Source organism: Peromyscus californicus, unplaced genomic scaffold (genome assembly GCF_007827085.1).
Source record: "Peromyscus californicus insignis strain IS unplaced genomic scaffold, ASM782708v3 Scaffold_6__1_contigs__length_162567912, whole genome shotgun sequence".
NCBI classification, from domain to species: Eukaryota; Metazoa; Chordata; class Mammalia; order Rodentia; family Cricetidae; genus Peromyscus; species Peromyscus californicus.
The window spans coordinates 97,015,033-97,087,121 of record NW_026294584.1 but is presented as its reverse complement, the minus strand read 5'-3'; the positions used below and the strand labels follow the sequence as shown (position 1 = coordinate 97,087,121).

At 46.3% G+C, this 72,089-nt stretch overlaps 1 protein-coding gene across 1 annotated transcript; it reads right to left on the bottom strand.

The window, feature by feature from the left end:
* Positions 1 to 44,062: 44,062 nt before the first annotated feature.
* Positions 44,063 to 67,017, bottom strand: Eva1a (eva-1 homolog A, regulator of programmed cell death). The gene is given in 3 exon segments (XM_052720846.1): positions 44,063 to 45,375; positions 66,911 to 66,998; positions 67,000 to 67,017. Coding segments are annotated over 3 exon segments (480 nt in total). The 3' UTR covers positions 44,063 to 45,001.
* Between the last annotated feature and the right edge of the window lie 5,072 nt (positions 67,018 to 72,089).

Here is a 72,089-nt window from a genome sequence, read left to right as displayed (position 1 = left end):
GGTGGCCCGAGAGCACTTCACCAGGTGCAGTGGAGCCGTGGACCACTGTTGTCCCACTGGAATGGAGCCCCTCAGGCGTTTCTCCCCCTTCCTCTCTGACTCTCCAAAACCTGGAGAATGCAATCACCAGCTATTCACAGCAGTCCCGGCATCTCAACAAAGACCAGTTCTCTGAGTAGCACCTTCCTTTCATGTGTAGAGATGCTCCTGTCGCTGCTGTGAGACCTCCACGCTGCCTGGCATTGGATGCCCCCCAGCGCACACTCCTCCCCATGGTTCTGGAGTCTATCAGCCCAGGAGAAGCATTCCGGTGTGATTTCAATGGGTCTGGAGGGGGACAATGGCTCTTGATTGGGATGCCACCCACCTGTCGGGAATCGGAGGTGGCGGCGTGTGAGAACTGTTGAATGGCAGACAGCCCTGTTCTGCAGCCACCTCACTCGGAAGAATCCATTGACTGTTGAGAAGAGAGTCAGAAAGTCAGAGAAACTGAGAGTTCTGTTTCTCCAAAGAGACAGGGAAGAGCTTGAAGTGACCGTGGAAAGATGAAAATTGCTGGCCATCCATCCGAGCTGTTGAGCCGCTTCATTGCACACCCAGTGTGGGATGCTGGTCACAGCCGGCAACACAGCTACCACACTGCTGCTGTGGTTTGCTCAGGGCTGACTGAATGCTAGACACGTCTTATAAGTACACTGGAACACTGTCGCATTTAACCATTAACAACCACCGTCTAAGGTATTTGTTAGAGTTCATTTTCTGTTGCTATAACTGAATACCACAGACATTTATAAAGGAAAGAAGTTTATTTTAGCTCGTGATCCGTCACTTTCGGCTGCATCTTGCTCCACCTCCTTCTGCTCTGTCTAGCCTCTCTCTTTGTTCGCAAGCTGCATGTTGACTTCTGTTTCAGCCTAGATCCCCACATTTCCGTTGACATTCTTCTGAGCAGTCCATGTTCAAATTAACCAGTTGGTATTGGAGGTGAGGTAAGCTGCTTTTGCAAAAATCAACTCTTGAATAATAGCTTAGAAAAAATAAACAGTTGTGAGGGAGAAGAGAGCAGAAAAAGAAGAGTACACATCTTATTCTAAGTTAAAAGTGCACATGCGTGTGAGTGCATTGATACCTAACACCAACTGGACCTGTGAATGGCACAGTCATCAGTATAAAAATTTCAAGACAATAAAATCCTCTTCCATTGGTTCTTAAAATATGTTAATAATCCATTTTCCCTGTGTTCTAAGGAATATTTGACAGGAATTTATAGTCCTACCTACTTATATTCTCAAAATGCTGTAATGCTTTTTATAACCTAATCAATAGCAATAGCCGTGGTGCCCTGTGGTAGTCAACTTGACACTTCATGAGACTATTGTGATAAGTGGCACAGATAGTGAGAGGTTACTCGGGTCCACATACATGACTGAGATGGTTCCCTTCGCCATCCATTCAGTTTACAATTAAATCCAGCCTGAGCTTAAGGAAATTTAGGTGCATTCCTCCTTCCCGCAGGGGCCTTACGTAAGGATCTTAGAGCAGTCATTAGGAAGTCTGTTCGGCCTTTCAAGATCGGAACAGCTGCTGGCAATCCCATCCTCCCAGCGTTTTATGCTTTATAAGCTCCATTTTCTAGTGTTAAACACAGTAATTTGCGAGAGGCAGGTAGAAGAAATACAATCAATCCAGTTTGGTCAATAGGCAGGACTGAGTGCCTCCCGCAGCCCACCACCATGCTAGGTTCAGGACACAATGCTGAGGGAAACGCACCCTTTGATTTAAGGCCCGGGAAGTCTAAGCAAAGGACTTCAAATGATTGCAACTGTAGTCTTGATTGAATAAAAATAAAGAGAGACTCTGATTCAGCATATATTTACTCTGTCTTACAGATATGCTAATCACCCGAGTCATTTAGCATGCTTTGCGATGAATATTTGACGGATATTTATGATCCTAATAGCTCACGGCCTCAAAGCACTGTAACGCTTTTTATAACCTAATCGGCAGCAACAGCCGTCGCTCCCTCTGGTTATCAATCTAACGTTTGATGAGTCTTTTTCCTGGTAACCAACACAAATGGAAGAGAGGACACTCACAAACACATTTGTGAGTGGTATTGTAATGCCATCTGAGTTAAGACTCGCCAGGCTACGGAAAACACATCCGTAAAATAAATGACTGTAACGTGGTACTGTAATTTCTGTAATAGAGATTGCTACGAACCACGACGGGACGAGCAATTAATATCAATTGAGGAGATGACGTCGGAAATCCAATGGTAGACACAGTATTTAGACTGAGCAGCGATGGATGAGCGGAGAGCGTTTGATACATGATAGAGGGGACAGGAAGGGCATTCCAGGAGAGAGGAGAGTTCAGAACACTTGGCATGTTCAGGGGCATCCATCACCTGCTGCAAAGTGAACATAGACAAGTGGAAGATGAGGATGTGCAAACAAAGACGAAACTGGGAGAAATCCCGAAGCCACAGGACATACAGCGAACCAAGGGAGAAAATGCACTAAGCTATTAATTCAAGTGTAGATAAACTTCCCTGTTTATTCACTAAACAAATATTTGTTGAATGCTGTCCCGGCTGGTTTTACTTGTCAACTTGACACAGCCCAGAATCATCTGAGGGGAAAGCCTCCATGGAGGAACTGCCTAGATGAGAATGGCCTGTGAGCATGTTTGTGGGGGATTGTCTTGGTTGGTAATGGATGCAGGAGGGCCCAGACCACTGTGGGGGACAGTATTCCCCTGATTAGATAAGGAAGGTAACTAAGCACGAGCCTGCAAGTGAGCCTCCATAGTTTCTTCTTCAAGTTCCTAAAGCTGGACTTTCTTCCCTAACTTCCCTCAGTGACGACTGTGACCCGGAAGTGTATGCCGTGTCAGCCCTTTCTTCCTTTAAGTTGCTTTTGGCCAGAGCATTTGATCACAGGAACAGAACGAACCCAGGACAAGCTCACTGTGTTCGCTCAGTGACAGATTCCTCCGACAGTTAAAAAAAAAACGATACTACAGGGCTGGGGAGACGCATCAGTAGTTGGTAAAGCACTTGTCATGCCAACATGAGAATCTGAGCTCTAGTGGGCCCTAAAACCTATTTAAAACGCCATTCGATCCCAGTGCTGGGGAGGAGACCGGAGGATCCCTGGAGCTTCAGACCCAGCCAGCTCAGCCTACTGGGTGACTTCCAGGTCAGTGAGAGACTTTGTCTCAAAAAAGTGATAGACGGTGTCTGAGGAACCACACCAGAGGTTGTCCTCTGGCTCGCGTGCACACATGTATGCTCCCGCCACACACACACACACACACACACACACACACACACACACACACACACGAATCACACTACAAAATCAAAGATCCTGCCTTGACAGATAGACAGCTAAGTAAAGTTGCTCAAAGATGACCCACTCGTTTCTCTAGAAATTGTTGGAAATGTTGGGGTGGGAACCTGGGATGAGAAATTGTAGGGGTGGGGCTAATTTGCAATTGAGTACAAAGACTGGAATCTGCTGAGATAATGCAGAGTATCTTCTGCAACGTCTTGTGTATTGCTACACAGTTATTCTGAGTGCTACACCGGGCCATACATTGATAGTGATGGGTTTTACCAGTGTGATTTTTATCCCCACCAGGGAGCCTAGAGGTATGAGCTTCCAGAAGCAGGGACTGACAGCACACACCAGAAATGATGCAGCTTATGGGGGGAGGGGCGGCTTTGGTCCTTTGGACTCCGTCCTCACATTTCCCCTGGAAGAGGCTGATGCGCAGGTGCTCAGCTGCTCTGGAAACATCGATCATCCCCAAGTGACAGACTGAAGCCACAGAATCTGTGCTGATGGACAGTTCTCTTCCTTCCTTCCTTTCTTTTCATGTTGTTTTCTGATTTGAGCTCCTTGGAGTTCTCTGGGGGGAGGTGTTCTCTTTTGCTGTTTTGTGTTGGCTGAAATTGTTTTCCTTTGCTTCACTTAACTTCGTGTGTGTGTGTGTGTGTGTGTGTGTGTGTGTGTGTGTGTGTGGTGTGTGTGTGTGGTGTGTATGTGTGTGTGTGCAGTGTGTGTATGTGTATGGTGTGTGTGTGTGGTGTGTATGTGTATGTATGGTGTGTGTGTGTGTGTGTGCAGTGTGTGTATGTGTATGGTGTGTGTGTGTGTGTGTGTGGTGTGTGTATGTGTATGGTGTGTGTCTGTGGTATGTATGTGTGTGTGTGGTGTGTGTATGTGTATGGTGTGGGGTGTGTGTGTTTGTGTGGTGTGGTGTGTGTGTGTGTGGTGTGTGTATGGTGTGTGTGGTGTGTGTGTATGTGTGTGTGTGTGGTGTATATGTTATGTGTGTGTGTGGTGTGTGTGTATGGTGTGTATGTGGTGTGTATGTGTGTGTGTGTATGGTGTGTGTATGTGTGTGTGGTGTGTGTATGTGTATGGTATGTGTGTATATATGGTATGTAGTGTGTGTGGTGTGTGGTGTGTGTATGTGTATGGTATGTGTGTATATATGGTATGTAGTGTGTGTGGTGTGTGGTGTGTGTAAGGTGTGTGTGTGTCCCTGTGTGCTCATGTGTGTGGAAGCCATTGGATCATTGTCAGGTACCGTCCTCATTGAATCTCTGTTTTGGAGAGAGGGTCTCTCATTGAACCTGAAGTTCACCGATTCAGCCAAGCTGGCCAGCCAGCCTCGGCGATCCTCTTAACTCCACAGTGCTGGGATTATACCCCTGTGCCCTCAAGCTGGCATTTTTATACCAGTGCTGGGGATCTGAACTGAGCTTCTCCTGTTTCCACAGCAAGTACTTTTCCCACTGAGTCATTAGGTCCCCAAGTCCCCAAATCTGCTTGACATTCGCCCCTGTATCTTGGTGGAAGAGCTGGCAGGGCGCACTGAGGCATCGAAGCCCATTGGGTGGGAAGGAACTGTCTCTTGAAGGATGCAAATGGCAGTGTGAGTATGTGGACCTCCACCCTGCTTTCTCATAGTCTCGGGGAAATAACTAAGGAGGAAATCCTCTCTGTTAACACTGACCCCCAGATACCTGGAGGAATGCCTTGGGCACACTGTATGGAGGAAACACAAGGGGCTTGGGTGACTGGAGAAAGTAAAGACATGGATGCAGAAGTTCTCAGGCCCACAGCCTCCAGTCCACCAGGCTTACAGATTAGGTCTTCCATGTCTTCTGAGGCCGTTACAAGGTTTTAACCAGTGAAGTGACATCATAGATTTCTTTTTACAACTATTGTTATTGTCTGTGTGTGCCACCCCATCAGTGTGTGTGCGTGGTATGCTCATGGGTATACTTGGCCCTGTGTGCACACGCAGAGGCTGAAGATCAACTGCAAGTATTGTTCCCTATTGCTCTCCACGGTATTTCTTGAGTCAGAGTCTCTCTCTCAATCTGGAGCTCACTCATTGGCTAGACTTGCTGCCCAGCCAGCTGTAGGATTCTTTTGTCTTACTGCCCCTGCGCTGGGGTCATGCACAATACCACAGCTATCCTTTAAGTGGGTTGAATCAGGCACTCACGCTTCTGAAGAAAATACTTTGCTGACTGAGTCCTCACCCTGGTTCAAAATGGTTGATTTTATATTTTCCAAACTGACAAAAAAAAAAAACGCTTTATTCAGAAGCAAAGTGATCACCACTGGTCAGATACCCTGCCAATTGGGAGCAGACTCTTGAGTTAGAGTACTCGAGGCCCCAGCCCAGATGTCCTGTTTATTTCAGAGTTAATCTGGTTACCATAGTTACCCAAAGAAAAAGTCTGGAAGGTGAAGACTGAAAATGGGATGCTGGAGAGTCTGGGGCAAGGATGGTATAGGCGTGAGCACAGTGACAAATTCTGTGACAGACTGAAGGACACAGGTGTGTGACAGATTCTGTGATGAACTGAAGGACACAGGTGTGTGACGGATTCTGTGATGGACTGAAGGACACAGGTATGTGACGGATTCTGTGATGGACTGAAGGACACAGGTGTGTGACAAATTCTGTGACGGACTGAAGGACACAGGTGTGTGACGGATTCTGTGATGGACTGAAGAACACAGGTGTGTGACGGATTCTGTGATGGACTGAAGGACACAGGTGTGTGACAGATTCTGTGATGGACTGAAGGACACAGGTGTGTGACAGATTCTGTGAGTGTGAAGGACACAGGTGTGTGACAGATTCTGTGATGGACTGAAGGACACAGGTGTGTGACAGATTCTGTGATAGACTGAAGGACACAGGTGTGTGACGGATTCTGTGACAGACTGAAGGACACAGGTGTGTGACAGATTCTGTGATGGACTGAAGGACACAGGTGTGTGACGGATTCTGTGACGGACTGAAGGACACAGGTGTGTGACAGATTCTGTGACGGACAGAAGGACACAGGTGTGTGACTGATTCTGTGACAGACAGAAGGACACAGGTGTGTGACGGATTCTGTGACAGACAGAAGGACACAGGTGTGTGACGGATTCTGTGACAGACAGAAGGACACAGGTGTGTGACAGATTCTGTGACAGACTGAAGGACACAGGTGTGTGACGGATTCTGTGACGGACTGAAGGACACAGGTGTGTGATGGATTCTGTGATAGACAGAAGGACACAGGTGTGTGACGGATTCTGTGACGGACTGAAGGACACAGGTGTGTGACAGATTCTGTGACGGACTGAAGGACACAGGTGTTTGACAGATTCTGTGATGGACTGAAGGACACAGGTGTGTGACGGATTCTGTGATGGACTGAAGGACACAGGTGTGTGACGGATTCTGTGATAGACAGAAGGACACAGGTGTGTGACGGATTCTGTGACAGACAGAAGGACACATAGGTATGTGGCAAAGGGGTGATTTTTTTCACCTCTTACTTTTTTTCTTTCTATAAAATTTAGATCCCAAACATAATTGACTCAGTATTTTAAACTAAAAACCAAGTGACAGGCTGGGGAGATGCCAAGTCAGTAAAGTGCATGCCTTGCAAGCATGAGGACCTGAGTGTGATCTCCCAGAACCCACATTTAAAATAAAGCCAGGTATGGCGGCGGGCACTGCCATCCCAATACTGCTCCAGCAGAGACAGGGTCCCCGGGTCTCAGAGCCACCAGCCTGGTCTGTTAGTCAGACCAATGAGACCCCGTCTCAAAGGTGTTGACAGAGTGTAGGGCAAGGTAAGAGAGGGTGAGGGAGAGAGTAATCAGAATGCATCACATATGTGCATGATGTTGTCAAAGAACAAACTTAATTAATAATAATTTTAAAAAAGGTTGATGGTACCTGGGGAAGAACAACCAAGGTGGTCCTGGGGCCTCTACATACACACTCACATCTATACATACATGTGCATGTGTGCCCCCCAATACACACACACACACACACACACACACACACATACACACACACACACACACACACACACACACACACACACACACACACACACAAATGAACACACACATACAGGAACCAAAAATGTTTTAAATTAGGCTGGGCATGGTAGTATGTATCTTTAATCTCAGTGACCAGGAGGCAGAGGCAGACTGTTGTGAGTTTGAGGCTAGCCTGGTCTACACAGTGAATTTCAGGTCAGTCGGAGCTACATAATGAGATCCTGTCTCAAAAAAAAAAAAAAAAAAAAGAAAAAAGAAAAAGAAAGAAACAGTTCAAATTAACAACTAATAACAAATCTTCTTGAATGTATAAAAAAGAATAATTAGGAATATATAAATATATGCATGTCTAGGACACTGACACACACTATGAATATATATATATATATATATATATACATATATATTTATATACATATGTATATATGGAGGAGTGTTTACAGTAGATCCTGGAGTGATATAAAACCTTTCAAAATAAGAAGCATTCTTGAAATAAAAATGAAACAGCCCGACAGCAGTAAGATCCAGCCGCCACACACGAAGCAGCCATCTCTGGCTTGGGCCATGGAACCTTGTTCTATTTTATTTTCAACACTGAGATTCTTTCTTCCAACACAGTCCCCACAGAGGTCTGTGCATAGCAGAGATTACAGGTCTCTGCTATGGTGGAAGGCTGTGGCCACACCCTACCTGATGTACCCATGCCTAAGGTGGCCCCCTCAAGTCCCGCCTTTCAGGAAACAAAGCCCATGCACATTTGAGGTCGCTCCACAATGCTTTTTATTCTCCCTGATCTGCTTGGCTTTAGGGGTTTCTGCCGCAGCAAGCTGTGCTTGATGCACATGATTGATGTGTGCCTGATGGAAGGGGCTGAGGGGAAGCCTGGCTTCAATCCACTGCTGTGCACTGGCTGGAAGACTGTTTTATGAAGGCAGTCCTACGCTGATCAGAAAGATGCCTTCGACAGGAAAATGAAATATTCAGAGAGAGAGAAAGAAAAAGGAAGCTTTGGTGTCTACAGAAAGAAAAGACAAAAGGGAGAAGTAAGCGTGACCTGCCAGCAAAATGCTCAAACAGGCTCAGGACTGAGCTAAGAGCATTCGCTCTTCCATGAATCTAGGTCCTGGCAGAGGAAACGAAGCCAGTCGCCGTGCTGAGGGAGCTCATGTCCATGCCCATGGCAATCACGACCCTTCCTTAGCCAGCACCCAGACATAGGAGGAGCACAGCACGTCTGCTCCTACCCAACCCAGTCTGCAGTCCGGCTCTAGAGGCTGGTGAGTGTGAAAGCCGGAAGCTCATTCCAGAAGAAGTTTGATGAAGACCAGGTTTTTTATTTTTGTTTTAAGCGTGTGTGTGTGTGTGTGTGTGTGTGTGTGTGTGTGTGTGTGTGTGCGTGTGTGTGTGTGTGTGTGTGTGTGTGTGTGTGTAGGACAGAAGAGGGAGCTGGATCCTTTGGAATTAGAATTCTAGGTGTTGTGAGCTATCAGATGGGGAAACAGACTTGGGAGCTCTGCAAGAGCAGTAAGCACTCCTAATTGCTAAACTGTCTCTCCACCACCACCAGCACCATGGCCACCACTTAAAAAAAAAATCTGTCTTGACTGAGGCTAGAGCCAGTGGGAGAGTGCACAAGGCCCTAGGTTCAGTCCGCAGCACTGCAAAAATGAACTGTTTTGCTTGTTTGGTTTTTGTTTTTTGAAACAGGGTCTCTCTGTGCAACAACCCTAGCTGTCCAGGAACTCTCTCTGGAGACCAGGCTGGCCTCAAACTCACAGAGATCCGCCTGCCTCTGCCTCCAAAAAAAAAAAAAGTGCTCCTTTCACAGTTCTGGAGTACAGAGGTAATTTTCCTTTGAGAGAATAGTGAAAGGCTGGCTTTGATTACTATGGAGAGTGCATAGTGAACCCAGATGTGCAGACACCCCTTGGACAGATTGATTCCAGATCATTCGGATTTGCACCGAGCAGATGGCTTTCCTAAGGTTGCTTGCTGCTTGGTCTTAAGGGGAAGCCTTCTTCTGCACAGAACGTGTCACCTTGGCATCCACACCAAACACTAAATGCACATTCCAAGCTCCTGAGTGCAAAGTCCTAACTATCCCCCAAGTCTGCCTGCATTTGCCACACAAGGCTGTGAGTGCCCGTTACACGCAGACATTCTGAAGTGACATTTCCTGTATACACAGTGCTGCAGACCATACAGGGTTGTTTCCACAGAGCGTGCCAGGAAAAGTTCCTTGTTACTAGTTTGCTAGTGAACGTTCCTTCGAGGGTAGGGGTGGGGTGAGGGAGGTTTCTAGACTATTTGTTTTTTCTGTTTTTTTTTTAATTGTTTCCAGGTACAGTGGCACATGATTTTTACCCCAGCATTCAAGAGGTAGAAGCAGGAGATTTCTGTGAGTTTGAGACCAGCCTGGTCTACAGGCTATAACAAATTCTAGGCCAGCCAGAACTACATAGTGATATACCCCCCACGTATGTATGTATGTATGCCCCATGTATGTATGTATGTATGTATGTATGTGTATATATATATGTGTGTGTGTATGTATGTATATATACATATATATATAGAGAGAGAGACAGACAGATAGATACATATATATATATAAATATATATATATGTAGAGAGAGAGAGAGACAGAGAGAGAGATACATAACTGATAGAGATATAGAGATAAATATAGATAGATAGATATGTATATGTGAAATTTTCCCTGACAGTTCATATTTAGATATATTCTTAAGGTGATATGTGCTATTTTAGTGTTATAAGTCAAAGGATGATCAAATCATGGTAACATACCCATCTTTTCATTTACCTGTCTTTTTATGCTGAAACATAAAAGATAGAAATTTATTCTTTTTTTTTTAATTTTGTGGGGCTGAAAAGATGGTTCAGCAGTCAAAGAGTACATCTTACTCTTTCAGAGAACCCAAGAGTTCAGCTCCCAGCACCCATGCTCAGCAGCCCACAAATGCTTTTAACTCCGTCTTTGGGGGATCTTGTGCCCTCTTCTGGCCTCCAGGGTCACTGCACTCATGAGTGTACAAACCCACACACATATATACACATCAATAAAAAACATCTTTTTAAAACATTTATTCTATTTTTATTTATTTTGTGTGAATGTATGGCATGTATGCGGCCACACTTGTTCTGTGATATGCAAATGCTTTGGACATACTGATTATAGTATGTGTATGGTATATGTCTATATGCCCGTAAGTGGGACTATTCTGTGTTTTCTGGGAGACGTCATGCCGTTTCCCATAGTGGCTCTCCTGATGTGCACACCCCCCAACACTGAATTGATACAGCATTCCCTTCTCTTCATAGCCTTCCTACCACTTGCTGTGTTTCCCTACTTTGATAAACATCATTTGACAGATGTAGGATGCTATTTATTACAGCTTTAATTCACATTGTCCAATAATTAGTGATGTTAAGCACTTCCCCCCAGCAATGACAAATATCTGGGGTATCCAAAAAGCTTATTCTATTCTTCATTGGGATTTTGTCTACATAGAGCCAATTCCAGGACTATGACCCATATTCAGGAGGGCACTTTTCTCACTAGTACAGGGGATAAGAGATGAAAACACATAAGATGTGCCTATATGTTTATTACTTTATACAATAATTATAAATTTCCATTTCTTTCTGTGAAGCCACAGCAGTGAGGTGAAGGAGCTGGGGATAATCTTTGTTGTCAACCTGGCAGGACTAAGAAATGCCTGAAGCGGTAGGGGTCACTCCTTTGGGAGTGTCTTTGGGGGTGTTTCTGGAGAGGTTTAATTGAGGGGGAAGGCCCATCCTGAATGTGAAAGCAGCAGTCCCTGGGCTGGGGTCCATGAAAAGAGGGGGAAAGAGAAAGCCAGCTGAGCCCCAGTGCTCCCCTTCTCTGTTTTCTGGTCCATGGAGATGTGAGCAAGCAGCCTGGCTCTCCACTGCCACACCTCCCTTCCACGATGGGATAAGAAAAGTAGCTCATGCACAGCAAACAAGGGAAGCAGGTTCTCCAGTAAACACCTATCCAAGGAGGGCAGATTGATGGCAGAAATGATACCAAGGAAAGCGTATGCGACAGATAGCATCAGGCAGTTATTTGGAAGGAAAATGACACGTGAGGCTTAAAGGGAAAGCAAGGGTTTGCCATGCATGCCTCCAACTAGACTGAAGGGACACACATAACACAAAGGGGTACTGAGCTGTGCTGTGGATTTGGGGGACTGGAAAGAGTCTAGAACTGTATCAAAGGAGGCAAGCAGGAACAAGGCAAAAAGCAACTAGGAAGTGAGCAACTGGGGGAGGCTAAACAGACGGCCCGCACACAAATCCACACTTCGGAACTTCCCTGACATGGTGGGGATGTCCGCACAGAAGTGAATAGAACCCACAGGGAACGAGACACACTGGGAGCCCCAAGCGGAAGGAGCAATGAGAAGGCAAGTTAAAAGAGAAAATGTGTTATGAATGGTGACTAATTAGGTGTGGAATTGAAAGAGAGCAGGATGTCACTCATAGTTGTCATTTGGTATCACGGGTGCCTTGTAGGATGATGCTGTCAAGGAAGGGGGGGGGCAAAAGGAAGATAAAGGAGATGTAAGTGACTGTAGGGGAAAATGGTCTAGTACTGAGTAAACCAAAGATATTAGGTGACAGGTTCCATTGGAACAAGCATCTGACTAAGTGTAGCAATGACCTGCATATTCTCGTGTGTGTGTGTGTGTGTGTGTGTGTGTGTGTGTGTGTGTATGTGTGTGAGTGTGTATCTGTGTCTATGTCTGTGTCTGTTTCCCTGTTGGTGTGTGTGTTTGTCCATGTCTGTGTCTCTGTGTGTCCATGTGTCTGTGTCTGTATCCATGTGTGTGTGTGTGTAAAGGTTGAGATGGAACCTCTCGCTGGACCTGGGACTCATCAGTTTGGCTAGACTGGCCCACAGTGAACTCTGGGATTCTCCATCCCTTCTTCCCAAGTGTTGGGACCTGCCTGGCTTTACATGGATGCTGGGAACTGAACACTGGGCTTCACGTTTGCTGGGCCCTCTTTTCCCTTCTAGTTTGTGAAAAGGAAACAAGTGGAGCAGAATGAGGAAACGGGAGAGTTTTTAGGAGACTATGAACCAGCTTTCTGCTTGAAACACGGTCAGCGGGTGTGACAGGCAGAGCCACCTGGAAGGCGGAGCTGCCCATGTATGAATGAAGGCTGATGAGGTGCTGAGCCTGCACAAAGGCTTGACTTAGAAACTAACAGTCTCATCGCTATGCATAACCTATGCACAAGGTTCGGGAAAGGTTTGAAAACTTCTGAGGGCCAATGAGCTGGCTCAGTGAGGAAAGGTGATTGCGGCCTAGCCTGGGGAGTTCCATCCCCAGGACCCACAGAGTAGAAGGAGAAAACCAGCTCCCAAAAGTTGTCCTGAGCTCCAGGCACAAGCTGTGGCCCCTGCACACATATCCGTTAGATAAATAACAAACAAAGTAAAAAAAAAAAAAAAAAAAAAAAGTCTTTAGAAACAGCAAGAAAGGCCGAGGTTCTTCTGACTAGGGAATTTGTTCTGAGTCACCAAGATTCACTGTAACACTAAGGACCCCATTTTAATATGGGCTTCCATTTTTTAAGTAGGCTGTCTTGTGCCTTACTAACAAATAAAAAAGGCACAACAGTAATTCTGATAGTCTTGGAAGTTGGCTTGTTTTGTTTTATCTTAATGATTGATGTTGCAAAGCAGAATTCAGAATTTAGAAGGAAAGCTAAATTTGGAGTCATAAAAATTTACATTATGGAAATGATTTTGGGAGAGCAAGATGGCTCCGGTGGTAGAGAGCGTCCCTGGCTCCCACAGGGTGGCAGGAGGAGCCGACTCCTGAGAGTCGTCCTGTGGCTTTCCTGTGCGTCCCACAGTATGGCCGGCACATGCCTGTACACACAGACTTAAATAAATAAATAAAAGTTTGTTTGAGAAGAACTTCGGTTCATAGAATCTTGATTAATCAGCTGGCAAACCCATAGTCTCCATCGTTTCTATGGGAACCTAGACCCACACTCTGGCTTTGCAGTTAGTTCTATAGAATGCCCCTGGCCCCAGGCACCTCCTGGGTGAACTGTACACAAGAAAATAACTGTTCCTCATCCAACTTTACTAGTTCTCTTATGTTCCCTGTAGTTAAATATTCAGTTCTTTTTCCAAAAGGAAGCTGAATGACTTATAAAGACTCCTTAGTCAAATTGCTTTTGAAAAACTGAGTGAGACAACCACAAGAGGAAAAGAAAACATCTAAAGAGAATATATACCGGGGGTATAGATCCCCCAAGGCTTTGGGTTCTGCTGTTGTTAATGCCTCTGGGTCTGTCTCTGCTTCATAGAAACAAACACTTAAAAACCGTGGGGCTGAGAGGTGGTTCAGTGTATCAAGTGTATAAAGCCACACAGGATAATAGTTCAGACCTCAGTACCCACAGAGGACGTCAAGCATGGTGGCACTCACCTGTGACCTCAGTGCTGGGGGATTGGAGGGGCAGAGACAGACAGATCCCCGAATCTCACTGGACAGACAGCATAGCCAGTGGATGAGCTCCAAGTTCAGAGAGACCCCGCCTGAATACGGCAGAGAGTGACTGAGGAAGACATGTGATATCAACCTCTTGCCTCTATACACAGGTACATGAACAAACATGTGTATGCATTCACACACACACACACACACACACACACACACACACACACACACACACAGAGACAGCATTTTCTAAGCATAATCTAAACAATAGAGATAAAACTCCAATGTTTGAATATAAATGACTTCCTTATATATTCCAAATCTCTGTCTCTAGGAGAATTAGGAAAACGCTCTCCTAATTCAAGATCAGACTGGTTATTGGGTAATTCCACCTAAAACTACAAAAATAAATCTAGACTCACATGCAACACTGTCTTCATCTCTCCATTCCCCACCCCAAACCTGCTACCCTTTCTGCACTTAGGGCCCCTCTAAGAACAGTTCTTCCCACGCTCAGGCTCACCCCTGACTTCTCCACCCACAGCCCCTGCACATAATCAAGCCCTGAGGAGAATGGACTCTCTTTTCCTGAGAGCTCTTCAGTTCTGTTCAGTTCTAAGCACACTGTCCCCTTTCTCAACTTGACCAGCCAGCATGCCTGCATTCCCACCAGCTCCTAATGGAGCCCTCTGCTTCAAGAGTATTGGGATTCAATCCTCGTTCTGACCATGAAGTGACTTTTCTAAAACACACATGTGATGCTGTTAGTCCCTTGAGAGTCCAGGGTCTCCCTGTGCCTTACACTAACATGCAAACTCCTCCATTGGGCTCTCGAGGCTCTGCAGGAGCTATCTGATTGTGGGTCCCACCTAAGAAGAACTAACTTCTTCTTACGCTACAGACTCCAGCTGGAATAAACATTCCCTCGTCTGGGGACACTGGACCCTCTCCTGACTCCTGGCCTTGGAGTGCACTCATCTGTTGTTGTATAGGAGTTTCTTCTGAAGAGAGACAGTCCCTCCAGCCAGAGGGAACACTCAAGAGACTCAAAAGTAAACTAACTTTACCTATCCGGGAAAAACTGAAACTTGCAAAGTTCCTGAGGCCCCCTAACCTTTTTTTTGTGCAGTTGGATTTGAGTTGTACATGCTCCTGTAAGTAACCCCCAATAAAACCTTGCTTTCTATGGAGGTGGTAACACACCAGGATCAAAGCAACTTGCGGAGGAGAGGGTTCATTCACTGACAGGTCCCAATCACAGTCAATCACAAAAGGAAGTCAGGGCAGGAACTCGAGGCAAGGACTCAGGATAGGAACCCGGAGCAGAAGCCATGGAGGAACACTGCTAACCTTGCTCCCCATGGCTTGCTCAGCCTGCTCTCTTATCCCATCGAGAATGACCTGCCCAGGGATGGGAACATCCTCAGCGGGCTGGGCTCACCTACATCAATAATTAATCAAGAAGAGGCCCCACAGTCTTGTTTACAGGCCACTCAGATGAGGCAATTCCTCAGCTGAGCTTCCTCTCCTTAGATGACTCTAGCTTGTGTCGAGTTGACAAAACACTAACCTGTACGTACACCTCTCTCCAGGATTATCAAGCAGAAAGCAGCTGCTGGGAGGGAAGACGCTGACCAGCTGAGTCCTGAGAGGAGACTCTTAGACATGTTGAGCTGCCTACAAGTCATGAAGAGAACTCCAGGGTTACAGCTTTTATGAATTGTTGCCTATGTTGGGGTGCACTTTCGTGCAGCTGGATTTGAGTCATGCATGCCCCTGTAAGTAACCCCCAGTAAAACTTATTGGTTCATCAAGTTTGACTTCCGTGAGGCCATTTTTTGATCTTTCCTGGTTCCCTACCTGACATCTCCCTAGGAAAAAAAAAAAAACAAAAAAAAAAAAACAAACCTCACACATCGTCCTTCTTGGTGCCTGCCAGGTCGTTCCCATTCTTCCACCAAAATTAAAGGACCTACTTCTGGATTCCTCCCACCCATCCTGCGATGCTCTACTGGGTCACTGCTTTCACAGAGCATAGGCGGGGGCCCCGTGCCACCAGGATAGCATCGGTGCCCTTCTAAGGGTCTCTAAAATACCCTGCAACTTGAACTCTGCAGCATCCATCTCGCTGTACTGCTATTTGCTTTTAAAGACAAGGGTAATGTCCTGTCCGCTGCGCCCCAGTGCTTGGCCCAAAGCGGCTTCTTCCTCGACGCACGCGCACGCTGAACGCATGGTTGAAGGAGTCCTTCTGTGCAGCCGTGCCTAAACAGCACCTCTTCTTTTTTTTCTGACAGTCTCTTTACCTTCCCTGGAAGCTCTGCTCTTTGTGCTGTTAGTTGAAGGACTCTCGTGCTTTGCTGCCAAGACTCTCCCTGCTCCCCAGGACTCACAGAAGGGTCCTAGCCTAGAATTTCTCCCCAGGATCTGCTTCCTCCCACATAAAGAATGTCTTGGCATCTTCTTGGCATAGAATCAGGCCACTCCTAAGCTACCTTTTTTTTTTTTTTGTATATATATTGCCCAATAATAAAACTCTCTGTTATCAGCAGGACTTCATCTAATTCAAAAGACTGTTTTCTACAAGAGGAAGTCAGACATTCTTGCATTCGTTAATTAATTAATTTGGCATGTACTAAGTGTCAGGTCTCAAACCCATACAAATGGCTAACCAAGGTGCCCATTAACATATCAAAGTGGATGCTGGCTGCCAGGTCTCTCTGTATCCCTCAGTCCCTACTTGTTACAGGGTCTGGCTGGCATACCCCGCCCCCTACCCTAAACTCCAGCCCAGGGGCTAGGCTGCCCTTCCCTATATAATTCAGCCATTTTGGTTACCTGGCTCTCTTTGGTCTACTCTTTACTCTCTTACTCTCTTGACCCAGACCACCTCTTGTGGTCAGTGGCCCCTCTTCCCTCTCCTCTCTCCCCTCCTCCCTCTCCTCTCGTGGCCCAGCTCAGTCTAGTCATGTTCAGTCTGGACTCTCCCAGATGTCCCTGTCTCTGCCCTCCCTCATTTCTACAATAAACCTTCTCCTCCACCATATCTAGGAGCACTCCTGTCTTTCCTTTATTCATTTACAAAGTGGGTACTGCGTGCATCCTTGAGTCCCCAGACAAAAAGAGGCCCAACATAAACTCTTGATTGACTTATAAGGCTTAAGCAAGGCACACTGAGGAGAAGCTGAACAGTCTTCTGTCAGACTAGAAACTCATTCTGAAAATTCACCATAAAGAGAGCTGATCAGGGCGATGGCTCCATTGCCTTGCAATGAGGACCCGAGCAGTCCATAGAATCCATAAAACCCACAGGATGAAAGGGTGATGTTTGTAATCCCAGCACTGAGGAAACAGACAGGTGGCTCCCCGGAGCTCACTGACCAGCTACCTAATCTACTAGGCAAGTTCTAGGCCAATGAGAAACACAGTCTCAAACAAAACAAAACAAAAATCAAGATGGATCACCTAAGGAATGACATCTGAGACACACACACACACACACACACACACACACACACACACACGATGATGATGACTGTATACACACACACACACACACACACACGGTGATGATGATGGCTGTACATACACACGATGATGATGACTTGCACACACACACACACACACACACACACACACACACGGTGATGATGACCGCAGGGATAAAGCAGTAGCGATCTGTGAATTGTCTTTGGTTGGATCCTAATCTTGATCACCATCACTCATCTATTTCAAGAACTTTCTAAGTTGTGTCACAAAGTAGTCTAAACAGATTCTTAAAATATGTTGCCCGAATCCAAAAGTACAGATTTTTTTAGAGAGGGGGGGGAAAGGGGGCACTCACACATAGTAACTGCTGGCTGAGTAAAACCGGTTTCCCCCTTTGAAGGGTTGAAGTCTCTTCTTTCCCAGTGTTTCAGTCCCACGCTGCCTGCTTTGGCATTTACGGTCTGGTCCTCTACCTTAGGACAGTTCACACTTACCCTGGAGGACCTGTATATCTAGCCTGTGCTAAGTTCCCGTCTCCACACCACCTCTTCTGTAGCCCAGGATTCTAGTTACCCGGAATGAATGCTTGCTCCTGTGTCTCCACCCCATGAACACACTGTTTCACCGTCACACCAACACCTGCTTGTAAGGCTCTTAAAAAAAAAAAATAGTTTGGGGAGAGTGAGCTATCGAAAATCTACAGGGTTTCTCAACCAACAGGGGGTTAGAAAGACAGCCCCGGGGCTGGGGAGATGGCCCGCTGGGTAAGAGTGCTCCCTCTGAAAACATGAAGACCGGAGTTGGAATCCTCAGAGCCCTTGCAAAAGCCGTGCATGGCTGTCAGTAGTGCGAGCCCAGCATCGTCAGGGGATGGATACAGGTGGGTCCCGGCAGCTTGGGGGCCAGCTGGTCTAGGCCAAAAGGAGAGCTCTGGTTCAGTGAGAGAACCTGCCTCCAGGCGATATGGCAGAGAGTGGTAGAGGAAGACATTTACCATCCTCCCTCTGGCCTCTGCAGTGTGTTCACAGGCAAGTGCACACCATGCATACATGCAGGCATGCATAGTGCGCACACGCGCGCGCGCACACACACACACACACACACACACACACACACACGTTAAACTTTAAAACAATTATAGAAAGTCTGGGTCTGGAGAGATGGCTCAGGGGTTAAGAATACTTGCTGCTCTTGCAGAGCACTGCAGTCTAGTTCCAGCACCCCTCCCGAGGGACTCACAACCACCTATAACCCCATTTCCGGATATCTGATGCCCTCTTTGGCCTCGATGGGCACTGCACTCACACATGCACATGTTCACACACATACATGTAAATAAACAATAAAAAATAAAATGACTTAAAAAAAAAAAACAGTGCTACAGTAGGAACTCAAAGAAAGCAGCACCCGTCTGCGCTGACGCTGTGCAGAGCCTGAATGTACCACAGAATAAACTTCTCCACTAACAAACCAAAGAAAGAGCTCCATGCCCTGCCTGGCGGCTCTCCATCAGTGTTTAAAATCGCTGCACCGGAGAAAGCTGATGGCAGCCTGCTGTGGGGTTGCCTGCTGCCATGATGGAATGTCAACACTCAGCTGACTCCTCTGCAAAGGACAAAGGAAAGCAGAGAAGTGGAGGAGGCTCGGAAAGAGCTTGTCCTAGGAGAAGAGCTCTTGTAATATAAAGCCTTTTTAAAACAAAGATGAAGATTATTTTCTTCCTCATATAGAACATGGGAGCTGAGTTTTCTTGAGTAGGGCAGCAGTTATGAGTCTGTCCAGTAGAGGGCGAGCTCTCATCTGCTTATAAAGAAAACGTTTATTCAGGTCCTTACAGCGTTCTCAAATTGATGGAGGAAAAGAAACCATGAAAACGAAAGTGGTTCGATATGAAATTGTGCCACCTGAGGTTATGATTAGTGGCTTGGAGCACACCCACAATGACAGATACACAGCACAGAGTGGTTAATCCCCTGGAGCACCCCACAAAGCTTACTGTGGTCCGGACTGCCTGTGGGGCAGAAAGGCGTCTGTGCCCTGCCCGAGGGCAAGGTGTCTGCAGAAGAACCCAGGCTTAGCACTCTTAGCAGTTCCCAGCCAGGGAGACGATAGCACAGAGTGCACGCTGTAAAAAGAGCCTTCTGAGTGATGTGTCAAGCAGAACCTGGAATTTTGAACGTCCTCAAGCTCAGAGCAACAAAATCATCTGGCAGAAGGTGCCACACACAGACGCGCACTTTGCCGCTTCAGTCACAAAGCTTGCATAGCACAGAGACTCCCTGTGAAGTCTTACCTGGTAAAAACTTACCGTAGTGACCTCTACCAGGGTTTCGAACCAAAGCAGATCAGTCGCTTCCCCACTCCTTTCTTCCAAGGGATTCAAAGCTCGCTGGAATCGTCTAGTTCTTGCTTGTGTGACGGAATACAAGTGAGCCGACACAGTGAATGTCTCCCTGTACTTGTTGCTTTTCTTTTTTTTTTTTTTTTTTTTTTTTTTTTTGGTTTTTCGAGACAGGGTTTCTCTGTGTAGCTTTGCGCCTTTCCTGGAACTCACTTGGTAGCCCAGGCTGGCCTCGAACTCACAGAGATCCGCCTGGCTCTGCCTCCCGAGTGCTGGGATTAAAGGCGTGCGCCACCACTGCCCGGCATTTGTTGCTTTTCTTATTGGAGACACGACAAGAGCAACATGAGAAATGACGGCTTTGTTTTGGCTCAGTTTGAGAACAGAAAAGGGCGTCGGATTCTCTGAAGTTACAGGCAGTTGTGAACAGCCTAACATGGGAGCCGAACCCAGGACCTCGGCAAGAGCATCAGACACTGTTAACCACTGAGCCATCATTCATCACCCTTATCTCATATTATTTGGTATGCAATTCTTTGTGCTTTTCAGTATGATTTATTTATTTTATTATATTATTATTATTACTGTATGTATACACATTGAGAGTAAGAAAGCAGACTATAAAAGAAAATGGAGTCATAATAAGGTCACAAACATTCAATCAAATACCAGAACGGACTACAGCTTTTGTAAGGCTGTGAGGGGAGGACACTTTGGACAGACCCTGGTATAGTCAATACATTCAAGTAACTCAAGGGCTGCCTCAAGAGAGGTAACGCTTTGAGGGAAACCACAGGATCCACACACATCCTGCTTGGCCTGCACAGTTTAAATTTGTGTCTATTTCCTGATGTGATCGTTAACAGCTCCCCTTTCCATTCTCAACATTTCCCTAGTTGGGAAAATCAATGATGAGGTCTCCTGGCCAGACAACACCTTCTGTTCTTGTGCCTGAGGAGGGAGCTGAGGGGACGGAATCCCTGGATTTGCTGAAACCAGAGGGTTCGTTAGATGCATGGAGCGTTAGATAAAGGGAACTTCAAAAGAGCAGTCAGAACCACCAGTCTTTAATGGTCCTTTTATCTGGAAACCAAAGACCCCTGGGCGCTTCGTCTTTTTTTCTAGAATCATGTCGGTTATAACATAGGTCTGCATCTATTAGTTCTCTCAGAGATAGGACTGATGAAGCAAAAGACGTCAAGGTGAGGCTCACAGACCTGACCAAAACCACTCAGGGAGGCGGGAATTGAAAGACAAAAATTCTTGGGTCACAACAGTAGGTGACTGACTTAAATCTGTAGAGTTGGTGGCCACTGAAGAGAGCAAGCTGTGCCCTGCTCTGAGTTACCCCACGTCCTGTGAGTGGCTTTCGGGCTGTGCCTTGCCCTGGGTAATGCCGTTTTACCAGCGAGCCTTTGGTTCCACTGTGAGCACAAATGCTGGCAAAGAATGACAGCGTCCCCTTGTACACCCAAACACCCCCGACTACCCAGCAGCTCCATGGGCCGCAGACTGATAACTTATTTGTAAAAATAAAAAGGTTCCTACCACCTATAAACGTATGGAGTAGATTAGGAACACAGGAGCCCGTGGGCACATTGAAATGATACCGGAGAAAAACAGCTCTAAAAACCTTTGGAACACACTAGACCCAAGCAGAGTATAACATCCTCATCTGGACCCCGTAAAGAGGAAGACACCCAACTGCTGCCGTCATGGTCCCCACCAACATCCCGTCTGTCTTCTGCTATTTCAGTCAAGGGATTGACAGAGAACTCCTAACTGTCCTGGGGCTTCTGTGGGGCGGAGCGTGGCCACCACTGCTTGAGGCAGCCCATTCAAATTGCAGCCCCTTTGGCCAGATGATCATCTGACCGAGCCGTTCCCTGGGCTTTACCTTTAGACCTCTACAGCACAATCAGGTCCTCAGATCCGCTGTGCCTTGGCCCTGGCAGCGGCTCTGCAAACCTCCACCCCAGTCCATCGGCATCTTCTTTGTCTCTGAGTCAGTTCCCTGCCTCTACCTCCAGCAAGGCCACCTTGAGATCTCCGTCCTCTTTATCCCTTCTGTAGACATCCTGTAACCTACGCTGATGTGTGATGTGTGGTCTGAGAGTTAACATTAATAAAGATTGGAGGTTTTTTAAAAGAACCGTGTTTGCCAGAGCCAATGATGAAGGGAAATCAGGTATACTTGGGGGTTATAGTCAACTGAAGAGGTAAACTTGTGAATTTACTGTTATTCAGTAAATTCTGACATCATGGAAAGAAACAAACGTGTCCATGTTTCTGCCATAGCATGCCCGTGGTGTTATAAAATTACTTTCTACTCTCTAAGCTACTCCAGCGTCTAGATGAATAGAATCTTGGAATAAATACCAGTGCTCCAACAGTTGTATGATTTTAAGCAGCGACTCAGGAGTGAGCACCAAGGTCTTGCATATTAAACTATAATCCTCAGATATCTGACATCACCTGTCTTTACTTCTTGCCTTAGCATAGTCTTTTCCAGTCTCACAGAAGGCTTGCAGCCATCCCTTTATCTTAAGTGGGTCAAAATGGATGGGTGTGTCATATTCAGATCAAGACAATGCTAGAACCATGGATAAGGAGAATACTAGTCAAGACTCCTACCAGCAGCCTGACAGCAAGATGTTCACAAAGTACACAGAAAACAACTCCACATCAGCCTGACAGTAAGATGTTCACAAAATACACAGAAAACAAATCCACATGAAAACGGGATTCATGGCCCAAACCCTCCTGGGAAACTGTAGTTCCTGCCAAATGCCAGCAGGTTCTGGATAAGGTGTTGTTTCCATGATGAGTCCTGGTGCCTTTCTTTTCTTCTCCTTTTTGTTATTGTTGGAGAATTTCAGAGCTGCATGTATGTTTTGAGCAGGTCGACTCCCATTCCACCCCACCCCCCTGCAATTCCTCCCCCATGCCTATTGCCACTTGTCCTTCTCAACATCATGTACTCTGCTTTAAAATGCACTAAGTCCAGCTGGCTGCAGTCATGCATGCCTTTAATCCTAGCACTCGGAAAACAAAAGCAGGTGGATCTCTGTGAGTTCAAAGCCAACCTGGTCTACATAATGAGTTTCAGGACAGCCAGGGCTACAGAGTGAGACCCTGCCTCAAAAAAACAAAAAAAAAAAAAAAAACCAGAACAAAACAAAACAAGCAAACAAAAACCCATGGAGTCCATTGGTGCTCCCTGTATGGGCGTCATGTAATGCCACCCACGGGAGCATGGGTAGCCTGTCCCGTCTGTCATCGCTGAGGAAATCTGACTTTCCCTGCCGTAGCAGTCATCATTTGCCAATACACCTCAGCTAAGGGTGGTGCTATTCTGCTAAATGTATATTGCATTAAGCTTCCGTAGAGGAAATAGCAAGCCCCCACCCACCCATCCAGAGCCTGTCTATGTATGAGTCCTTAACTGCCTAAGAGGCTCCCCTGGTGTCCCAATTCCAAGAGAGTGACAAAGACCATTCTTGCTTTCTCCAACGAAGTTCCCAGGCTCAAGTTGCCAGACTTCTGGGACTAGCAAGAGGCTGTGGGTGGTGGCACATCCTCCACCCATATAATAGGTACACTTAACCAGATGTGTCCTTCTCCCCCTATCCTCAGAGTAAAACACTCCTTCCAGAATTCCTCACCACACACACACACACCCTGGAATAAAAACAGACTGATGGCATGAAGCCCCTCCCCTTTCCCTGAGACCTATAAAGGACCTTCACCTTGCCACAGCAACCTGAACTCTTATCAGAACCCCAGCCGTACTTCTGTCTGTCTGTCTGTTGTCCACAGCATTAACAGTACATCTAATCAATTTCTTGCTCAAAGCATAGTTTGTCTCGGCATTCCCCTTGAGTCCCGAACCAAAACCTCTTGAGAGTGTGTAGCCAGCCAAGCACTGGAGGAAGCCTCCTTCACCAGGGACTCAACCCGAGTGGGAAAGAAGGACCATGTGGCTTCATCACCTCGTGGGGGTGCTACCTCTGAATGCCATCACATTATCAACACATGGGTTTGAGAAAAGACACAGCCAGACCACAGTGTCTGGAAGCTACCAAAGAAAGAAAGCAGGCTGAGAGTTTGGGAGAGCCCAGACCATCAAAGGGCGTTAGAGGCATGGGGGGAAGGTTGGTAGTCACCCTACAGTTCACCCTGGACCCTAAGGAACACAGACTGAGTACAGGGGTGCTGGCGTTCAGGGAGCCGTCTGGGGCTGAGAGAATTGCTCCTCTCTCTAATTTCCAGTGCTCCCTCTTTCCCGCATTCACACATCACCCAGGAATGGAGAGTGAGAGAGGAAAGTTGTGTGGGGTGAGGAAGCTTTCAGGAGATGGCAGCTTCCACCCACCCACGGACACACCTCAAGTCACAAAGATTATGAGCAGCAGGAAAACAGATGGGCTCTCTGCTCACTGCTATAGGTGTGGGGGTGGGGGGGAGCAGAAGATCTGAACCTGAAGCAGCTGTGGTCTTCAGGCCTCTCCCTCAGAGTGGTCCTCTTTCCTGATCCTCTCCACGGTGGCCAGTCTGATTAGCAGATGTTAGGTTACGTCAGCCAGAATGGGTGAGGGTCTGATGGCACCCAATTCCTCAGCAATGAAGCGTTTGCCGAAAGTCAACCCCAGCCTCTTCCGGTTGACCGGAAGCAGCCTCATCTGTTTGGGATTGGTCTCCTTCCACGCTTTCTTTACCGGTTACCCGACTTTGCAGGTCACCCCCTTTGAACCTGAACATGAAACCTGACTCCCATTCATCAATAGTTCTCCCGGCTTTCCGCAGCAGCAGTCTTGAAGGCTGGGCATGGTGGAGGGCAGTGTGGTCTGAAGACTGGTCCAGAGGAGGGAGATCCTGCCGGCGACCCACTCATACTTTTCAAGTTCCCCAAAGCTCTGGGGCGCATTCCAGCTTGAGGACCAGCCACCCCGGGAACATTCTGTCCCTTTGTATCGCCTCTGAATCGCTCCTCATTTCCCCCGCCGCCTTTAGTTGTGTTGTTCACTGGTCTATCCCAAGTTGTGAGAATCATGCCACACGCCTGGGAACAGTGTAAATAAATATCCGTTAAGTAAAGGAAATGTTTGTCAAGTGTTCCTTCTCTGCCAGGCACTGGGGCTTAGTGTTGGGGGTGCCACAGAAAGCCAGAAAGGCACGAATGCCATCATGGTGTGGCTTCTGGTGCCTGGGGATGTGGAGGGCAGGAGCCGAGGGGTGGTCACACTATGTGCACATTTGTAACCAAGTGTGAAGAGGATAATGAGAAAGTGTGGGTCGGAGTAACAGCAGGATTCGTGGATGTGACCGAGAAGCTGCTGAGGACAGAAAGAAAAAGCCACATAACTTCTCAGAAGACAGGGAAGGAGAGTGGCGGGCAGAGGCCACCCTGGTGTGCATCTTTACCACCCTAAGGAGTGCAAAGCAGTGGCTCTAAGTGCTCTGTTCTACTGCAAGCACAGGGAGGCCAGGACAGGAGTCTCAGCAGGACAAATGTCCCAGTCTGTGTGGCTTTATCCAGAGGAGCATGTGGAAATTCTGGGAAACGCTGGCTGGGGCTCAGTTAGTAAAGCACTTGTACAAGTGTGATGATCCAGGTTTGACCCCCAGCACCCGTACTAACGAAATAAATAACCCAGGCATGTTGATGTGTGCTTACAATCCCAGCATGGAGGAGGCAGAGATGGGCAGATCTCTGGTGCTTACGGCCAGCTAGCCTGGCCTATGAGACAAGCTCCAGGCCAATGGTCTCAAAACTCCAAGTGGACCACGTCAGAGATTGCCCTCTAACCATCACACACGTGCACCTGCATGTGTACTCTCATGAGCACACGGATACAAACATAGGCACACACACATGCGTGCACATGCAAATAACAACAAAAGTACATTTACAAAGCCAGCAGCCATGCCAGAAAGCATGGCATGTGATGGGCTAATTTTAGGAGGAAGAAAAAGCACAAATTGTAGAGCTGTGTGGCCTGGATGCCGCCCCTCAGCTTTCCCCTCTGCCCTCTCCATACTCCGACCCTCCCTTTAAACACGTGTGTCTTCTCACAAGCAGATTCAACTCTCTTTATTTGGAATTTAAAGAGGAAAGTTTAAACCGACTTTGATGTTGTTCTTCTGTAGCCAGGTCTCATTATTCAGTCCAGGCTGGCCTTGAACTCTCGGTAAATCCTCCTGCTTCACCCTCCCAAGGAGGTGAATTGTCAGGTATGAGTCACCATGCCTGGCTTGTCTTTCTTTAATTGAACTGCTTGATTGTCAAAATTTCCCTCCTTTTTCCCACAAAGCTACTAGAAAATTCAAAGCTACAATAATGAAATTTTCCTAGACATTGAACCAATTTGTGTTTTACTCCGTCTTGTTTAAAAATAAATAAAGAAAACAATTCTTTTTATTCAGACAGCTGCACTCTGGTTGCTTTTATCCTTGGGAGCTGTGATAATTTTAGGATAAGTTTATATCTTCATATATAAAGTGTGACTTTCAGGGCTGGAGACACGGCTCAGTTGGTAAACTGCTTCCTGAATAAGCATGGAGGACCTGTGTTCATTCCCCAGAACCCAAATTTTAAAAGCCAGGGATCAGGAGATGTAGCTCAGATCAAGAATGCTGGCTGCTCTTCTGGAGGACCTGGGTCCAATTCCCAGCACTGCTATGGTAGCTCACAACTGTCTGTAAGTCCATTTCCAGAGGCCCCAACAGCCTCTTCTGGTCTCTGTGGGAACCAGGCATATACATGGTGCACAGCCACATATGAGGGCAAAATACCCATACACATAAAATTAAAAAACAAAACAGTCAGGCATGGTGTTACCTGCTTGAATTCCAGCTCTAAGGAGGCAGAGACAGGCAAATCCAGGGGTTCATTGGTCAGCCAGCCTGCTGGAATGTCAAGCCCCAAACCAATGTTTCAAACAGCCTGATGGACGTAAGGAACCACACCCAAGTTTGACCTCTGGCCCCACGTGTATATGTACACACATTAATGTCCCCCCAATGCACACATGCACTCTCGCACTCAAATATGCACACACACACACACATACACACACACACACCCTCATAAAATGTTAAGACTGTGATAAGGCGAATGACCATTTTCTCTCGGGGCTGCTGCAGCACGGCAGAGGACCCCTCTTTCCATGGCGCTGCCCCACCCTCCCTGATAATCCGCTGTTCTGACTCACTGCAGACACTGCAGACTTCCTCCATTCCCTTCTCATCACCTCTGCCAGGCTACCTAATGCTGTGTTCCCTGCATTTCCCTAACTGAGCTTCCCCTGTCTCCCAGGTCACTGCCACAGAAGGACCCATGCTGCCTGAGTGGAATTAGTGTCATCTTCTCACCAGAGTCTCCAGGGAAGTTGAGTGCTCACAGAGGAGGGAGGCTGCTTAAGCGGAGTTCAGTTCAGGGACCCTTGCAACCCCCACGGCATTTATGCAGTAACCTTGAGGTCCCGCTGTTTGGTAGATGTGTGCTTGCTCATTCAGAGCTAAGGCGCCGTCACCCGACTGTTTGACAGTTGGGTCTCCCAAGCCCTTTGAATCGTAGATTACTGTCAAGACATTGTTATGATTTATTGCTCAAACTCTCTCAAGACCGTGGTTGTTTCTTTTAAACAGCTTCTCCATTAAGGACACACACACACACACACACACACACACACACACACACACACACACACACACACTGTACCGAGCCTCCTATTCTGTGGGTGGTCTTGCCAGTTAGTTCCAAATACAACCTCTGAGGAAAGGAAGAGAGAGGAGAGATTTGTGTAGACGTCAGTCTCTTTATTTACCACTAAATTCAAGGGTACCTCAAATGTAAGTAATTTCAGTGTCACCCTTTAGAGTCTCCTTTCCCTTCCTGTCCCTTATCAACATTTAATCGGTTACTGACCACCTTGAACCAACGCTATTGGTAGTCTTCTGACTAAACCCTTCCTTCCAGACTCCAGCCTTCCCCATCCAGGCAGACTCTTTCTTGAGACACCATGCTGGCATCCCTGTGTGGGTGTACACCAAAGACTTGTGTTTGGACACTTGGTTCCAGCTGGCGCTGCTATATTTGGAGGCTGTGAGACCTTTGAGACAGGGGAGGTCTAACTGGCTACTACAGGATGTCAGGGGCCTGCCTTGAGGGTTATGACATAGCCCTGCTTCAGCCAGAGGGCTCTCTGGTTTTTCTCTGCCATGGAAAGGGGAAGAGCCCGAGTCCCATGCTCCCCCTGCTATGGAGCTCACGTGCCTCCCCTGCCTAGGCCAGAAGCCCTGTACGCATGAGGAAAATGGATCCCGCCTCTTTAGAGGTATTTCCCTGATCACAGCAATGAGAAAAGAAACCAGAGCATGAGCCTCCGGGCCACCACGCTGGAGGACAAATGCCATCCTTCCCAACCAGAGCATGAGCCTCCGGGCCACCACACTGGAGGACAAATGCCATCCTTCCCAACCAGAGCATGAGCCTCCGGGCCACCACGTCGGAGGACAAATGCCATCCTTCCCAACCTATTCTCTGGGTTCTTAAGGTTCTTGGAAAGAGCTCCAAATGGCTTTCCAGACTTGTTCACAGTGCTCTGCTTCTAACCAGTGGGGACTACTCACTGTCCCCAGATCGCTCCAGTTCCGAAGCTTCTCCTCTGTTCCCTCCAGCCGAGGCTCATCCTCCTCACCTCTCTCAGTGTCTTCATCCTTCTCTGGGCCCAACTCCAGAACCTTTTGGATATTTCATAAGAGGATTGTTTGGTCATCAATCATTTTGTTTTCTTTTTTTTTTTTTTTTTTGGTTTTTCGAGACAGGGTTTCTCTGTGTAGCTTTGCGCCTTTCCTGGAACTCGCTTTGGAGACCAGGCTGGCCTCGAACTCACAGAGATCCGCCTGGCTCTGCCTCCCGAGTGCTGGGATTAAAGGCGTGCGCCACCACCGCCCGGCTCATTTTGTTTTTGAATAAACTGAAAGCCTGCATCACACAGACTTTTTTTTCCCTAATCTAGAATGGTAGATATCCATTTTATAAGATTCCCTTGGAGACTGGGTGTTGGCTCAGTCAACAGAGTGCCTGCCATAAAAGCATGAGGACCCAATTTTGATCCCTCAGAGTCCACATACTAAAAACTGAGTGTGGTGGTGTGCCCTGACAAGCCCAGCTCTGGGAAGGTGAAGACAGGCAGATTCCGGGGCCTGAGTGGCCAGCCAGATTAGCTTACATAGCTAGGTCCAAGTCAATGAGAGACCCTAACTCAAGAAGTTCAAGGTCAGGCTGAAGGCAGGATGGCTCAGCGGTTAAGAACACTTGTAGCTTTTCCAGAAGACCTGAGTTTGGTTCCCAGCCCCAACATCAGACAGCTCACAACCATCTGTAACTCCAGTTTCAGGCTATCTGACACCCTCTTCTGCCCTCTGAGGGTATGGCCCTACACACACATGGTACACAGGCATACACTCAGGCACAACACACACACACACACACACACACACACACACACACACACACACACACACATAAATAAACAAACACATAAATAAATCTTTATTTTTAAATGCAAGGTGGGAAGCCCCCAGGAATGACAGCTGACTGCATTCACATGTATGTGCACACACATGCTCCTGCACACACATGTACATACACATACACACACACTTGAGGTTTCCTCTTAAATATGAATGTATTATTTACCTTTATGTTAATATAAATGTATTATTTGTTACAGAGGACTTTAATAAACAAGAAACAGCCTCATGTGCCAGAAACTGGAAGGTACCGGTAAGTTCTGGACTAGTGCAAAGGTTCTGAGCACGTTAGTCTCCAGATGCACAGGAGCTGTTCCACTTAGTTAACAAAAGCTAAAGCATGTGCATTTTCTTGTGTCACAGAGTTTAGTTTTTCCTAAGAATTGATATGTCAGGGGACTAGACGTGGCTCCCTGGCCATTTTTCCAAGGAACTAGCTTTCTTCCCAGCCTCAGAGGCTCTCATCCCGCCAATCTGTCAGTCTTACAATTACCATACCATACTCGGCAAAGTGGCGACCAAAGACATTCTCATCTCCTCTCGGAATCTCGACATAGTGAGCACTCAGCAAATAATGGTTGAAATGATGCCAGCAAAAATTCCAGAATCGGTGCCAAGGGACTTCAGAAGTATTAAAATGTCAGTTCTTTATAAACATTCAACATTTTCATTTTTTTTTCTCAAGTTAAATAACATAATCTTCAAGTAGTACCGTAAGTTATCTTCTTGTTTAGTTTTCTGCCACAGAAGACATGTTGCTTTCACTAGTGACTTCGACTAGCCTTGCAAAGAATAACTCAATGTAGTGCTTTAACAATTCATGCCTCCCTCAGCGTCTGGTTCTACTGAGGTGTGCCCTTCTACTCTTGGGCCTTTGAAAAATTGGTCTCTATTTGGTGACACTTTTGGGGAGGCTTGGAAGGTGTGGCCTTGCTAGAGGAAGGGTATTACTGGAGGTGGTCTTTGAGGTTTCAAAAGACTCACACCATTTCAAATTTGAGTTTGTTTGCTCTGTGTGGTGCTTTCAGTTTGAGATGCGAGCTCTTATTTCCAAGTTCAGCTGCCATACCTGCTGCCTGCTGCCTGCTGCCTGCTGCCTGCTGCCCCCACCATTACAAACCCTTGTCCTCTGGAACCATAAACCCCAAATAAACGCTTACTTCTAGAAGTTGCCTTGGTTATAGTGTTTTAACACAGCAACAGAAAAGCACCCGATGCACGCAGCCATAGCAACCCCACCAGAATGGCCTGCAAGTCTCCACAGCACTTTCTGCCCAAACAGCATTTGACATGAAATATCCACATAAAAGACTCAGATTCAAAGCTACTTTGGAAAGTCCTCCCAAAACTCTTGAGCAGTTTTTGCGCTTTGGGAACTGAATTACATGTGGTTGCAATGAGCTTCAGTGTCTCATTTCCCAAGATGGCAGCAGCCACCATCACTTTCTCCTTCCGGGTGATGGGGAACCACAGGCGTGGCTTTGTGATGTGAATATGATTTATCAAGTTCATCAAAACTAGACTGTAGTGGAGGAGACAATCAAGATGCTATCACACAAACACCTTTTAGGCACTGGTTGTAAAGGAACAGGGCAGCTCAGGTAATAAATCATTGGCCTTTTCACTTGCAAAATGACGGGGCTGAGTCTTGAGGGCCAGCTTCCCCTTTAACCAGGATGGACCAGCAACCCTGTAACGCTTCATACTTTTACAGGCAGGGAAGGAGATCGAAGCAGCATCATATATGTCGAGGGAGCCTTCAGTAATGCCTGCTTCCTTTCTGGTCCCTGAAGAAGTAAGGACCATGTACTGCCCTTGTCACCTAGAAGGAGCTGGTGATGGTGGCTGCAGACATCTTGGGAAAGGGGACATGGAAGGCCATTGGACCCACGAGTAACTTAATTCACAGTTTCAAAAACTAGTCAAGAAGGCTGGGGAGCTGGCTCAGTGGATAGAGTGCTTGCTGCCACAAGCATGAGACTCTGAGCTCCATCTTCAGCATCCATGTAAAACCTAGGCACTATGGCATGCGTCTGTAACCCAGGGGAAGTGGAGGCAGGAGGATCCCTGGGGCTCACTGCCCAGGCAGCCTTGCTGAATCTGTGAGCTCCAGGATCAGTGAAAGACATCTCCTAAAAAAATTAAATAAATAATAAATTTTGAATAAATAAATAAATAAATAAATAAATAAAATAAGATGGATAAGTAATCGGGTAACGCCGATCTCTGACAGCCACACACATGTGTGCATAAACTTCAGCACACACTTGTGTACACACATGCATGAGTACACACACACACACACACACAGAGGGAGGGAGACTACTCGAAGCTTTGGATTTTGCGACACGGCTTTAGTACTGACCTGACTGGGACAATGGAAACTGAAGAAATGCCAGACACACATACAGAAAAGCTGGAATCAAATGGACCATGCTCTCTGATGGAGGTGGACCCACAGAAGCCTAGAAATTCCACCTTTATTATATAGCATCATTTGTCATAGACAGCATGATAGGAGAAGGGGGAGGGCTAGCCAATCTGGGTAGGAGGTCTCAGTAGGGGTCTGGGAGGGGGAGCCTAAGTTGGTAGTTTCTGCACACTGTCAACATCCGTCCTCCAACCAGGGAAGGGCCTTGACCTTCCTCTGAACCTGACTAGGGAAGGCCTCGCTATTCCTGTGGGTCTAAGGCAGCGGCGTCCTTAACATGGTGGTGCTCACGTCAACAATACACCTTCACTCAACCTTCATCCACTCCCCAGAAGATTGTGTGTGTGTGTGTGTGTGTGTGTGTGTGTGTGTGTGTGTATGTGTGTGTGTGTATTGATAAATAATTTGAAGGTTTGTATTATTATGGACCTAACCTTCTGTGAATTGGTAATTCTGCATTGGATTCTCTTCTAAGACCTAGAACAAATAGAAATCCACCCCAAATTTCAGTTTTAATCTATGTCACATACTCGGTTTAAATGAATCGGGGTGGGGGTCAGGCAGGGCACAGTAGCTGGTGACCTCCAGAGCATAATTTGAGAAATGTTGTGTCAAGGGGTACTAGGCTGTACGGAGAATAATTTTTAGAATAAGTACATGATTTTGAATTCCAAATGTTGTGTTTGTGGCAAATCAATGGTTACCAAGGATACCACTATGTGCAAATTTCAGCAAATATAATGAGCAGATGGATTCATGGTTAGGGGGAGGAAAATTCATCTGAACTTAAGAGGCAGGAGAAGGTAGAGGCTCTGACTGGAGAGGAAGAAACATTGTTCATATGGCTGACATACATGCATACACTTACAATTTTAAGTACCTTCTGCTTCTGTTTGGCTTCCAATGAAAATGCTATTAAGTTTCAACTAGACATATGGGAGGAAGCCTTTGGGGACATGAGGCTCGCCAATGCAACGGTTACTCCCGAGTTCTTCAGTCCTCTACCTGCCTTTGGCTTTCAGCTACACTTTTTCAAAGATGTATTTCTTTTTAATCATGTATATGCACTGGGGTGGCAAGGGAGGGGGGTCGGTATGTGCACTTGAGTTCAGGTGGCTGTGGAGGTCAGGAGAAGGTGTTGGATCTCCTGGAGTTGGAGTCACAGTCAGGAGTGAGTTGCCTGAGATGGGTGCTGGGAAGGGAACTCAGGTCCTTTAGAAGAACAGTCAGTGCTCTAACTGCTGAGCCGTCTCTCCAGTCCCGACAGTCACATTTCTTTCTGTGTTTCTCCTTTCTCACATGACCTCTTCCTTTTTGCAGTGGTTTGAGTGAGAAAGTCCCCCCATAGGATCATTTACTCGAATGTGTGGTCCCCGGTTGGTGGAACTATTTGGGAAGGATTAAAAAGTGTGGCCTTCCGCTCCTTATCTGCCCCCTACCCCTCTATGCCCGAGGCAGGTGGGAGAGCTGGCCCTGAGATCATAAGAGCTGGACAGCTGCTCCTGCCCCTCACCAGCTGCATCAGAAGAGTGGCCCCTGATCCTCACCTGGGCAACACAGTAGAGCTGGCCCTGATGGTGGAGGTGTGAGAGAGCCCACCCTGAGGGAGTGAAAGCAGGAGAACTGGTCCCTACCCACACCCACACCTCTGTCTCTGAAAGGGTCTTGTGTAGCCCAGGCTAGCCTTAAACTTGGCATGTAGCCAAAAATGACCTTGAACTTCTGATTCTCCTTCCTCCCACTGCTGCCTGGTTTATGTGGTGCTGGGGGTTGAACTCAGGGCTTCATGTGTGCTAGAGAAGCAGTCTACCAACCAGCTCCTTTCCACTTCTTTGCGTACCTTTTGTAAGTGTTCTCTGAGCCACCATTCTGTGGTTAGGGATATCTGCTACACTCTGAGCTTCCTGTGCAGTTTCCCAAAGTCTCCCACCCAGCTTGCCTATAGGAACTCACCACGCTTTGTGAGAGGAGAAGAAATGTTCCAGTTCATCTCCAGCCCTTTCTAGCACAGCACCGGTGAAAGCATTGGCCTCATATCATTGCTGTAATAAATTTGTTATTTACAGTTTGCAGGAGATCGGGGTCTGCAATGAGTCTTAGAGACTGAAAAGGGGATACCCCCGTTCCATTATCTCTGGAGACATGAAAGAAGGACTCCTTTTCCAGCCTTCTACAGCTGTCTGCATTCCTTGGCTCATGACCACATCATTCCAACCTTGGCTTACGCTGTCACACGTGTCTTTTTCTGACCCTGATCCTTCTTATAAGGATTCTTGGTATTATACTGGAGCCACCCATGGGACACAGGATCATCTTCCCATTTCAACTTCCTGAATTTCGTGCATCTACTAAAGGTCCTTGTTGCCAAGGATAGCACTTCATGCAAATTGCAGAAAAGGTAATGAGCAGATGAGTTCTTGATTGGCTGCAGGAAAAATTGTCTTCACACAAGAGGTGGGAGATCAAGAGTCTGCCTGGAAAGGAAACCACATGGTTTAAATGGTGGAAGGATTCCCAAGATTCTGCTGTGAAAATAGGGGAGGGGTGTTTCTCAGCCCACCACAGTTCTATGGGGTGGGGGGGCGTAGTACAAGGTTCTGCTTTGGTCTTATTTCCTATGCATGTCCATGGGCCATTACTCTACAATGGACAAAAAGCCTTGTTTCTTTTTCAGATATTTTCAAATGCATTATTATTATGTGTGTGTGCATGATGGGGGACTCTTGTCACAGTGTACATTCAGAGATCAAAGGGCAACTTTATTGAGTCATTTTCTCCTTGTACCTGCACATGGATTTGGAGAATTGAACTCAGGTCATCAGGCTTGCGTTGTAAGCACCTTTACCTGCTGAGCCCTCTTACAGGCCCCCAAACCTTTCCTGTAGATGTCTATAGAGTGTATCTACAAAATTTAGCTCCCTGTACAACCATCTGAAATGTAACTATTTACACATGCAAACGCCACTCTTCGAATGCAAGCCACACAAACAGGTGGCAATCGAGTTCAGTCCATGCACTGAAGTTTGCTGAATTCTGCTCCATCAGCTCCTTAAAATACTGCTTGAAAGGAGGATGTGGCTCAGCTCAGTGTCTTTGTCATCTCGCCTCTGTCACTTGTGGATGCCTTGTTTACTTTCTGGCTCACATTCAAGAGGAGTTATCAAGAAGGTGGGAACATCTGTCTGGGGCCTCCATCTGTCCCTCCAGCATAAATACGTGAAAGCTTACTCCTGCAAAGTGAAGGTAGAATCCAGAAGAGAAAATGTCTGTGCTCATGAGTCCCCTTCCTACCAGAGGTTCTGCATCCATTACTTTTCTGTTGCTGTGATAAATGCCAAACAACCTAGAGTGACTTACGGAAGACATAGTTTATTGTTACTTACAGTTCCAGAGGGATAAGAGTTCATCATGGTGGGGAGGCATGGCACCAGGCAGCAGGTCTGGGGGTAAGAGCAGGAAGCTCGGAGATCAAGAAGCAGAGAGAGTGAACAGCAAGGCGGGGGTGATGTTTTAAACTCTCAAGGCATACCCCCAGTGATATACTTCCTCTAGCAAGGCCACGTCTCCTAAGCCTCCCCACCCAACACCACCAACTGAGGACGTAGTGTTCAAATGCCTGAGCTTATGGGGGACATTTTCCATTCAAACTACCGCAGTTCCTGATTCACAAATTCACCCTTCTGTAGCTTGAGTTTTCCTGCCTGGCCCACAGTCAGGACAAATCTCTGACACCCGCCAGTCCCACAGCCACTCAAACCCGACCAAGTAAACACAGAGACTTATATTGGTTACAAACTGTATGGCCGTGGCAGGCTTCTTGCTAACTGTTCTTACAGCTTAAATTAATCCATTTCCATTAATCTATACCTTGCCACATGGCTTGTGGCTTACCGGTATCTTCACATGCTGTTTCTCATCATGGCGGCTGGGTCTCTCTGACTCAGCCTTCCACTTCCCAGCTTTATTCTCCTCCTTGTCCCGCCTACACTTCCTGCCTAGCCACAGGCCAATCAGTGATTTATTTATTGACCAATCAGCAACACATTTGACATACAGACCATCCCACAGCACTTCCCCTTTTCTTTTCTTAAAAAGGAAGGTTTTAACTTTTACACATCTCCAAAGTCAGCTTGGTATATTTGGGAATTTGGGCGTAGCTTCTCTTACTACTTCCTGCTGGAGGGGGGCGCTGTATCTTATGGGGACACAAAGAATATTTTAGGGTTATGGAGTAGTCCATGAGGGTGTATCGTCTGAGCCAGTTGCCTTGAAACGGTTCTGGATGTTGGATCATCTGGGCCATGGTGTCATCGGAGACCTTTCAGGTGGTCTTGGCTGGTCAAACCTGATGTGTCTTAATCTGGAACAAATCCATAGCCTCTGGCTTTCTGTGGAAACAAAAGCCGAGCCTCCTTTCCAAAGCAACATATCCTTACATCCAAATTTTGAAGTCAAGGTACCTTTAAAATATACATTTTGTCATAACTCAACAGCTTTTACAATGAAATGTTTTTCTGGAGTTAAAAATCCCAAAGACAGCCGGGCGGTGGTGGCGCACGCCTTTAATCCCAGCACTCGGGAGGCAGAGCCAGGCGGATCTCTGTGAGTTCGAGGCCAGCCTGGGCTACAGAGTGAGTTCCAGGAAAGGCGCAAAGCTATACAGAGAAACCCTGTCTCGAAAAAACCAAAAAAAAAAAAAAAAAAAAAAAAATCCCAAAGACAACACAATCCAGATTCTCTGTGTAATATTCATCTTCACGTGGCTTATTTTTTATATTAATTTTACTGTCTCTTTAAAGACTTTATTTTTTAAAACTATGTATTTGTTTCTATACTGTATATATCACCTTTTTTTGTCTCTTTTAAGCCTACATATATTTTACACACATTTTAAACTATTACATCTGAATCTGTCTTATTGTGAATCTGTTGCTTTAAGCTGCAGCAGCTGTGGCTGCTGGCTCCGCCCACCTCAGCTTCCCAACATGGCGGCGGTATGCTTACCGCCAGCTCTGGGAGCTATCATGGGTCTATGCTTTTATCCAAGCAGCGTGTAGCCCAGAAACCTCTTTTGTTTTGTACTAGCAAAGGCTAAATCCACCAAGCAGCTTAATGTGCCACTTGCAGAGGCCTCATTCCCGCCATACTGCAGGTCAAGCATGCATGCCAGGAACCCGCCATAGTAGCTCAAACACGCAGGCTGCCACTAGCTTAAAAGAGACAACTAGGAGCTGTTTTTAGCTCCGTTTTAGAATCTTTTTACTCAGGTTTTTAGGTGGAAACTATTGCCACCACGTTGGACGCCATTTGTAGCTTGAGTTTTCCTGCCTGGCCCACAGTCAGGACAAATCTCTGACACCCGCCAGTCCCACAGCCACTCAAACCCGACCAAGTAAACACAGAGACTTATATTAGTTACAAACTGTATGGCCGTGGCAGGCTTCTTGCTAACTGTTCTTACAGCTTAAATTAATCCATTTCCATTAATCTATACCTTGCCACATGGCTCATGGCTTACCGGCATCTTTACATGCTGTTTCTCATCATGGCGGCTGGCAGTGTCTCTCTGACTCAGCCTTCCACTTCCCAGCTCTATTCTCCTCCTTGTCCCGCCTATACTTCCTGCCTGGCCACAGGCCAATCAGTGATTTATTTATTGACCAATCAGCAACACATTTGACATACAGACCATCCCACAGCACCCTTCCCATTCTAGAAGTTCACTAGGGAATGCCCTCCATGGATCCCACCTGCTTTCAGTAGCTCCTGCTTTCTGTGGCTCTTGACCTCAATAGCTAACATTTTGTTTGTTTTGTCTTTAATGAGATCAGCTCCTGCTAAGTTATTTTTAATATTATATTCTTATTAATTCTCTGGAAATTTCATACAATGTATGTTCATCAGATCTACCTCTACTCCTCCAAGATCTACCCTTCAATTTGTGTCCTCTTTTTTTAAAAAAACAATAAGCCATGAAGTCCAATTTCTGCTGCCCATATACTCATGGCTGTAGAACCATTCACTGGAGGGTGATCAACCAGCCAGGGTGGTGACCATATTTTTCATTTTTAAAAACATTTATCTGGTTTGATGTCATAACAAAGTATGTTGCAGCAGATGCTACCCATGAAAAGACTAGCTTTAAGCACCTGGTTTTAAGACAATAAAAGAAGATTTTGGTTAATTACCTGGTCTTTTTTTTTTTTTTTTTTACTGTGGAGGGGCCTCATGATTGTGAGTCTGAACTGACTGCCTCATATCATGACCTCTAAAGCAGAGAAATCTTTCTTCTTAGACCCCCCAGAGACTCCTACTGGTTTGTCTAATGAGAGCTGAAAGTGAAGGGCTGTGTTTCATTTCTCTGCTCGATCAGGGGCCCAAGTGTCTGTCTATGACTGAACACAGAAAACAAAAAAGAAATGGATCATAGGGAAAAAACAGACTTCGATCCCATGGTTTCTTCTGCCGGGGGGCAAATAATGTTTGCTTCTCATAAAAAATTTACTAAATGTGTCTGGGGGTCAAATGCCTCAGACTAGATAGGGAGGACAGATGGTCTTGAAAGCAGGCGTTTCAGGGAGGTAGGCAGATAGGACAACTACGTAGATTCACAGGACAACTCCCAGAAGTCAAGTTTTTGACCTTTCTTTGTTCGATGTCAAAGAACTTAAATATCGGCCACCGGTGAGGTTACCGGTGAGGTTACTCTTCAACCACTGTGGTGGAAGGATGACTTCTCCCTTTTGTTTCTAAACCCCACCCAAGTCACAGGGGACTTCAGGGAGAGGGGAATGGGGAGAATGTAAGAGCCCGGGGACACGAGGAGCGCTGTGAAATCCTGTCTTCTGGACATGATAGGACCATTGCCCTCATGAGTTCACAGTGGATGTGGTGATCTGCACAAGACCAAACCAGTCAAAAACCCAGGGATGGGGTACGGGCTCCTGAAGACCCCCCCTCCTCGGCTGAGGCGCTATCGGTGATTGACAGCTGCTGGGGGAAGGGAGAGTCAGTTTTCTTTGGGCTGTGGCTGTTGGGAGGCTGCCCATGCCCAGTGGATGGCCTCCCACCCATTAGCATATATATGATCAGCACTGATTGGACTTGGTGGGTTATTAATTAAGCTCTGAAGAAATTTCAGAGACCCTCCGGACAACTGAAATTGGACAGCCCCAATGCACGGGCATCTCGGTTAATGTAGAGGAAGACGAGGGGCATCGGAAGTTGAACAACAGACAGAACTGTTAGCAGTGAAAGGGCAGATAAAACCAATGTCCATGACCTCAGGAAACAATCCTTGTCACAGACAGGGCTGGCTCTCGGAACAGCACGCTGCAGAAGATTGTAGCTCATGTACTCTGAGACTTTACTCATCCCTTTAGTAGTTCCAAAGTGTTTAGTCAGGTGCGGTGGTGTGCACCTGTGTTTCCAGCCACTTGGGAGTGTCAAGTCTACCTGAGCAGCACAGAGAAACCATGTCTCAACACACACACACACACCCTCATGCATGCACGCACGCACAAGTAGCAATATTGAAGGAGGTACTACTCTGAGGTGGGTCTTATGCGTACACTGAGAACACAGAGTTGAGTATTGTAAATGAGAATTACTGAACAGAAGTTGCCTGTCAAGGCTGACTGACTGATTAAAACGTCAATAACTGTGGAGAGACTGGAATGTTGCAGAACCAGAGCCTAATTACAATGTATCTTGCTCAATCTTTAGCCTACTGAATAGTTATTGTCTCACCTATGTGTCACCCAACAGCTTGCTCCTAGCAAGACCTAGCATCCTAACTACAGATAAAAACCATTGGAACGTGTTAACTTGACCAAACCCTAAGTTTCCATCCACCAAAATGCTGAGTCATCAGATAGCATCTGAAGCCTGTAGCTGAGATCTCTCTGCCGTGCTGTAACTGCCGCTTAATGTATCCACCGGTGTGGAATTTCAATTGCCTTTGTCTTAGAGTTTCTACTGCTGTGATGAAACACTGTGATCATAAACAGCTGCGCGGGGGTGGGGGGTGGGGGTGGGGTGGGGGGCGCTTAGTTCAGCTTACAGTTCCACATCACTATTCATCGATGAAGGAAGGAACTCAAGGAGAGTGGGAACCTGGAGGCTGGAACCGATACAGAGACCATACAGGAATGCTGCTTACTGACTTTCTCCTCATGGCAACCTCAGGCGGCTTTCTTATAGAACTCAGGACCACCAGCCCAGGGGTAGCAGCATCCACAATGAACAGGGCTTTCCACATCAACCACCAATCAAGAAAACATAGCCCAGGCTTACCCAAGGGTCAATCTAGTGGGCACATTTTCTCAGCTGAGGTTCCTTTTACCCAGATGACTCCAGCTTGTGTCAAGGTGACATAAGAACTGGGCAGCACAGCCTTGATGGACGCCTTTGTTTCTTTCTTTCTTTCTTTCTTTCTTTCTTTCTTTCTTTCTTTCTTTCTTTCTTTCTTTCTTTCTTTCTTTCTTTCTTTTTCTTTTTTCCCTGCTACTCTAAAACTTCATGAAACTGCTTCTACATTGGGGTAACCTAAGTCTGTGTTTCCAGGCCGTGGTCCCTCAAATTTGGTTCCAGAATAAACCATCCCTTATCCTCTTTGCATTGAGCGATGTGCTCTTGCATCAACACGACAGTATGGTTCTTTGTCAGGGGCTCAGAGTACAGAATAGTAAGACACGTTCATAAAAATCACACACATCGAGAACGTTCTGGAAACCACAGGGAAGCAATGGGAACATGTGACTTTATCTAGAGGAAGGAAGATATTTCCATATAAAAGTTTTAAAAGAAAAGCAATTTATACCTTTTAACTTACAGTTGTCAATTTTCAAATTTACACTTACTAATAACATAAAGTTGTGATGTGAATTTACAAGAGACCTGGAGAGACCATCTACCCCATAAAGGCTGGTAGGCTCGATACTAGCCTTTAAGGTATTAAACTCAATGTTTAGAGCAAGGAAATGATGTATTCTGACCTAGCAAGGCTGATTGAGGCTGGCAAATGGTAAGATGAACCCCTTGTTTACCCAGAACTCTTCAGAGGTTTCATTTTCAATTTGTGCAATGGCAGCATGGACTGGGTAGATGAAGAAATACTTAAGACATGAGGCTAGTTTTGCTCTGCCCAAGGCAGACTAAGAAAACGAAGTTGAGATGTTCAGAACTGCCGTTCGGATGAGTGCATGCTGGGTGAAGCGCTCAGCCATGGTGATAGGGGCAGAGTGGCTGGATGCGTATTATTTCAGCACCGTTGAATCCAAGATACGTGCACATGCAAATAAATGAGAGAATGCGAGGAGAGAGACATTGTGATAAACACATAAATAAATTAGAAAATATTCCTCACAGAGAGATGACTGTTAAAACAAGTAGACTTTGAATCTAATGTGAGTTCTTGTTTAAAAAAAAAGATAAAAATCTCTTATAAACATCAGGTAACTTCACCCGAAGCACGAAAGCTTAAAACCCAATAGCTGTTAACGTAAGAACCCAGAAGGCTCAGAACGAGAAGGCCTCCTTGTGAGATTGAAGGCCTGGAGGCCATTGGAGAGCCACTACTTCCAGTCCACACTGAAGGCTGAGAGGTCTGTAGCCCAATGTCTGTGCGAGATGAGATCAGCAAAGCACGCGCCTCTCAGAAACAGCTGAGCAGGTGCATGGGTGAGAACCGGCCGGTTTTGTTCCATCTGGGGTCGAGATATAATAGATGGACCTCCCACATTCAAGCTGGGTCTTCCCCACTCAGGCCGCTGACCCCCCTGCCAATCCTCTCTGAAAACACCTTCTCAGACTTACCCAGCAATGTACTCCACCAATGACTCAGGGTTTCTACGAGTCTATCTATCTAGTCAGGTTGATGACCAAGATTTACCACAGTGCCTGTGGTGAAAGTTTGAAGGCTTGCTAATGCGTTACCTGGGAGGCTCAAGGAAGGAGAGGAGGATCCTGCTTTTGGCTAAGGGACCATTTATCACTTGCTAAAGTATGGGTAGGGTATTCCCTCAAGGAAGGCAAGTGTGATGCCATGATTTTTTTTTGGTCACTTAAACAAGACTTGGAAGTCCAAAGGTAAGGAGACATCCCCTGAGCTACACCTCCAGTTTCTTCTCAGTGCATTGTAACACGGTAGAAAGGCAAGCCCTCACGAGAGACAGACATCAGTCCTTCCTCGGGGGACTTTTATCAGGAACTCACGGCCTCGGTGAGAGGACCCCGGTGACATGGGTCCTCCTCTCAGCACTGTTTCCATAGCAATTCAATTTCAAATTGAATTTAGAAGGAACATTGATCCATAGCATGGGATTACACAGCTGTCTGTTGTGTCGCCAAATCCCTCAAAACCTAATGACAGAAAACAGTACTATGAAGCTCATGGATTCTATGGAATCCCACATTATACAGCTAGGCTCCACCACCCGTCCCTACATGCAGTGAGGCCTTACTTTCCTGTGTCCTACACTGGAATGTTGTAAATCTGGAAGTGCCCACAGCACACTCTGACAGTGGCAGTGATTCAGGAGAGGGGGTGTGGCTGTGTCGTGAGTTGGACGGTAGCTACTTCTGCTGCTCAGCTCAGAAAGAGGCACCTAAGGGGAGTGGGTGGGCGATGCCTTACATCCAGAGACGCTTTCTTGGGCACCTGAGACCCTTTTGTCAGCCGGTACTTCTCAGTAGAATTATAGATCAGAGATCTAGCTATACTTGTAGCCAACACAGCCCTTCTACGATCTCTCCCCATCCCTGCCTCTCCCCACCCCCCCCCCCCACACATTCTCACACAACCATTCCCTATGTGCTGTACAGAAGCTCAGCATTCAAGTCAACAAAGTGGAGTACAGTTGCATCTGCAGCAGAAACAAAGAAACGAACAAAGATGAGCAGATCTAGGAAAAAAACAAAAACAAAAACCAACCTCTTGGTAGTATGTGAGCCTCTAAACCCAGCCATCCCTTTGAGTTCTAGACATCAATACATTCTCTTAAGTTGGGTATCTCTCTATTATAAACACAGAGATCTTGTACAGAAACTAAAACCAGGAATTGTGCTATATTTCTAAACCTAAAATATGAAACTGGATAGTTTAAAAAAAAAACCTGGAATTCTTGTTACATGAAAATGAAACCGCTGGTTACCGGTATCTCTCGTGCGTTAGATAGTGCCTCCACCACCCTAATCATGGAAACATCATGGACATGGTGAAACTGTATGACGATAACTCATCTTGCACTGGCATAGCTCTGTGGCCTAGAGTCTTGTCAAGCATATCCACCCCTGCAGCCTGTGTCTAGCGAGGGTCAGAACCTCCCCTGTGATCAGCTTGGGCTACCCCTGGAGATGAAGGTAGATACTGACTTCCATTTTTCTAAAAGATGGAGACCAAGACTAAAGATGTAAATCTAAATCCCAGGAAACAGGACTCTCTCTGTGATTGGTCCCAAGGGACTCCAATGACAAGGATGCACAGACTGATCCAGAGAGGCTGACTTACTACGACCTTTAGCACTCCTTATTGACCAAAGGAAGCGAATCTCAATGGTATTTATACTCAGACTAGCCACAGATTTCAGGCAAATGTACAGGCCCTTGGCAGCTGGATATTGTGAGTGTGCAGTTAGTTCTTAGCCCCTGTGACTAAGAATGAATTCCCAAAATGCTACACACTCCATGGCAAGCTTCCTGCTCACCTCTTAGGCACGGTGATAAGGCAATGGGCAGAAGAGTAGCTCCTCCCAGTAAAAGGCTCTGGATCATGCAGCTGGACTCAATAAGGGTCCTAGTCCATGGCAAGAGAGAGGAGTCCCCTGACAGACCTCTAGGTTCCTGATTCTGTGACCCTTTAATACAGTTCCTCATGTTATGGTGACCCCGACCATAAAATTATTTCATTGCTACTTCATAATTATAAATTTGCTACTGTTACGAATCATTATAATATAAATATCTGATACACAGGATATTTGATATGTGACCCCTAAAGGGGTCGAGATCCACAGGCAGAGAACCACTGCCCTGGAAGCTGCTGCCTCATCCTGTCACCCAGTTTCCAATATGGTAGTCATCCTCCCATCCTTCTCTAGGGCCTGCCTGCTTTCCCTCCCTACCAACTTCTCTCCAGGAGGGGCAGGGGGTGGGGTCACACTATCTTACCTCTTGCCTTCAGAAAATCTTCAGTTCTTCTATCTGCTTAACAATAACTCAACCACAACATATATCCTACATAAAGAACCCTTATCACAAGGGATCCTTTTTTAATTCTTAATCCTTCAGGGGTCCTGTAGAGGCCATACTTGCCCATAAGGGTGACCATAGAGGCTTATGTGTGACCACACAGACAGACATGAAGCAAAAGGAGATTCTCACGGAATGTTTATTTTAGATACCATTTTCATTTGGGCTTTAATCCTCACCTCTGCTTTCCATTCTTTTCTTGGAATTCCAAACTGTTTCTTTTAAACAAAATACTATTTAAATATGAGTCTCTGAAGTCATGAGAGACTTTTCTTCTCTCCAAAACGGAAGGACCCACGGCTTCTATTGTTATGCAGCATTTTCAAATACACATGTCAATATGTATTTTATAGACTACTAAAAAATAAAACCCTTTATCCTTTGAGGTTATTGATGTACCCTTAGTCACCAACACGTCTCACAATACAGTAACTTCTATTCATTTTCACGATTGAGGTGGCAACTAGACTAAAAAAGAGGATTTTAATCCCTGAGGTGTCAGTTAAAATGCAGAGGTTGCCAAGATTTTTTTGTCTTAAAAATTAGCTTTAAATAATTAGCATGGATTATGCTATCTCAATCAAAACCACTTCCACTGCCCGGAATCCTTTAGAAAATTGCATTTTCTGGGTTAAGTTCACCCTGATATCCTCAGCTCTCTAGCTATGAGATTTTTTTTTCCTTTTGTAAAGGAATTGCACAGTGGTAAGTCTGCGCAAACTTCTGAGTGCCTCAGAAAGTAAGAAGGTCCATCCACCCTTTCAGCTTATCACACCGCTGTCACGTGGTTGGAGAGGAAACCTCAGCACCAGTCCAAGACCTGGAAAGGTTGGGCTTGTGTGCCCATGTGGGTGTCAAGACCTGGAAAGGCAGATGCCCCTGCCTGGATTGTCTATTTCTCCAGAGGTAAGAGTCTAAAGCAAACCCCCATGCCCTTGGGAAAGCAGGCCGGCCCTGTGCTTCTCTCCAGACACATTAGCCGAGCTGGCTTCCCTTATGCACACCGTCCCTGCCCGCAGAACCCACTCTTTTCCTGGCAGCCTGCAGAGGTTCTGGGGTCCTAGTAGTAGCGGTTTAGGCTCCTGGTGCCGGGCACCTCGGGCTGCCCATTCATCCAGATCTCCCTGATGATGCGCTCGCGCTCCTCCAACCGCTGTGCGCGCTCCAGCTCCTCTGCAGAGGTGAACACGTTCTTGTTCAAAGTCCTCTCGAATCGGCGGTGTCTGCGCACCGACAGGTCCGAGGCTGTGTCCTCGCTGCCATCCTCGCTGTCACTGCTGTCGCTGCTGCTCTCATGGTCCTGCAAGCACCTCCTCCGTGGACCCCGCTGGCAGTCAGTGTGGCAGGAGATCCTCATCACCAATGCGGCCAAGGTCAGGAACAGGCCGATGCACACACCAGAGACGAAGTACAGAGCGGCTCGCTCAGGATTTTCTGCAGAGAGAGGAAAGAGAATGCGTTGGACAGGAGCCATGTCTCCACGCAGGGTCAGGGACGCTGGCCCATGCTCTCATCAGGAACTGAGCTTGGATGGCAACCAGTACCAGCCTTCCCAGGAACAAATGTCATAACGTTTACAAATAGTATGGCTTGTTCCTATAAATTATCCCAGCATTTGAGAGACTGAGACAGGAGGATTGCTGGGAATTCGAGGCCGGAGTGAGACTATCTCAAACAGACAACAGAGGGTGGCAAGATGGCTCAATGAATACAGATTTGAGGTAGATCACTGAATCTACTCTGAGAAAAAAAGATAAAGAAATAATAGGATAAAAGGGTAGATCATTGAATCTACTCTAAAAAGAAAAAGGGGAAGACATAAAAATGACAAAAGGTAGATTACTGAATCTATTATGAAAAGAAAAAAAGAGAATATAGATATAATAAGATAAAAAGGGAGATTATTAAATCTACTTTTTAAAAGGAACTACTTGTTTTAAATAGGATAAGTAATGAAATTTTTTTTGTCTCAGTTTATCAAATGTTACTGGACTGGACATTGTCAATATATATATGGATATTTATCTGAATCTGTCAAATGTTAATGGACTAGACATCGTTAATGTAATTCTTGATTGCATATATTGTATATACTTATTGGATAGGTTTTCTTGTATTAGTTATAAGCTTTTTTTAAATTTTAGACAAAAAAAGGAAATGCGGTGGTAATGTGTTCCCCCAAATATTCTGCACCCTAATAAACTTATCTGGGGTCAGAGAACAGAACAGCCACTAAATACAGAGGCTAGAAAATGGTGGCACTCACGCCTTTAATCCTAGCATTCCAGAGGCAGAAATCCGTCTGGATCTCTGTGAGTTCAAGGCCACATTGGAAACAGCCAAGCATGGTGACTCACGCCTTTAATCCCAGGAAGTGAGCCTTTAATCACAGAAAGTGAGGGCAGAAAGCAGAAAGGTATATAAGGCATGAAAACCAGGAACTAGGCTGGTTAAGCATTCAAGCTTTCAAGAAGCAGTTCAGCTGAGATTCATTTGGATAAGGACTCAGAGGCTTCCAGTCTGAGGAAACAGGATCAGCTGAGGAACTGGTGAAATGAGGTGGCTATGGCTTGTTCTGCTTCTCTGATCTTCCAGCATTCACCCCAATACCTGGCTCCTGGGTTTGATCTTATTAATAAGACCTTCTAAGATTCCTGCCACACAGATTTTTAACTCCAAGCCTGAATACCTGAATTCTATCCCAGGAATTCACATTGTGGAAAGAAAGAATGGATGGATTCCCTCAAGTTGTCCTCTGAGCCCCACAGGTGTGTCATGGGACAGTACCCTGGAAAACACACACACACACACACACACACACACACACACACACACACACACACACACACGGAAATGTAATAAAATGAAAAAGAACAAAAAAGGCAGGATGGATGGATGGATGGACAGACGGATGGATAGACAGACAGGCAGATAGATAGATAGATAGATAGATAGATAGATAGATAGATAGATAGATAGATAAATTGGCATTGACAACTGGTCAACAACACATCTGTTAGAGGGGGCAAGGGTATGTGAGATTATCACTATTTTCAACTTTAACTTTGAAATTATTTCCAAAATGAAGTTATGGATAGTCTCTGGGTCTGGTTAATTTTGGGGTGTGTGTGTGTGTGTGTGTGTGTGTATGTGTGTGTGTGTGTGTGTGTGTGTGTGTGTGTACAACTTTTTTATACTAAAGTTTAGAAGAATTTTTAAAGTTAAAAGACCCAAGAAATTAAAAGATAGAAAAACTGTAATTCAGCCCTTCCCTCATGGAGCAACTGTGTTCAGCAATGAGTCTTTATGAAGACGGTCTTCCTGAGTGCCTGAGGTTTCTGTCCGCCAACTCACTCACACAAGCCTCTACATTACTGCTAATCACTGTGAGGTGAACCCACCTTCTGGTATCCATGCCCTTGGTCAATCAACCTCTTCTCAAAGTCTGGGGCTAACAAGTGGATGAACGTGAGTGTGTGTTCGAGAGTGTGTGCATGTGAGTGTGAGTGTGCATGTGTGAGTGTGTGTGCATGTGTGAGTGTGTGTGCATGTGTGAGTGTGTGTGCACATGCATATGGAACTCAGAGGTACTCTTCAAGCACCAGCTGCCTTGCTCTTTTGAGATGGGGTCCCTTGCTGGCCTGGAACATGTCAAGCAGACTAGGGGAGCCAACCAATGAGCCACGTGGCGTCTCCAACCATCCATCCGATGCTGGGATTACAAGTGCATGCCACCACACCTGGCTTCTTAAATGTGGATTCTAGGGATCAAACTCAGACCCTCATGCTTGCAAGGCAAGCGCTTCACTGAAGGAGCTGTCTTCCCAGGCCCTACTAACTTACTTCCACACACTATGGCAAAAGCAATAGGTGATTCTAAGATGAGGTCGAACAAAGCTTCAATGCCCATCCCTCACATTCTCATTCTCTCTCTCTCTCTCTCTCTCTCTCTCTCTCTCTCTCTCTCTCCCCACCTCCTTCTCCCTCTCCCCCCCTCCCTCCCTCTCTTTGCTCAGGAAGATGAAGTCAGCCACTGTGGGTAAGTTGTTCATATACAGGTCCAAGTATCACAGAGCCAACAATGGCCTCTGCTCACAGCCTTCAGAGGACTGAAGGTTGCCAACAGCCATGTGGGTGAGTCTGGAAATGAATCGTCCTCAGAAAAAGACTGAGGTGAGGGGATCCAAGCCTGGCTTTCCAGCAGTCTTCCGAGGGGCTTTGAACTAGAGAGCCCAGTTAAGCCACACACAGCTTTCACAACCACAGAAACTTAGAGGTTTATTCATATCTACATTTATGTTTATGTGGGGGATCATGTGCACGTGGGTGTAAGTACTTTAGAAGGCCAGAGGCCATCAGGTCCCCGAGAGCTGAAGTTATAGGTGGTCATGAACTGCTTGCTGTAGGTGCTGAGAACTGAACTCAGGTCCTCCACCAAAGCAGTACCTGCTCTTAATTACTGAGTCATCTCTCCAGCCATCTGTGCTGTTTAAGACACTAAGTTTGGGATAATTAGTATACAGTCATGGATCACTCATGTAATCAATCACACATCTAAAAACAGGATAGGCATTGAGGAATGACCTCATCAAGTTCACTGAAAGAGAAGGCGGGCCTGGGGAGTTCCGCCAGAGAAAACTCTAATTGTTCTATAGATGAGGTGTACACTCAGCAGGGCCCTCAGTGACCCTTGTGGTATGCACTCAACAGATGAGAACCATTTGGATGAACAGAGTCCTTTTCATGAAGATATGCCTGGCCCAGGTCACAGGGCATGGTTAGACGGACAAGATTTACATACACATCAGCAAAGCAATTTTTCCACATTCTGTAGTCACTTGGAAAATGAATCAACATGTTATTTTTGTAGCTTCAAACAAGAGAAATGGGATCACAGATGACATGGAATTGCTTTGTAAACTTAAAGCTAGGCATGGTGGCACAGACCTGTAATCCCAGCACTCTGGGAGCAGAGGTAGGAGGACCAGGAGGTTAAGTTCATCCCCAGCTACTGAGTTCAAGGCCATCCTGAGCTACATGAGGACCCTGCCTGTGTGTGTGTGTGTGGGGGGGGGGCATGTTTCTTAGTGAGATTTTCAGATTTGTGTGTTTATGGTGATAGAAGAGTACTCTGTAGAACAAACCCATACAGTTCATTGAATTGTTTATCGATAGCCTGTAAGCTGTTTCTCACATTTTTACAGGTTAATGATTTAAAGATGGAGCTGACAAAATGGCTCAGCAGATAAGAGCGCTTGCTGAGCAAGCCTCGAGTTCAATCCCTGGGACCCATATAAAGGAAAGAAAACAGAAAACAGGACCCTAGAGCACAGTGTTCTCTCCTTCCTGGATTCTGTAAGGTAAGTGGCCATGTTCTGCCACAGTGTCCCACTATAGTTGACTGAAATCTTTGAAATAATGAGCCAAAAGATATCCTCCGGCCTTTAAATTATTTCCTGTGTTTGGTCATAGCAATGATAAATGAATATCATCGGATCTGAGAAAGCTTCCTATAAAAAACAGTTTCTGAGCTACAAGTTGATGGCTGTGATGAGTTATAGCCATGTGGAGATCAGGAAAAGTGTTACAGAGGGTACACAGGCATGAAAGATGTGTCGCTCTACGGGAAAGCATGAGATGTGAATCTTAAAGAGAGGGGGTAAGCTCTTGGTCTCTGGGTTTTGCAAATCCTCCTTTCTATTGCTGTGACAAATAAAACAAAACAATAAGTGACCAAAAGAAACTTGGTGAGGGAAGGGTTTGTCTGGCTTACATGTCCCAGTAATAATAGTGCATCACTAAGGGAAGTCAGGGCAGGAATTCAAGTAGGGCAGGAACCTGAAGGCAGGAACTTAAGCCAAAGCCATGGAGGAATGCTATTCTCTGGCTTGCAGACATCCCCTTACCTCCAGATTACTCAGCTTTCTTTCTTACTTAACACAGGACCACCTGCCCAGGGGAGGCACCAGCCACAGTGGGCTACCCACCCCCATCAATCAATCAAGAAAATGCTCCATAGACTTTCCTACAGGTTAATCTGATGGAGGCAATTCCTCCATCAGATATGTCTAGGTTTGTGTCAAGTTGACCAAACTAGCAGGCACATCTAAGATTAGTTCACGTTCACCTGAGGACAATGTGCTATCTAATAATGTCAGCTTGAGATAAGTCTGACTCAGTGACTCATTGATCCTGGGCCTGAGCAAAAGTAGAAAGTCAGTAAGATCTCAGATACATGGGATGTGACTTAGGCAATTAAGAACCTTCCATGAGTGCTGTGGGATGGTCTGTATGTCAAATGTGTTGCTGATTGGTCAATGAATAAATCACTGATTGGTCAGTGGTCAGGCAGGAAGTATAGGCGGGACTAACAGAGAGAAGAATTGAGAGAACAGGAAGCTGGGTGAGGGAGACACTGCCGGCCGCCATCAGGACAAGGAAGATGTAAAGTACCGGTAAGCCACAAGCCACGTGGCAAGGTATAGATTAATAGAAACGGATTAATTTAAGCTGTAAGAACAGTTAACAAGAAGCCTGCCACGGCCATACAGTTTGAAACCAATATAAGTCTCTGTGTTTACTTGGTCGGGTCTGAGCGGTTGTGGGACTGGCAGGTGGCAGAGATTTATCCTGACTGTGGGCCAGGCAGGAAAACTCTAGCTACACATGAGCCAGGCAGTGGTGGCGCACGTCCTTATTCCCAGCACTCGGGAGGCAGAGCCAGATGGATCTCTGTGAGTTCAAGGCCAGCGAGATCCAGGACAGAAACCAAAACTACATGGAGAAACTCTATCTTGAAAAACCAAAAAAGAACCTTCTATGAGGTTAAAGCCCATGAATCGTCTTTTGTTGTGCAGCAGGAGGAGGGCAGTCCTATCAGTCACTTCAGCCTGGGTCCATCTCAGCCTCCTAGGACCTCAAGTCCCATAGCACATGATAAAATTCAGATGGAGGGGGCTGGAGAGCTGGTTCAATGGGTAAAGTGTCAGCTGCTGCACCAACATAAGGATCTGGGTTCGTATTCCCGCTACCCATTAACAGTTGAGATGTGAGCACATTGCCATAAGCCCAGCTCTGGAGAGGCAAAGACTAGTAGGTCCCAGGGACTCACTTGCCAGACAGCTGAGCCAAATCAGTGAGTTCAACAAGACACCCTGTCCTAAAAACTAAGGGGGAGAGTCTGGGAGAGGAAGACCACTGACTTCAGTCTCTGGCCTTCACATACGGCCTCAAAGGTGAGTGCAACACACACACACACACACACACACACACACACACACACACACACACACACACGAGAGAGAGAGAGAGAGAGAGAGAGAGAGACAGACAGACAGACAGAGACAGAGAGAGACAGACAGAGACAGAGAGACACAGAGAGAAATAACTGGAATGGAGTGGATGGGTGGTGTGTGCCCCACACTAGAGCAGATGCAGAGAGGGACCAGGCAGGGTTGAGTCAGGGCTCAGGGGACAGATCTCTGAAAGGCAAGAGAGACTCAGTCTGGGTGGCCCTATCAGACCTCATTCCAGTGATAATTCAGAAATGTATCGCTGGGAAAAAAGCAAAATGAAAATCTATTTGCTGGAAAATGAGTTCTGCTGTTTACCAGAATCAAACCTCTCCCAGGGGCCGTGTCCTGGCTTGGCTGCTTTGTGCAGAAAGATCCAACAGCTCCATTCTCTCTAAAGCAGGCTGGACTCAGCCTCAAACACCCATCCCCAAGTGCTACCACCACTGATTTTCCTGCCACCATCTGCACAGGACAGAAGTAAGGTCATTGTACCTGAGGTGACAGCTTGTCAGGAAGCCCAGAGTCCTTCCTCTACTACACAGCCACCAGGGCCCTTTAGACCACTGATCCTGCCTGTATTGCTGAGTCTAAGAAAGCCTAGGCTCTGGCTGTGAGCTTTACTCCAGGGTGAGCTGTCTTCACAGTGGAAAGCCTGTGTAAGAGGGAAGGGTAGCAGACGATTTTTTTAAAAGTTTTTATTTTGTATTTTCGAAATAGGGTCTCGTGTAGCCCAGGCCAGCTTTGAACTCCTGATCCTCTTGCCTCCATCTCCTAAGAACTGAGATCACAGGCATGCACCATGCCAGCCTCATGGATGGCTTTAACAGAACCGATTTCAATGACTTTGACAGACATTTTCTTGGTTCTTTCCATACTGTACTTAACTGAGAAGGCACTTGTGGTTGACAATGTGTTCACCTGCCCCCACCCCCACCAGCCCCCAAGACTCTCCCTAAAGATGCCCTTTCCCCTTCCACATGTGAACCGTAGTGAGCGATCATCAAGCACAGACATGGCCAGGGTGTAAAATAAAATACTCACAGTCAGGAGGCAAGAGCCCCTTGGAACTAATATGTCCTTTCCCAAGTCATTTCCAGTTCTTAGTTTCCTGTGTGCTTGTGGGCAGTGACTCTACACATGTGTACGTGTTTAAGTGGAGGTCCACAGCTGACATCGGAGGTCTTCCTCAGCTGCTGCCCACTTTACTTTTGAGGCAGCGTCTCTCAACCCAGAGTTTGCTCTTCTGGCTAGTGGAGCTTGCTCCTGGTACTCCTGTCTCCGCTTTCCCAGCCAGCACTGAAAGTACAGGGTGCCACGTCCACCTGGCATTTAAAAGGGTGAGGGGGATCTGAACACAGAGCTCTGATTCAAACAGCCACACTGATGGGTTAGAAGTAAACTTGGAGTAGACTACCTTTAAAGACCCCTGGAGAGTTCAGGCCACTAATGTAGTCAAACGATGATTTCTGCTAAAGTTCCTGTCTCCATGTCTTGGAGACTTACCTCCATTCACTACAATATCATGGTCTCAGACCATGAATTTTGACACAGTCACATTGATCACACGCTCCAACACCGATCAGACACAAGTTCTTCATTTCCCAATCCCATCACAAGCAGAATCACTTTGTATCCCCTTGTTATAGTCTGACTGTGAACTGTTCAGGCTTACGTCTGAACACCTAGTTCCCAGTTGGTGATGCTGTTTGGAGGAGTTATGAAACCTTTAGGTGGTGGGCTCAGTGGAAAGAAGTGGGTCACTGGATGGGTGGGCCTGCAGATGGACAGCCCTGTCCCACATCCTGTCCTCTTCCTAATCCATCGAGATGTGTGAGTCAGCCACAGGTTCCCACTGCCATGAATTCTCTGCCATGATAAACTTTATCCTTCAAATATGAACCCAAACAAATCCTTCCTCTCTTCTGTTGCTTCTTATCAGGCATTTGATCACAGAAAACGGAAAGAAACTAAGATAGCCCAACATAGAACCTGAAGAATGTTCACAGACATAGACAGAAATACATCATACTGTATACACATGCACATAGACTCTCAGGGATGGGAGAGAGGGATGAAAACAGGAAGGAAAGGTGGGGAAAAGGCAAAGAGGAAGTTTGATAGGTGATTGACAGGTGATAGATGATAGATAATAGATAGGCAGATTGGAAGAAAGACAGATGGGTAGACAGGAGCTAGAACAAAGATAAGAAAATGGATGGAGAGACAGACAGAGGGGGCTCTCATTTACTTAACCTTTGCCAGGGTCTGGGGGAAATGTCTTTATGCTAGTCTTTTATCTTTAAATAGTAGCACAATTTAGGACAGTGAGTAAGTACTGGTACCCATGGTTAAAACAGTAAGACCGAGGTGACCCATGTCCTTATTTGCATGAGATGGAAAGCCATACTTGAGACAAAGAGTAGGAAAGCAATCATTCTGACCTCCATACGCTGCCTTCACAGACCTGCTACACAGGCCTGACCTTTACTGTTGTTAGGCTGTTTGTCTGTCTGTTTGTGAGACAGGATTTTGTTATGTTGCCTGGGCTGGCCTTACAATCTTGTTCTTCTTACATCCGATTCCTGAGTACTGGGATTATAGCCATGGACCACCATGCCTACTCAGTGGGCCTCACTTTGGAAACTGCTATTCTCTTTCTAGCCTAATTTTTCTCTCACATCAGAAAACATTTTCTTTTACATACAGCATCCCAGATGTCCCCAAGCTGATGCTTCAAGGCAGGTTTTTTGAGCTGGTGTAGTCTGAATCATGCTAACTCACTTTTCTGCCTCCATCAAACTCCAGTTCTAGACTGTTTGTTTTCATTCTCCTCCAATACTTCCTGCTCCAGGTCACTTCCCTCTTGGCCAATGACCCACCCTGGTCTTGACCACATTCAGACATCTGTGAATTAGCCAGGAAGCAGGGGGAAGAGGGCTTTTGTTGGCTGTTTTCCTTCCATAAATAAAAATAAATGTATTACTCTATCTTGCTTCCTGCAGGGTCATTGTTTTCACGAGCAGGAAGAGGCCCTTTGCGGAGGTTCTGAGGCCGATTTCATTTGCATGCTGGGAAGTCAGATCATGCCCAGGAAACTGTAGGAAGGAGCAGCCACACCAGGCCAGGCCCAGATCAGACCTGGTCAGCTGGTCTCCAGGCCAGCATACCATGTTCTCTGCCTGAGATTTCTTGTCCTCAAAGTTTTCAGTCTTTAAGGGGGAAGGAAAAACACTTTTGAAAGTGGGCTTTAGAGAGAGTAGCAGGGTTGTATGGAATCAGGCAAGACGCGGCAGAATGTCTTCACTGAATTCTCCATCATTATACAGACGGCTCTTTGTGGGATTCTGTCCCACACCATAGGGAAGGGAAGTCTTCCACCAACGCTCCAGGCCTCTTTGAAATGTCGAGGGAAGCTCCCTCAGTCTCTTCCACTCCTGGCTTGTCCTCCTCACGACTGAGGAATACTGCATGCAGAATCTGTCCTGCCAGGCCAGCTCTGACTTCTACTCCTTTGGTCCCGTTCACCTTTTCCTCCCTCCTCCTAGGCAGTAAACACCCTACCAGGAAACTCCACACCCCGAGTGCTTATCCAGCCCACGGCTGACTTTCTCTCCCCTTAGCCTACTCAGTGGTTTTTGTCAACTCGACATAAAGCAGAGTCACCTGGGAAGAGAGAACTTCACCTGAAGAATTGCCCGTATCAGACTGGCCTTCGGGAATTTCTCTGAGGCATTGTCTAAACTGCTAGTTGATGGAGGAGGGTCCAGCCCACAGTGGAAGGTGCCATGCTGGGGTAGGTGGGCCTGGGCTTTGTCAAAAAGGAGGCTGAGCAAGCCAAGGGAAGCAAGCCAGCAAGCAGCATTCCTCCATACCTGCTTCAGCTCCTGTCTGCAGGTCCTGACCCTGGATTCCTTTGATGATGGACTGTGACCTCTAAGACATAATAAACCCTCCTCCTCCTCCTAGTTGCTTTTGGTCACGGTGTTTCATCACAGCAACAGAAAGCTAACTGGCTTCCCTGGGGCCCGAGAAAGGAAGGGGAAGGAAGGCTGAGATGCATACCTGACTCCGATTTCTCCACTGCTGGAGACTCCAGCCCAATGCTTGTCTGAGTTTAATCAGTCTCTCCGGGCTAGGCAGCACGTTATGTACTTCTGCTATAATTATCTATACGGCCATTACCTTCTCCACATGACAGTGAGAAATTTGAGGGCAGAAACTATGAGTCACTATGGGTTCTCAGAACCCAATCTGTGTGTTTATCATAAATACGATGAATACTTTAAATCATGAATGACATTTAAATTAAACCATGAATAAAAATTCTAAAAGCTCAGTTAATACATTTATTATATGTTCATAAGCGTAGCACATGTCTGGGTGTGTGAACGTGTCTATGGATATGGATATGTGCTATCAGTTAGCTTTTTGTCTCTGTCACCAAAATACTTAAGATAAACGATTTAAAGATTTATTTTGGTTCACAGTTTCAGAACCAAAGTTTCAATTGTCATCTTGACACCATGCAGAATTACCTGGGAAGAGAGTCACAAAGGGGATCTGTCTAGATCAGATCTGCCTGTGGAGAATTGTCCTGCTGATCTTAACGGACGTGAGAAATTCAAGCCCACTGTGGGCAGCGCCATTCCCTAGGGGTGGGTCCTGGACTGTGTAACAGAGGAAAGCAGAGCAGTAGGTATGGGTGCCTTCATTTCTCTCTGCTCTCGACAGTGGATATGATATACGACGGCTGCTCAAAGCACTGCCTCGACTTCCTGCAACAACCGCCTGTCATCTGCAACTGTCAACGCAATGGAACCTTTCTTCCTTAAAGTCACTTTAGTCAGGGGATGGTACCACAGCAACAGAAACTGAGGCACAGCGGGTTCCATCCACGGTGGCGTGGACAGACATCATGGCAGTGTTGGTGCGTGGCAGAGGACAGCAGGTCACCTTACCTCGTGGCACAAAAGAAGTAGACGGGAAGACAGGAAGAGGCCAGGGGAAAAGTATCTACAAGGACCCCTTAGTGACATACTCCTCCAACTAGGCTCTGCTTCCTGAAGTTTCCAGAAACTGCCATAACAACACCCCCAGCCAGAACACATAGCCTTGTGAGAGACACTTTACATCTGAACAGTATGTGTGTTACATGCATATGTGTGTGTAGATGTATGCATATATGATGAAATAACTTCAGAAGAATAGGAAACGGGGCCAGCAAGGTATCTCAGTGGGAAAAGGTGCTCTCTGCCAAGCCTGAAACCTGAGTTGGATCCCCAGGACCAACACGGTGGAAGGAGAGAAACAACTCTTACAGGCTGTGGTCTGACCTCTACCTGTTCACCACGGCTAAAACAAATATTAAAAAATAGTAATAATGAGTACTGGAGAGATTTCTCAGTGGTTAAGAGCACTGACTAATCTTCCAGGGGACCCAGGTTCAATTCCTAGCACCCTCATGGTGACTCACAACCATCTATAACTCCAGTTCCAAGGGATCTGACACCCTCTCCTGGCCACCTCAGGCACCAGGCATGTACATGGTACACATGTGTGTATGCAGGCGAAACACCTATACACCTAAAAATCAAATCAAAGGAGGATAGGAGTATTTTGTGTCAAATTCTGCTTCCTTTTTTGCTTATTTATTGTTTACTGCCTTTCAGGGATTCTCAGAAAGGAATCTGCGTCAAACAGGCTGTACATCACAATAGCTCCTCATACATATTGCCAAGTGTTCTCTCAAAGCTGGCCCTCAGCCTCACATGAAAGCGAACCCTCTTTCATCAAACTCTTCCTAGCAAGGGAGACCCCCAACTGTTAAAATTTGGGGAGCTGAGGAGATGGGTTGGTAGTTAAGAGCACCTGCTGCTCTTGCAGAGGACTCAGGTTCGGTTCCCAGAACCCATGTCAGGTTACTCATAACTGCCTGCAACTCCAGCTCCAGGGGATCCAACACCATCATCTGGGTTCCTTGGGGGCACACACACATACACATACACACACACACACACACACACACACACACACACACACACTCCCTTTGAAGTTTAAAAATAAATAAATAATAACGAATTTTTGAGAAACTTTATAGAGCACACCGTTCAGTTAAAGGGGACTTGTTTTATGCCACAGTCTCACTGTGAGCCAAGTGCTTTGAAACCTCTCAGCAGCTCAGGGCACGAAGTCCTCAGCTCTCAGACGGTAACAGGAGCCTGAAATTTCAACACTTTCTCCCATGTTCAAATGTGTGACCCGCTCAGTTGAGCTGTGGAAGTCTAAGGCCCTCTACTGCTGAAAGCTCACCTCCTTCACACCAAGCTCATGAGAAACTCTAGCCAGATTGCGTCAAACTACTGCACTGTCAGGACAGCTGGATCTGCAGGTTACCAGTTAAACAAAAACTGTAAGCCAGGGGCTAGAGGACTGGCTCAGTCGATAAAGTCCTTGCTGTGTAAGCATGCAGACCTGAATTCAATCTCCAGCATCCATGTAATAATAAGAAGCTGGGCATGGTGGTTTATACCTGTAATCCCAGTGCTGGAGTGGTAGAGACAGGCAGACACTTGGAGTTCTTCCAGCCAATCAGTGAGCTCCAGATTCAATGAGAGACCCTGTCTCAGATAATCAGGTGGAGAGCAATAGCGGAAGACACCTGACATCGACACCTCACATAGCACACACATATACACACACTCATACACACACACACACACACACACACCAATACAAACATGTACTTACACTGCACACACATATATAATAGGAAAAACATATAAGCTAAGTAGTGGAGATTGCCTGCAATCTTAGCAATTGGGAGGTCAGGAGTTCAAGGCCTTCCACAGCTACATGAGACCCTGTCTCAGTAAACAACAAGAGTATAAATATTACACACATACAACACACACACACACACACACACACACACACACACACACACACACACTTACCTTTAGTGATCCACCAAATCTCTTTACTAATATACTACTATACACAAAATCAAATGGCAAATTAGAAAAGAATATTTGTTATATTAGCAGAGACATGGGATCAATATATAAAGAATACCTAGAAACAGCATTAAGAAAGACAGCAACAGCCGGGCGGTGGTGGCGCACGCCTTTAATCCCAGCACTCGGGAGGCAGAGGCAGGCGGATCTTTGTGAGTTCGAGGCCAGCCTGGTCTAGAGAGCGAGATCCAGGAAAGGCGCAAAGCTGCACAGAGAAACCCTATCTCGAAAAACCTAAAAAAAAAAAAAAGAAAGAAAGAAAGAAAGACAGCAACAGGGCTGGAGAGATGGCTCAGCAGTTAAGAGCACTGGCTGCTCTTCCAGGGGACCAGGGTTCAATTCCCAGCACCCACATGGCAGCTCACAACCATCTGTAGCTCCAGTTCCAGGGGATCTGATGCCCTGCTCTGACCTCCTCAAAGGTGGTACATATACATGCAGGCAAAACACCTGTACACATACAATAAAGAAATAAATATCTTTAAACAAAGTAAGTAACAGTTAATAAATAAATTTTGGAAAGGATCTGAGCAATTCACAGGGAAAAAAAGCAATTGGTATGGGTCTTGGTATATGAAAAATGTCCCCGAACAGGGACTGGGACACTGTGGATCATAAACTACATCTGACGTGACTCCTGCACTTATAAACAAAGCTCCAATGAAAAGCAGGCATGTCTGCTCAGTTATATAGCCTTTGTCTGCTTTTATGTTCCAGTGGAGTTAAATTGGTAGGACATAAGCTGGACCATAAAGCTGAAAACACTCTCTGGCATTTTATAGGAAAACAAAAGTTTGCTGACCCCTGGCCAACAGAAATTAAATTACATTTAGGGGGCCTTTTCCGTCTATCAGATTGTCAAAACTCCAAAAACAACTGAAAACACCGTTCTGGGGCTTTGCATACTTCTCTTTAAAAAGATTAGTAAAGCTCTTTAGGCGGCAAGTTGGTGACATTTTTCCTTTAAATGTATATGGGATGTGATCCAGTCACTGTACTTTGGGAAACCAAGTCTGGAAATACACTTGAATGTGTATGCTGTGGTTACTTATCACTGGTCTGTTTGAGAAAGGTCTGAGCCATCCCCACTGGCATCTGCACAGGGCTGGCTAAGCTTGGGGCCGTCTGTGCAATGGAGAACAGAACCAGGACGGTTACTCTCTGCTAACCCAAGTGTCTCCAGGACATAATGCTTAGTGGACAAGCAAGCACAGACAGTATATGCGATTCACTACTCATCTATGAAATAGGGGAAAGGTGATGAGAAGGGTACACCAAAGCCCATGAACGGAACTGGGTGGAGGGCCAGCCGTGAGATTAGACTTCTTTCTATGTCTTTTCACAGGGTGATAAAGACAAAGAGAGGACAGGACGTGCTCAAAGTGTGCTGATGGGAGCAGGTAGACAGTGACCAACAAGAAACTCACCGAGAAGGTAACGTTAAAGGAAAACCCTGAAAGAATGGAGTCCTGAGCCAGGCATATACGCTAAAGAGCCCAATCATTAAGTTAAAATGAGTAATTATTCCATTTATTCTTTCTAATGACCCTATTAGAAATTATTAATGAGGCTATTATTATTAATGACATTATTATCCTCTTTATAAAGCATCATATTCTGGTTCATGAGTTGCTTGCAATAGTTAAGATGGGAAATGCTAATTCCCTCAAATACAAGTGCTGAGACAGGAGGACTAAAATACAAATCAAGGAAATGTGGATGAGTGAGAGAATTCCACCCGTGAGAGAACTCTCCAGCCTCCTAGGGGCGAGAGAACTCCACAGCCTCATTAGACGACCAAGTTAAGATTCTACACTACCTGTAGCTAACAAAAAGCATTAACAGTTAAAGCATACAAAGCATCTGGATTATTTTGGTATGTGTATGTGCCTGTGATGTGTGCCTATGTGTATGCATGCGTACATGTGTGTGCACACATACACGTAGAAGCCAGAGGTTAACATCTGGTGTCTTCCTTGACACTTTCACGCTGAGGCAGCGTCTCTCCCTTGGGCTCTGAACTCACCCATTTGGCTAGTCTAGCCAGCCAGCTTGCTCCAGGATCTCCTGCCTCCACCTCCCCTGTTCCGGGATTGCAGGCAGGGCGCCACACTCACTGGCATTTATGTGGGTAGTGGGGATCTGAACTCCAATCCTCATGCTTGCTTGCACAGCAAGCTCAAAGACAGCAACAAAATAAAGCGAATTTCATCAACAAAATAAAGTGCATTTCGTGCACTTTAGACGGATCGTTCTGCCACAGAAATACAAATTATGGATTAGGGGCAGGAAGATGGTGGACAATACCATTGTGGTAATTTGGGCAAATGCAAGATGAAGTTCAAACCAACTCAGTGCCGGGGGCCATAAAGGGGAACACAATGGAAGGACCACAAGGGGTGAACAGACTGACCTAACCAATGGGATGTGGTCTACAAAGAAGACACAGGAAAGAATCTTATTTCTGAGTAGGGTATAAAGAACAGTCTAGTCTAGAAGCTATGGAGCTCAAGAAAGCAGAGAAATGGGAATTTTCTAATGTACGTATGACACTATTAGAAATTAATAGTCTAGTCCTTATAAGGCGTCACCCATGAGTTACAGGATACAGCTAAGCAATCTGGGGAGGGGGTGTGGCTCAGTCAGTAAAACGTTTGTCTTGCAAGCACAAGGATCTGAGTTTGGTAACCAGAACCCATACTAAAAAAAAAAAAAAATCCAGGCATGGCTGTGCTTGCTCGTAACCCCAGCGCTGAGATGCGGAGGCAGGCCGATTCCTGGGGCATACTGGCCAGCTTGGCCCTACTTTGCCAATTTCAGACCAGAGAGCAGCCCTGTTTCAAAAAAACCAAATAGAACCCGCAGAATGACAGCTGAGGTCGTCCTCTGGCCTCCATGTGCACATGTATATACATGCCCCGGCACACCCAGTACCACACAGAAACAGCACACAAAAAACAGAAGTAATCAAAATAATATAAAAAGTACACAGACACCCACTTGATCTCAGCACCCGCATACAAATCACAGTAGAATGCAGTACATTTAAAACTGACAGATAGCAGGAGTACACGTACCACACATTATACATGCATGTTCTCTATCCCCTTAATAGCACACCAGTTACATATTTCTATTTCATTTCATATTCAGCACATTTTCGCATTTTTTCCATCAAAATTATTCTGAGAGTTCTTGTCCTCATAACAATGTGGCTGCCTACATCTCTAATTATGCCCTTAGAAGAAATTCCTAGCAGTGGATTCCTAAATACATAATATATGCACATGTAAGGCTTTGGGCAGATATTGCAAAACTATTCCCTAGAGAGCTTCCCTTGGTCTGTGACTCCATCGGCTTCGTGTGCAAGCACTGGCCTCCCTGCACTTCCATCCTGTCCTCATTTTTCATGTACTTGCTAGAATTTTAAAGGGTTCGGTTTTATTAGCCATTTGTATTTTTTCCTTCTGCAAACCGACAATTCTGGTCCTTTGTGGCCTTTTCTTTTGGGACTCTTTTATTAAATTTGTGAAATTTTATGTTACATATTTCAACAGTTTATCATTAGTAACTTTTTTTTTCTTAAAGAAAGAGTCTGTCTAGTATAGTGATTACAATCGTAATCCCAGGACTTGTGAAGCTGAGGCAGGGGCATCACCACAAGTTAGAGGACAGCCTATGCAATGCAGTTTATCATTTCTTTTCAAGGAGTATTTTGTTGAACTGGTACTGTTAATTATTAGAATATTCAATGTTGAGGCTGTTCTAAGAATGGTGACATTTTACAACAGTTACGGCGTAAGAGTCATGTCACACACACACTGGACAAGACTTATCCAGAAGTAAACAGCGAGATCACAGTACCATGTCACAGGCTCAGCTGGGATCAGAGGCCATGTGGGTCTGCTGGCTTCCACATGCACACACATCAACCCTACCTAGAGAATCAGAAAGTAAAGCTAGCCCTCCCACAAAGGAAACTTAAAAAAAAAAATCCAGTCCCTTCCTCTTCAAACAACACCCAGAAATGACAGCTAACAGACACAAAACAAAAGCCAGCTACCAAAAGATGAAAAACTCACTCAAGCGGGCAGAAGGGTTTCCACGTGTAATCAAAGAGCTGCTACTGTATAAAAATGTCTGGCCCACAGAAACAACCTCAAGAAGTCAGTCATCTTGCAGAAAAGCACAACTTTGAGCTAAGGAAGAGACAAATAGAGGGGGCTCCCAGATTTACATAATCTCTGTCTCTGTCTCTGTCTCTGTCTCTGTCTTTCTCTCTCTCTCTCTCGGGAGGTTCAAACACCTCATATGACCCCTAACACTCACAACACACACACACACACACACACACACACACACACACACACACACACACACACACACACACAGAAAGAGAGACAGAGAGTGAGAGAGAGGTGGGGGGAGATTCGTCAGACAAAGGACTAAGACAGTTGTGCGCATTAGAAGTAGCAAGTGTGTTGCCAAAAAATGGGCTTCATGGGTTGGACAAGAAGCAACTTGTATTAGTCAGGATTCTTCTAAGGAAAAGAATGAATGAGGAGGTAGAAGTTGTTAGATTCATGATCAGAGAGGCTATAGAGTCCCACAGTCTGCAGGCTGGAGAACTGAGGAAGCCAACCTCTGCTCAGTTGTTGGAAGAGCTGAAAGCCCCACAAGAGGGACCAGAAATCAGGCTGAAGGGCTGGAATGATTTTATGCTGATAGAAGTCCCCGTTGAAAGATGGACTAACCCACAATCTGATGTCAATGATCAACGCCAGCAGCAAGAAAAGCACCACTCAGAGTCGCACTTACCTGTGACAGTTCACTGTAATTACCAACTTAATCTTATGGGGAGAGAATCTCAATGATGGTTGTCTAGATCAAGTTAGCCTGTTTGCAGGTCTGTGGGAAATTGTCCTGATTGAGTTCATCTGGGTGAGAAGACCCAGCCCGCTATGGGCAGCACCATTCCCTATGTAGGGGATCCTATACTGTAGAAGACTGAGGAAAGTGAGCTTGAGTACAAGCATGCATGCATTCATCCTCTTTGTTCTTGACTGTGGATATGACTAGTCATTTCAAATTCAAGCCACTTTAACTCTCCTGCAGTTCTGGACTCTAACCTGGAATTGTGAGCTAACATGAACTCTTTCTCTCTCACCCAGGTTGTTTTTGTCAGGGTTTTTATGACAGTGGCAGAAAACACCAAGACACCACCGTGTGTACAAGTTTCCCCCTTCTTCCTCATTTTTGTTCCACTTAGACCCTCAGCCTAGGAATGGAGACACCCACACTCAAGATGAGTCTTTTCATTAGTTCACTGTCCTGTGCCAATCTCCGAAAAACCTATTAGACAAACCCAGACATATGCCAAAGTTCTAGGCACCTCTCAATCCGTTCAGACTGACAACGAAGACCAACCAGCACACAACTGAAGCCCTGGGAGTAAGCAGGAGGTGTTGGGTCCCACTGAAACTATTGGCCAGCTAGAGGAAAAAGGGCGTGGGAGAGAGGCAAGGCAAGGTCAAGATATTCCAAGTTCTCCTGCCATGTTTTACATCTATGCTTCTGATCTATTACTACATTTTCTTTAAGGACAGTAATATTTTTATCTATTGTATTCATCTTTGCATTTAGATTTTTTTCATTGCTGTTATAATTGAGGAGTGTCCTGATGTTAGAATAAAAAGAAATTATGTATTTGTATGTGGCTATGTGCACCTGCATGCAGGTGCCTGTGGAGGCCAGAAGAGGATACAAGATCTCCTAGTGCTGAAATTACAGGAGGTTGTGAGCTGTCAAGTGTGGGTGAGAGGAACCGAACTTGGGGTTCCTCTACAAGAGTAATATTCACTCTTAACTGCTGAGCCACCTGTTTAGGCACTCAGAATCAATTTTAATCATTGTCTTTTCATTACACATAAGAAATTTTATTTTCTGGCATTCACTTTAAATCTTAGCCCATGCTTATTTAATTTAAAAACTGTTCACATGTATTTATTTATGGGGGGGGGGGGCACTTGCGCCATGGCATGAGTGTGGAGGTCAGAAGACAACTTCCTGGAGTTGGTTCTATCTTTCTGCTGTGTGGATCCTGGGATCCAAATTCAGGTTGCCAGGCTTGGTAGCACATGCCTTCACCTGCTGAGCCATCTCCTTAGCATCCCTCCCCCTCTACCCCCGATCCCTGCCTCTCTCTCTCTCTCTCTCTCTCTCTCTCTCTCTCTCTCACACACACACACACACACACACACACACACACACACACACACACACACACACACACGCTTCCTTAAAAGAAGGAAAAGTTTTACTGTAGCCCACGTAATAATAAATTCCAGTGTACTGGGGTAGGAGAAATGGAGGTTGGAGGAGACAAAAACGGGGCCATGGGCTTTTTCAGCCTCAACATGCTCACAAGATACCCAGTAAACAGCAGCCAATTCCATGAATTACCACATTCAGTGGTCACAACTCAGGGTCAGGCTGGTCAAAATGGAAACTCTCCAAATGCCTCCTGTGCTGAGCAGAGAGCCAAAGTCCAGTGCTCTGTTTGCTTTCATCAGAGGCATTTCCATCCAAGAGCTGGTTTGCAGGTGTCCCTCAGATTGTGGGAATCCCAGACCCCCGGCTGTCCACGACTTCACTGTGGGGAAGTATTCAGGACAGAGTCAGTACAGCCTCCTCTGGTCACTGTGCAAACATGTTGTCACAGCCCCCGAATTCCCTTCTCCAGCTGCCATGTCCTTTATCCCCAGCACAGCTCAAATGAACAGCAAAGGGGCTGGAAGTGTAGCTCACTATGTAGAGTGCTAGCTTAGTCTGCATGAAGCCCTGGGTTCAGTCTCCAGCACAAACCACCACATGTGGTGGCACAAGTTCCTGAGACATTTGAAGACAGACTGTGGGACTCTGTCTCCATTTAAAAAAAAAAAAAGAAAAGAAAAGAAAGAAAGAAGAGTGAAATCTCTCTGTTTGTAGATACCCAGGAAGGAGGGAGCAGCTATCAGATTTCCTTAAATGAGGCAAAGGGTTGCATTCTCTGCACCATGAAAGAAGAACCAGGACATATGGCAGCCATGGACTAGATGCCCAGTGATGGTCAGTGTTGATGGTCAACTGACAGACTTCGGTGCACCTGTGAGGGGTTGTCGAGACTAAGGTTAGCCTCTGAGAGTGTCTGGGAGAGGTTATCTTTTAAATATATGTATTATTAATTCTTTGAGAATTTCATACTTTCATACATTGTATTTTGATCATATTCACCCACCCTCTTCCCCCAGCCCCTCCCAGACTCACTCTTACCCCCTCCCAACTTCATGTCCTTTGGGAGATTATCTTTATTATGCTAATTAATGTGAGAAAATCAATCTCAGTTGGGAAAAGTGGAGCCATCCCCTAGGCAGAGCAGAGGATCTTGGACCCAGGTAACAACATGCCTGTGCTCACTGCTCTCTGTTCCTGGTTGTGAGACCATATGGTCGGCTGCTTCAAGCTCCTGCTGCCTTGACTTCTCAACATGATGGGGTAACCTTGAACTATATCAGCTAACGTACACCTTCTCTCTCTTAAGCTGCTTTGTTGGAATGCATGTCACAGCAGCAGGAAAGTAACTAAGACATGCCCCGTCTTGCCAACCACAAATGAGCCAGACGGGTTAGCCCTCAGAAGCTCCCTTACAGTGGCTGAGCCATTGTAAATAGGAGCATTGGGCTTTTCCTTTGAATTCTTAAGTTTCCAATATGAACTCTGGCTAGAAAATCAGAAAATAAAACTCTTCCCCCAAAGGGGGTGGAATCAAAACATCAGCCCCTTCTTCATACAGTAGCCATATAATTCCAGGCAAAACAAAACAAAATACAAGCAAGTTATCAAAACATGGAAGATTTCACTCCAGCAACACAAGTCTGATCATTCAAACGAGGGAGCATTTCCATGTGACATTAAATAGCACCTTTTATATGAACAGTGTCTGGTCTCCAGAACAAAAAAAAAAGGAGAAAGTCAGCCATCTTGCTGAAGAGCATGACTTTGAATCAAGAAGAGTTTAACATCAGGTCTCTGAGAGTCACATACCTTCTGTCTCCCTTTCCTCCCGAAGGCTCTTAAACACCTTAGATAGCCCCTGAAACACAACACACACACACACACACACACACACACACACACTCACATGAATAAACATACTCTCTCTCTCTCTCTCTCACACACACACACACACACACACACACACACACATACACACATGCATATACACACAGTCTCCCTCACACAGACATACTCACACACACTCACAGACAGAGAAACCTGTGCGGGGTTTAGAACCTACAGAAATCCTCAGGCTGGTGTGGACTCCTCAGTACCTTGCTTATTAGTTGATGTGCTGAGGACAGAAGCCAGCAGCAGCCCATGGCCAAAAGGCTGCTAAACATTTCTCCAGAAAGACAAAGCTGTCGGGAGTACTCACCCGCCAAATTAGAGGATATCACACTTAAATAAGAACCTGAGAAACTTTCCTCTCAAACCCAGTGGAACAGAGCCTCCCCGTGATGACCACTCACTTCTCTCCTAGTACAAGACCAGACCTGACCAGCAGGAAGCAGCCCAGGACTCAGTCCAGGGTCACAGCCCTGGCCAGCAGACACCAGCACCCACCTGAGATATAGGAACAGGCTGCCAGGATGCTGCTGAGCAAAGCCATCTCCAAGGGCTCCTTGGCCACTGGCTCCGTGCTGGGGCTGAGGGGCAGCCTCATATGGCATGGGGAGGAGAGCTCCTGGACACTTCCGGATCAGCGTGGCCCCCTCCCTCTCTTCTCCTGTGTGAAGACATAAGGTGAGCAGTGAGGCACACACAGTCTGCTTTCCTGGGGTTGTGTTTCCAGCAGCCTGTGCTCAGTATCAAAGGGCCAGGGTCCCAAAGGAAGCCACCTTTCCCAGGCAGGGAGCCACAAAGATCTGGGTCTTGTCCTTCGATGGGGTGAGGCGCCTGGTTTTCAGGAAGCGGTAACACTTTACGTGTTGTTCCTGACTTTTCTCCTTTCTCTGCTCTGCTGCGGCCCACCCTCAGGCCGTTCCTCCTAGGCTTCACTGCATTCACCCTGGTTCATCTTTGAGGGACAGTCCATTAGAGCCACATCATCACCTTGGTGACCGCTCTGCTTCCGTGCCTTGCTGGAAGCCCACACCGATGACACGCATGTACTTTGATCAGGTGCCCTGTCCCTCGGGTCAAAATATGCCACCCTTGGAGAGGGGTCAGCTACGCCCATTCCACAGCTGCCACCGGGTGTCCAGTTCTAAAACGCCCATAAAGACTTGGGAGCTCAGTCTGCTCCTGGATCCCAGCTTCGTGACTCCACGGCAACGATGTGTCAGGGATTAGAACAAGGATGGGGGGATCTCAGAATCCAGAAGTGAGAGAGAAGATTTTTTTAAAAAAACAGAACAAAACAATAAAGCAGAGTAGTAGGTAGGGGATGGCACAGTAAAGTTGTTTCAGACATGGTAGTAGGGGGACTCCCCTGAAAAGGTACCCAATGTTTTTTTTAAGACAATTTTTTCATTCATTTTACACACCAATCAAAGATCTCCCTCTTCCCTCTTCCCACGCCCCCAGTCTCCCCTCCCAACCCATCCCCACTCCCTCCCACGAGAAGGCAAGGCCTCCCATGTGGAGGCACATTCAGTAGAGGCAAGACCAAGCCCTCCCCACTGCCTCAAACTGCACAAGGTGTCCCATCATTAGGTAGTGGACTCCACAAAGCCCGCTCATGCGCCAGGGATGGATTCTGAACCTACCGCCAGGGGCCCCTGTAGCAGATCAAGCTACACAACTGTCTCACCATGCAAAGGGCCTAGTCCAGTCCCATGCACGCTCCACAGCCTTTAATCTAACTTTCATGAGTTCCCTCTAGTTTGGTTTGGTCATCCCTGCATGTTTCCCCATCATGATCCTGATGCACTTGCTCATAGAATCCCTCTTCTCTCTTTTTGACTGGATTCCTGGAGCTCTGTCTAGTGATTGGCTGTGAGTCTCTGCATCTACTTCCATCAATTATTGGAGAAAAGTTCTGTGGTGACAGTTAGGGTATTCACTGGTCTGATCTCTGGGGCAAGCCAGTTCAGTTCAGGCACCCTCCGATACTTTTTTTATTACTTTTATTTTTTTAACTCAGAATTTCAGAATGAAGAGTGGGAGCTAAGGGACTCTGAAAAGAGACTGCCTGCCGGGGGTGCTGTCTGCTGGAGGGTGACTCCCTCCCCCCTAGCCTCTGAGTCACAGCAGGGCATGTCCTTCACTAGCCATTAGCATTCCTGAAAGGTGAACACTGAAGGATACAGGTAAATAGCAGGAGACCGGGCCACTGGCCAGCTCCTCGCCACCACGTGTAGGCTTAGCAGGTTCCAGGAGCCCAGGAGCCAGGCAGAGGAAGAAGCTGCTGGACTCTTCAGTTCAGATCCATCCCCTCCCACCTGTTCTCACCAATGCTCCATGATGCAGGCCACATCACTCACTTCTGAGGGTTGCAACTGTCTCCCACATGCTCATTTGGATGCCTCTTCTTCCTGACTCAAGCGAGGACCCACTCACCAGCAGGGACATATTTCAACAACATAGATTTGATCACACAGCTGCCGCCGAAGCCCGCCAGTCTCCACTCACTTCAATAACAAACACAGGCACTTCTATGACTCTAACCTCGGTTCTTACGGAACCTCCTCCGCAGGCCACACACCTACAGATACAGATACAAGCTCACCGAATGCTCCGACAATGCCAGATTGTCTTTAGTTCCCAGGGGCGCCAAGCTCCTTCATCTTTCCATGCATTTGACTGTGATCTTCACTCGGCAGGCACCTACTGCTCTTACAGAGGAGTTGAGTTTGTTTCCCAGCACCCATGTTGGGCAACTCACAACCACCTGCACCTCCGGCTTCAAGGAATTCAGCACCCTTGTCTGGCTTCCTCAGATACCCACACTCACAGACAAATACCCCCACATACATACACATCATTAAAATTAAAAAAAAAAACTTAAAAAAGAAACAAAATATAGTGATCTCAAGTTGGTCCAGGTACTGTATCATGTAGATCCCTGGCCTACATCCTCACTGCCCAGAGCATCATCTGAGAATCAGCAGCATCAACACTGATTGGCAGCTTGTTAGGTCTACATAATCTTAGGCACCACCCCAGACCTAATAAATCCAAGTCTGTTTCTAAGACACCCAGTTGAGTTGTTTGAAACGTGTTATACTATATGACCCTGTGGGCTCATGTGGCCAGCACACTGTGAATCGACACACTAGCATAGAGATACAGGACAGAAACATTCAGCCACTCCTATGTACAGGGTTATGCCATGTTCCTCCAGGAAGCTCTCTGTCCCTTCTTAGCTCCGTGAGGACTGGTTCTCAGCCCAGCTGGCTTTGCCTGCTAGCACATATTTGACAGCATTTAGCATCATTTCTGGTTGTCATAGCTACAACACAAGGTGACACTGGTATCCAGGGTTGAGGTTAGAGAGGCTGCTAAATCTTCCAAAATATTCAGGACAGGCTTCTGCCACAAAGAACAATCTGGCCCAAAAGTGTTCACAGGGTTCTAGGTATCATTACTTCCGAGTCCAGCCTAAGCCAACCTTGGGTTTAGGAATCCCATGTACACGCTGAGAAACAAACCCAGGTCCTCTACAAGAGCTGAACTACAGAGCCATCTCTCCAGTCACCATGGGTTGGGATTTTATCTACCCAGTTGGAGAATCCAGCCTCCTCGGTTCATAACAGAAAGGAAGCAAGAGACAGATGATCAGAGACACCGGCTTCCTCTTCCTTCTCTTCAGCCAAAACTCACAACCCAGCTAGTGAGGGACCAGTCTGTCTGGCCCCACATCAGTGAAGCCTGCAAGCCACTTCCTTGGAACAAGGAAGGAAGGGAATTCAGTTCCCAGATAGCAATGCCCAGATGCACCATGAAACAAACAAATAAAAAAATCTCATGCAGCTCTGTGTGGAGCTAAAACCCAATAAATTCTGACACATCTGTTCCCACAGCCTGCTCCTGCTGCACAGGAAGCCTCTCTCTTCAGCCCAGAATAGGGGTGCTTTGTCACCGGCTTCTTTTGAGTGAGTGGGAGGAATAAACAGGACCAGTGGTGGAGCTCCTGGACTGCCAAGTGTCCTGTTCCCTGTGCACACAGCCTCCTGCATGTTTTGTAGATTTTATGGCAAGGCTTCCCCTCGCAAAGGAGGCTGCAGCACCCTCCAACGTCTATTTCTCTCTACAGGGATGAAAATGAGAATGAAGAGGAAGCCCGGGCTGGAGAGGCAGCTCAGTGGTTAGGAGCACTGTCTGCTCTTGCAGATGGTCCAGGTTTGATTCCCAGCACCCACATGGTGGCTCACAACGGGCCTGTAACTCCCTCTTCTGACCTCTGTGGGCACAAGGTGCACATACAAGCAGGCAGGCAGGCAGAGCATTCACACACATAAAAACTATTATTAAAGAAGAACAGGAAACTTGAAGCACAGGATCTTTAGTCCTTTTTTTTTTGTCTGTTTTATTTATGTTTTGTTTCGAACATATGGTTCCTCTTTTAGCCCAGGCTAGCCTCAAACTCTAGATCTTCCTGCCTCAGCCTTCTGAGCTCTAGGCGCACAGGCATGCAGCTCGCATTTGAATTTGGATTCTCCAACTGGCAATTCCTTTGTTGTCATTTTGTTTTGTTTTCTTAATTTTTAAAGTTTTCATACCTATATATTGTATAGTGAGCATATCCCAGCCCTATTCCCTTAACCTCTGTGCTAGTTGGGGTTTTTTGTTTTGTTGTTTGTTATTTTATTTATATCAAACAGATGTAAAGTAGAGTCCCTAGGGATGAGGAAACCTCAAATGAGGAATCACCTCTATCCAGTTGGACTGTGGGCAAGTCAGTGGGACATTGTGTTCGTTAATGATCGGTGCTGTGAGGGCACAGTCCACCGTAGGTGGTGTGAAGCTTGGGCAGATGGACCCGGGTTATACAAGAAAGCAGGCTGAGCAAGCCAGAAAGTGCTGTTCCTCCAGGGCCTCTGCTTCGGTTCCTGTCTCCAGGTTCCTGCCCCCGACTTCCTGAGTGAGAGTGTTAAACCAAGCTAGCCCTTTCCTCCCAAAGTTGGGAGGGTCAGCATTTTGTCACAGCAACAGAAAAGCAAACTGAGACACCCTCCATTTTCTCCCCCTCCCCCTCCCAACAGTCCCTCCCCCTTGTCCCTTAGACAGTTTTATTTCTACTTTCATGTCATGTACAAACATAATTTACGTATCTATCTGACATCTGGGAACTATAAATGAGAGAAAACATATGTGATATTTGTGTTTCTGGGACTGGCTTAATTCACTTCGTATGATTCTTTCCAGTTGCATCCATTTTCCTACAAATGAGATAACTTCACTCTTCTTTGTGTGCATGTGCGTGTGCGTGTGCGTGTGTGTGTGTGTGTGTGTGTGTGTGCGTGTGTGTGTGTGTCACATTCCTTATCTGTTCCTCTGTCACTGGACACCTAGGTTGGTTCTATAATTTAACTGTGTGAATGTTGCAATAATAAACACTGGCATGCAAGTACCTCTGTGATTCATGAACTTGAAGGCTTCCATCTAAACCACCAGGAATGATATAGATGGGCCATATGAAGATCTATGTCTAGTTGTTTTTTGTTTGTTTTGGTTTTGGTTTTTTGGGACAGAGTTTCTCTGTGTAACAGTTCTGGCTCACTCTGTAGACCAGGCTGGCCTCAAACTCACTGAAATTCACCTGCCTCTGCCTCCCAAATGCTGAGATTAAAGGCGTGCG